General features: G+C 49.1%; 4 protein-coding genes across 5 annotated transcripts; 2 read left to right on the top strand and 2 right to left on the bottom strand.

The window, feature by feature from the left end:
- Positions 1 to 4,307: 4,307 nt before the first annotated feature.
- LOC107509827 (keratin, type II cuticular Hb1) lies at positions 4,308 to 9,500 on the bottom strand. 2 transcript variants are annotated; one of them, XM_016142669.2, is made up of 10 exons: positions 9,132 to 9,500; positions 8,144 to 8,352; positions 7,289 to 7,349; positions 6,418 to 6,513; positions 6,021 to 6,185; positions 5,629 to 5,754; positions 5,129 to 5,349; positions 4,828 to 4,859; positions 4,426 to 4,561; positions 4,308 to 4,347 (listed from the first exon to the last, which is right to left on the bottom strand). In XM_016142669.2, the coding sequence occupies exons 1-10, from the start codon at positions 9,498 to 9,500 to the stop codon at positions 4,308 to 4,310; spliced, it is 1,455 nt and encodes a 484-aa protein (XP_015998155.2). The 2 variants fall into 2 exon arrangements, with proteins under 2 accessions (XP_015998155.2, XP_015998154.2); XM_016142668.2 differs by having other exon boundaries at positions 4,308 to 4,561.
- Positions 9,501 to 18,107: 8,607 nt separating this feature from the next.
- LOC107509772 (keratin, type II cuticular Hb6) lies at positions 18,108 to 24,597 on the top strand. The gene is made up of 9 exons (XM_016142564.2): positions 18,108 to 18,519; positions 19,299 to 19,507; positions 20,303 to 20,363; positions 21,140 to 21,235; positions 21,468 to 21,632; positions 21,899 to 22,024; positions 22,302 to 22,522; positions 24,260 to 24,291; positions 24,434 to 24,597. Exons 1-9 carry the CDS (start codon positions 18,151 to 18,153, stop codon positions 24,595 to 24,597), a joined length of 1,443 nt encoding a protein of 480 aa, XP_015998050.2. The 5' UTR covers positions 18,108 to 18,150.
- Positions 24,598 to 29,979: 5,382 nt separating this feature from the next.
- LOC107509779 (keratin, type II microfibrillar, component 7C) lies at positions 29,980 to 36,554 on the bottom strand. Its single transcript, XM_016142570.2, has 9 exons — positions 36,171 to 36,554; positions 34,389 to 34,597; positions 33,257 to 33,317; positions 33,031 to 33,126; positions 32,257 to 32,421; positions 31,865 to 31,990; positions 31,367 to 31,587; positions 30,663 to 30,694; positions 29,980 to 30,167 (listed from the first exon to the last, which is right to left on the bottom strand). Exons 1-9 carry the CDS (start codon positions 36,552 to 36,554, stop codon positions 29,980 to 29,982), a joined length of 1,482 nt encoding a protein of 493 aa, XP_015998056.1.
- A 14,262-nt stretch (positions 36,555 to 50,816) lies between these two features.
- On the top strand, positions 50,817 to 63,169 carry LOC107509773 (keratin, type II cuticular Hb5-like). The gene is made up of 9 exons (XM_016142565.2): positions 50,817 to 51,239; positions 53,441 to 53,649; positions 55,132 to 55,192; positions 56,195 to 56,290; positions 56,969 to 57,133; positions 57,395 to 57,520; positions 59,580 to 59,800; positions 62,273 to 62,304; positions 63,018 to 63,169. The coding sequence occupies exons 1-9, from the start codon at positions 50,817 to 50,819 to the stop codon at positions 63,167 to 63,169; spliced, it is 1,485 nt and encodes a 494-aa protein (XP_015998051.2).
- Positions 63,170 to 63,604: the final 435 nt, after the last annotated feature.

Genomic DNA, 63,604 nt, shown 5'->3' with positions numbered 1-63,604 from the left:
AACTCACATTCTTTTCTATTGCACAAAGGGTTACATCATCAACACTTCTGGGGAACAATGGTTCCTGCTTTCTATGTCCCTGGGTGGGGCTAAGGTGTGTCATTGGCCAGTGGCCCTGGCTTTACCTTTTAAGGTAGGCTAGTGCCAGGGTGTCTGCTGTGTTTTCCTGGGTCCCTGCCTGAAGAACAGGTATTTAAAAGGCCCCCTACCTTGGTAAACAGCAATCTCATGTAAGAGGAATGGGACCGAAACTTGACAGGCAGGCTGCCACTCACCTGAAGGGTATCGGACATGGCCCCATTGGACTTATGCATCAGCCCCATTTGATCCACACTAATGGACACCAACTATATAAATATTCTTACCAATATTCTCAGTGCAAAGCAGCTCATCGAAAGTAGAGCCCCTCCTCTGATTTTTCTTGCAGAGGAGGGGGCCCTGTGTTTCCTGCATTTTGCTGGGAGGTAATGACATTCTGTAATTTTCAAGGTCAGGTTTTTCCAGCTCCTGCTGTGCTGATTATTTGTGGGAAGAGCAGAAGAAAATACCCCCAGGAGTTGTAAGCAGGATTTCTCATGAGCCTTCTGCAGACCACAGCACTGAGGACTGGTTGTTGCCCACATTTTTTCCTTTCCAAATCCCAAGCCTGATGTCAGTCCAGGAGATCCCAGGGGCTGTGAAGTCAGGTTTGAGTCTCTTGCTGGGCCAGGGCCACGTGGGTCACCAGCACTGTTTGTGGTCTGGGGACTGATTCTCTGAGTGGCACCCCTGGACAGAGGCCACATTCCAGCCTGGGGTGGGAGAGAACTACCTGGTGCATTTATGATTTATGGAGAGTCATTCACCAACCCATTTTTAAGCTTTGTGAGCTGGAATGACTTCTGAAGGGGAGGAGGATCGTCACCAGTGGAGTCATCGCTTCTCAGTGGAAGGGGACCACAGGGGTCAGCCCTTTGTTGGCTCCTGATGCCTGTCTCACACTTAATTGCACTTAATATGTCAGATTAAACTTGGCCATGTTAGCGTCTCTATTTGAGCCCCTCAAGGGCAGTGATGGTTTTAATCATCCATCTCCAGGGCCTGCCAAACAGTAGATATGAAGGGATAGAGTCTCTATGGTCCTGGTTGCTCTGCCCTGTCCATGGATGTTTTTGGCCTGTTCTTCCTTTATTATGTGGAAACCTCTTGGGAGTCTCGATGTGTCTAAATGCAATCCTTCTGGAAGTTATTCCAGCTGCAATATATCAATTAGACCAGCCTGGAGTAAGGAAGGAAGGGCCCGGATAGTGTTCCTAATCTTGCTGTTACCTTGGCAAAACTCTTCACCTATTTCTGTCCCACCTTCCCAGATCTAACTCTTAAAAATTCATTAATCCCTTTATTTTTCCCCTCTCCTTAACCTCTCTACACCACAGTTTATCTGTAAAATAAAAATAGTACATATGATAGGGTTGTTTCAGAATGAAATATATTATTATATGTAAAGTACCTAAAACATAGTAAGAGTTATATAAATATAATTAATATATCACTTACAATTAATTCATAGATCACTTGGGAAGGGTTTGAGCACCTTTAAAGAATACTCTACAATGTCTAAGGCCAGTTGACCTTCCTCTGCCTTGGCTAGAGGTAGAGTGATTGTAGGGCAGGAGGGTAGGTAGGGAACACTAAGGGTTAGAGCGAGGTCTCCCTAGTCAGAGGGCACTTCCCCAGTATGATACCCCGCAGCACCTGCCCATCCTCACTCCTATCTTAGCCCAGTTCTCAGCTGGAACCCCTCACCAGTACATGAGTCCACTTATAACCATATTGTACTCATATTCACATGTACCCAAAAAACTCCTCTCTTCAGTTTATATACACACCCATACACAAATTCACACACATGAGTATACATATAGAAACCCTCGCAGTCACACATATACATAAATGTATTCCCACACATATGCTTGGAGATATGTATGAACCTGGATGTGATCAAACTGTTCCGCTCACAGACAGCTATCTCTAGACAGTGAGCTATGCAGAATGAAGATTAAGACAGAATGTACACAGTACAGTTGCATGACCCCTGGACTCCCTTCTTCCCTCTAGCTCCTGGTCCTGTCACACCTCTCCTAAAGGATAATAGAGCTTTTTGACTTGGTAAAGAACGTGGCAGCCATCTAGTCCAAAAATTTGATTTCACTAGTGGATAAGTTGAGGCCCAGACAGGGAGGTGACTTATTGAAGGTCACATAGCAGGTGGAGTGTTCCATTTTCTTCACCATTCTGCGCTTGGGCTGATGAGACCAGCGAGATGGGGAGGGAGGGGTCAGTTGATAGAGATGAGGAGTCCCTCAGAAATGGAGTTGTAGGTGGCTTTGGGGATGGCAGTTGCTGGGCCTCAGGTCTGTACTCCTGAAAGGGCCTGCTTCTTAGCTGGGTGCTGTCACAGGACAGAAGACTGGTTAGGACAATTGCATACTCTGGAGCTCTCCCAAGGCCCTCTTCTGCTCAGAATTTCATCAGGAGAGTGGAGGGGCCACATTCGTGGCTGGGACACCTGGGTTTGATCTTTTTCTTTTAAAGAGCCTTTCTCTTTTCAGACTACTCTCTTCTGGTCTCTCAATATGTATTCATAATTATTTCTGTTGCCCTAAGGGATGTGGGTGGGGATTAACATTTCTGCTACAGTTTTCTGGGCCTGGGACTGCAAGTTTAGAGATTTGCCCTGTTGTACAGATGTTCAGGTACTCACCTTGGCCCATAGTGAGGCTGAGGGGCCATCTCTGCCTACCCCCTCCGCCCCGCCCACTACCTGTAAGATCCTCATCAGTGTCAGAGTGGGGGTCGGGTGGAGGGGCAGAACAATTTCCCGAATGAAGAAACTCAATAGCTCTGGAAGACACGGAGATTTGTCTCTGTACTTGCAATCTCTGATCACAGATATAAGTGTAATGAGAGGCTGCCATGGCCCTTATCCCCAGAGGGATGTCTACTTTACATTCTGTAAAAGAATAGTACTAACGATAAATGCATATTGTGGTTATTTTGTGTCAGACACTGTCTAAGCGTTTTACATATATGAAATTTGGTAATCCTCCCATCGACCCTATGAGGTGGGTGCTCTTTTTGTCGTTCTCACTAAAGATGTGGAGCCTAAGGCACAGAGAGCAAAAGTAAACTGACGCTCTCTCAGCGAGGAAGGAAAAGAGCCCAGCTTTGGGCTCAGGCAGTCCGGCCCCAGAGTCTGGGTGCTCACCTCTCTGCCACATCATCATTTTGCCATGTGTTGTTTTCTGTCTTTGAGGTAATTTATCACCTATGGCAGCTCTCCAAACCTCAAAGGGACTCCATTAAAAAATAAGTCGCGGTGTTAAAGCTTTTTGAAAGTTTAAATCATGTTCACGTATTTATCTCTTAAAGAATTCTAATAAATTACTGAGGCATGAATCTTCCTCACCAAAGCAATGAGTGATGTTTCCCTAAGCTTTGAGTGACTGGGGATCTAATTTTCATTATAGGGGTGCACAGGAATGTTTTCTGGGAGGCAGCTGTGGTTTGGTGAAATGAGCACCAGAGATGCACATGAGTTCAAACCCCAACCTTATCACTGAACTTGGTGTGGGGTCCTGCCCCAGTTACTGTGTGTCTCTGAGCTCTGGTTTCTTCATCTGCAAGATGTGTCATGAAAGGTGGTGTGGATAAAATCAATAAGGGTGTGTGGATACAATGATATTGTGTGGGGGCCTAGCACAACCCTGGCTAAATCTGAGACTGTTGTGAGCCCAGGGACGGAGGACTGTACAGGAGATGCCAGACTAGGCCATTCTCTGCTCCATGTGACTTTAAGGACCCTTCTAAACCCTGACCTTTGGGTTAACAGAGGTGTAGACAAGGCCTAGGATTGGCTACATTGATTTATTGGAAACACAGATCAAGATAGAGATGACGGCAGAAGGAAGGGGAGAAGCTGGGAGACTCTGGCCATTGGCCCCATAGCAGCCCGGGGCAGGGTCCTGGTCCTGGTCCTTCCTGCTCTGGAACACCCTTCCTGTGGTGCTGAAGGGACTTCTTTCTGGGGTAGCCTTTCCCAGCACAGGGAGGGGAGGTAATGGGGCAGGGTAGGGAAGAAGGGGGCCAGAGCCAAAGAACAGGGGATCACACATACACATTAGAGGCTAGGAGCAGGACGGGCCTTTCAAAGTGCAGAAGTAAGGAGTGCTTGTTTTGCCTGGGGGCTGGAGGCAGGGAGACTGGACCAAGCCGGGCTGGGCTGGGGTGGCAGGAGAGGCACCAGGACTGGGCCTTGAGTTGTGTGTCTAACATTTGCGGCAGCTACTGGCGCAGGAGCCCACGCCGCAGGAGCTGATGCCGCAGGAGCCCACACCTCCAGTGCCCAGGCCACAAGACGTGATGGAATTGCAGGGACCACAGGGTGCGCAGGGCGCGCACATTCCCGTGCTCACTGCCAGGTTCCCACTGCAGGGAGCGCTGCAAACACTGCCGGTCACTGGCTGGGAGCCGGACACGCAGAGGTCCCCGCAGACGACCCCACCCCGGGAGCTGCTGACACCTGTGAACCACAAAGCCTGAGTCAAAATTTTGAGGATGAACAATCCAGCCTCCCCGAAGACTCTCCTTCCCTAGCATCTGTGCTTGACAGCTCTGGGTTTATCTTGTCCCAAAGCTGTGGTCTCTCTTGCTTTGTGACCCAAATCCATCCTGCTGAGATGCCTGCCCTCTGTTTTATTTAGGTCCCAGAGACATCCCTCCATCCAAGCTCCACCATCCTTTACAGGAAGAAAGTAAATCCATCCACAAAGGGCCTGTGTTACTCACAGACATTCACGGACCCAACGCCTTCACACAGTCTGAGAGAGAAGAAGAAAAAAGGCAATATTAGTGACTCGACCAGAGTGGCAGACATTGCTCTACATATTTTTAGTGAGGGTTCGACAAGTGGTCAAGAACATAGGAAGAAGGGTCTGAGGGAAAGGACCTCCAAAAATGACCCCTCCTCCAAGGTAATAAATGACAGGTTTGTCCAGACTGTGGCCCTTGCTAGGACAGGAGAAGGTAGGTCTTAGCACAAGGGGCATAAATAAATGCAAGCTCAGGGCCAGACAGGGTAGGACCTTACCTCTGCTCCTCGCCCTCCAGCAGGCGCCTGTAGGTGGCGATCTCGATGTCCAGGCCCAGCTTGGAGTTCATCACCTCCTGGTACTCCCTGAGCAGGCAGGCCATGTCCTGCTTGGCCTTCTGCAGGGCGGCCTCCAGCTCGGCCAGCTTGCAGCGTGCGTCGCTGACGGCCGTCTCGCCCTGCTGCTCAGCCTGGGTCACTGCAGTCTCCAGCTTGGTGTTCTGGCGACCCAGAAGAGAACAAGGTGGGTTATTTCTCTGTGGGTGTCTCTGTTCATTTCATGAGTGTGTCCAAGCTCTCCCAGCCAGCTGGGAACACCCAGGAACAGGCCTGTCACTTCGTCACCTGGGTCTCCCTGAGTGACCTCAACCCACAGCTCTAGTCATGCAAATGGGCTGGAGAATGAATGCCGAGATCCACGTTGGGCCAGCATACACTATGCCGTGGGACCCTAGCGAGGCCCCAGCCTGTCTGGTGTCTAGGGCACAGGTGACCCGTACCTGGCACTTGGCATTCTCAACCTCGGCGGTCAGCCTCTGGATCATGCGGTTCAGCTCGTTGATCTCCTCCTTGGTGCGCCGCAGGGTCTCCCCGTGCCGGATCACCGTGGCCTTCATCTCCTCACACTGCAGGGAAGCACAGATGCTCCTGAGGCTCAGGGCTGGACATGCCACCCAATAAGGATGCCAGGGATGGTAGTGCAGGCGGTGCAGTGTTTGGCCTGTGCAACCCGCCGTGGCAGCCGCGCTCTGCCACCTCAGCCTGAGAGCTGACTGCCCTTGTGTTGCCATCCCTAGGGATCAGCGTCCCCAGACAAAAGAAGCCTTTCTAATATGTACCTCGTATCCCTATCACGACCACGTCTAGGAGGCAGGTGTCCCGTGCCACTCACCTTGCTGCGGTACCAGGACTCGGCCTCAGCGCGGCTGCGGCTGGCGATGTCATCGTACTGAGCCTTGATCTCGGCAATGACGCAGTCCATGTTCAGGTCCCGGCTGTTGTCCATCTTGACGACGACCGAGGTGTCTGAGATGTGGGCGTGGAGGACACGGATCTCCTGCAGATGGTGGGGGGTGGGTAGGTGGAAGGATCTAATTTATGCCACAGCCTCATCCACCATAACATATACCCAGTTTTCTCAGCCCTGCCCTGGTCTCCAGCCCCTGCACCCTCTGACACCCTCACAGACTGCAGCCCCCTGCCCAAATCTCTGTCTTCCTCCAGCCCCTGGCCAAAGCCCTCTTCTCCAGGCCAGCTGTCGGTTTTAGGCCTGGACCCTGACCCCTCACCTCCTCATACAGTCGCCGCAGGAAGTCGATCTCCTGGGTCAGGGCCTCCACGTTGGCCTCCAAGTCCGACTTGCGCAGGTAGGCGCAGTCTACATCCTGGAAAAGTGAGGGTCTTTGAGCTCAGAGGACCCCTGGTGGCTGTCAGCCCAAGCTCTTCTCTCTTCCCACCCAATCGTGGAGGCCGCAGGGAAAGGACACCAGTGTTCCTAGTCCCATTCCACCTCTGTTCCTTCTGACCATCCCGGGATAGGCCTCACAACCTCCTTGCCTTCTGAGAACAAGCCCCTTTGAGCCCCAAAGAAGGGCCACCAGCTTTTCCCACCTCCCACCCGAGATGGCTTACCCTCCCGTTTCTCAGTTTATCGCCCCCTATTCCAGGAAGCCTGCCCAGACTGACACCCGCTCTGCCACCTTGACCCGGCCCTGTCCCCCAGCACTCCCCCAAGGCTCCACCTGGCTACTTCTGGTTCCGCTCCATTCTCCCCCATACCTTGGGTCTCTGCCCCTCCTTTTGGTCAGACATCCCACAGAACTAGATGGGACAGTGTCCCTCGGCATAGACTAAAGCTGCCAAGCCTCCGTGGGACCCAAGCCACAGGCCACTACCTCTGAAGTAAAGCAGGACATCCAGAGGCCAACCCAGCCATCTTCCTGCCCCAGGGCCGGGTACTAGTGGACGATCCAAGGTTATCGCCCTAGGTCAAAGTCCTAGAGGCACCTTCCCTGACATGACCTCTGGGAACTCCCCACCCTGATTTGGCAAGGTCCTGCACCCCACACTGAGGTTGACACCCTCTGATCTCTCCAGGAAGAGTCTGTCTGTCATTCTGAGATTCCTGGTGTCTGTGCTCCCCGATCCCATGGTACTCACCTTCTTCAGAGTCACAAACTCATTCTCGGCCGTTGCTCTCAGAGAAACTTCCTCCTCATACCTGAGGCAAAAGAGGACAGAGATGGAGGTCACAGGAGGGCAGATCTCCCCAGAAGCCCCTCCACTTTATACCAGTAAGGGGGCAGTACTAGGAACCTCTCAACACAGCCGGACCCCTGGCAGCCCTTTTGGGACCTTTTGGTTGGATTTGGGATATGTCTGCGATGTTCTCTCCATTGTGAACTGAGGGGTTCGGGGAGCTGACCTTCTGGGACCTCACAGCCCTGTGTCCCAAAGTTGCTCTGAGGTCACCTCAGAGGGCAGGTAAGGCCTCGGCACCCAGCGAGGAGTGGACGGCATCTCTCTGGGGCACTATGACCCAGCATCCCCTCACCTGGGTGTCCATCCTGGCTCAGGTGTGAGTTTCAGAGGCCATTGGCATTCAGCACCCTAGGCAGCCAGTCGCCAAGAGCCCCAGGACCTGTCAGCCCTGAGCGACACCTGGGCTCATATCTCATCTCTGTGCTATAGGCGAGAGCCTGAGGGGTGAGTAGGAGAAGGCCTGGAAAACAGCAGAAGCCTTCTCCCCACAGAGCACAAGAGACAGCTCCTGGGTGATCAGGCCCCGAGAAGAGAAGGCTGAAGTAAGAGAGGTATCTCTTGGGGGCATCGCGGCCCTACCCCTAGGCGGGCATCTGGGCAACAATTGCACAGGTGAACAAATCGTGCCGCTACACACTGCCAACTTGGCCTGCAGGGCTGCTCCCTTCACTTGGAAATTCTTCTCATGTCTAATGCAGCGGCCTTTCCCTTAAGTCATTTCCTGTGCCCATCGTCACTCCTGGCCACACTCACTTCTTCTTGTAGCCCTCCAGCACCTCCTGCACGTGGTTGAGCTCTGCGGCCAGCCTCCCGCTGTCGGCCTCCGCACACTCGGCCTCCCGCCTCAGCGTCATGAGGTAGCCCTCAAACAGCGGCTCCAGGTTGCTCTCACAGCACTTGCGGTTCTGGTAGAACTGCCACTTGGTCTCCAGCAGCTTGTTCTGCTGCTCCAGGAAGCGCACCTGCCATTCAGGGTGGGGAATAAGGGTCAGCTATCTCCTGGCGCCCCAACGCCAACTTGGGGCGTTGCTTCAACGTAAACTTTGAAAGCTCGAGCTCAGCATAGGTGAGACAGAGGAGGACAGTGGGAGACAAGGCAACTTCTAGATTTCCTGGTTATGATCAATGTCCGGACTTTCCTATTTAGGGATGGGAACGAGGGGTGGGAACAAGGGTGCCTGTCATTGGTGAACTGAGTTATGTCGGTCTGATGAATCCAGGCGGCATGTGGTCAGGAGGCAGGTAGAGGCTCAGCCCCTCACCTTGAAGCCAGAGGAGGGGCCCTCTTAGGCAGAGTTCTCAGATTCAGATAACGGCATGGTGTTTGTGGTGATAGGCAACAGGTAGATGATGTCATAGGCCTGCTAAAGAAGACCTCTGCTACCTTGGCCCCTCCCCTACTCCGTCCCCTCTTTCCCAAGGAACACATCAGGCTCCCCAGCCTGGGGCTGTTGAAGCCACTGTGATTTCAGAAGCAGCAGTAATTTTCTTCCTAGATTCCTGAGATCTAGCTTGTACCCCAAGACAGCCAGGTCACACCTCTCTTCCACAAGTCGTGCCTATCTGAACCCTCAGCTGAGCCTTCTGGGTCTTGTGTGAGTGCCTGTGAGTGTTTGTGTCTCTCATCGGAATGGGAGCTCCTGCAGGCTGAGCTCTTTGTGCCTCTGACTTCTCTGTCAGTGCCCAGCCTGAGTCCCGTGCATTGGTGAGGTTCAGGAAGGGTGTGATCAAGGACACCCACCTTGTCGATGAAAGCGGCGAACCTACTGTTGAGACACTTGATCTGCTCCTTCTCCTCATGCTTCACGCACTGCGCGTTGGGGTTGATCTCCAGGTTGAGGGGCGTGAGGAGGCTCTCGTTGACCGACACAGTGGTGATGCAGGGCGGGCTGGGTCCGCACACGCCGCCCGAGCGGTATCCGAAGCTGCGTCCGCAGGAGCCAGAGCGGAAGGCCCCGCAGACGCTCTGGCTGCCAAAGCCCCTGGTGAGGCCGCGGTAGCAGGAGATGCCGCGGTAGGGGGCGGCCGTGATGCAGCAGCGGCCGGGCCGGGGCCCGCAGGCGGAGGCGCAGCTGAAGGCCTGGCCACAGAATCCTGATCTGCAGCTCATGGTTCTTCCGAAGTTCTGGGTTGTAGAGTATAGGTTGTGAGATCTGGAGTCTTGGTGGAAACTCCAATGTGCTCCTCAAGGCTCCCCTGTCCTATTTATGCTGGGGTGGGAATAGGCTTGGCTGCGCAGATGGAGTTGGGGCAATTTATGCTTTATGGGCTTGGGCGGTTAGCCGGGTCCAACCCCTCTCTAGAATGTGCTTTAATGGAGAAGTGGCCTGCCCCTTCCTCTGTGTTAAGGATGCCAATCCCTCGGTGTTAGGGAGACTCAGCATGTTTCATCTTCAAAGTACCCTCCCAGCAGGGCATGTACTCATTGAGGGTACTGGGGAGAGAAGGGCAGGGCAGAAGAGAGAGAGGCCAAGGGAGGGAGAAATGGGGCCAGGAGAAGGGGAAAACAGAGGCCAGATGCTAGATAGGAGAGGCCGAGAGCAGGAAAGGACCTGTGTGTGTTTGGAGGGTCTGTGGGGAGGAGACACAGGAAAAGTTGAAGTATTAGCAGAACGCCTGCAAGTTTTCATTCCAGTAATGGCCAAAGTGCTACTAAAACGCTACTCTGGACTCTCCCTCTCCCTGGATTGTCCAGTGGACTGGTGAAAAATATCTGATTTTTCTTACCATGACAGCAGTTAACATATTAGTAAATATTTGTGTCTGACAACTTTTTCAGCTTTTATTATGAGAGTTTTCAAACATATAGAAAACTTGAAAGGAGAGTATAACAAACACCCTGAGATATTTCACCTTGATACCTAGATTCAACTGATGTTAATATCGTGCCTTATTTCCTTTCACATTGACTTAATTATTTGACAGTTACAGAAAGCATGGCATGTAACCCTTAAATTTCAGCATGCAGTACTATTTTCACATGTAAGAAAAAGAACAATAATTCCAAAGAATCATTTATTATCCATTCCACATTCAATTTTTCTAAGAATTAAAACAAATAGGTTTTATGTGATTTAACTTGTGGCTCTAGCCCTTGCATTTTCTATAAACTTACCTCTAGATCTGAGCTCTTCAGTATAGTAGCTGATAGGCACATGTGGCTATTTAAGTTAGTTGACATTAAATAAATTCAAAATCTAGTTAGTTCCTCAGTTGTATTAGCCACATGCCACACAGGACTAGTGGCTATTTTATTGGACAGCACAGATATAGAACATTTCCATCGTTACACTAGCCTCTATTGGATTGTGCTGGTCTAGAGGCTTGATTGGGTTTAACTGAAACATTTTGGGACAGAATACTTTATAAATGATGCTGTATAACTCTTACTGTGTCACCCAGGAAGCACAAAACATCAGGTTGTTCTATTACTGGTGATGGTAAATCAGATCATTTGGGTACATTTCCCTCCTTAAAATTAGAAAGTACTCTGTAGGGAAACATAAGTCCTATTTTGATAGAAAGATGTTTTGTTTTTATTGGTCACTTACTATTATTACATGTTATAAATGATCTCTAATACTTCCATCAACTGTATGAAGTATGTACCATTATCCCCATTTTATAGATGAGGAAACCAAGGCTTAGAGAGGTTAAATAATTTACCCAAAGGCTCCCAGTTGGTAAGTAGTAGAGCCCAGGAAGATGCAATGCCTTCTCACCTACAAGCTATGACAACCCCTGGATTTCTTAATCCCTGGAGAATTTCGAGAGGGTAGAGTTGTTTAGGAGGAGATAGCTGTGGATTCAGGGTTGGGGAGAGTCATTCTAAGGAAGATGGACAGAGTCAGAGGGGGTTGGAATGATTAGAACCAGGAGGGGCCAATGTGGTGTGAGTGTGGCTCAAGGATGATTTGAGGCTGGGGGCAAGAGAAGGGTATGGGTTGAATGCAGGATCCTGTGCCTTAAAATTGAAGGGAGAGATTGGAAAATGGCAAGTTTACTAATTTGTATACTTCTGGTATACTGTAAGTACCTTGATGGATTGTACTGTGTTCTACTTCCCATGAAGCACCCCTATTCCAATAGGTCTAGAAAAATTATATCATAAAATTCAGAGGTTTGTATTAAAATTAAAAGAAGAAAAGAGAAGTGAAGTGATGTGGTTTGCAGCCCTTATAGTTGCTATGCCTTTGGGGAAAGAGCAGCTTAGGGGAGGTGGCATAGGGTGGGGTTGATGGGAAAAGAGAAGAAAACAGAATAGAGTTCTGGGGTAGGGCTCTGGGTGTCTGTGCAAAACATTCAGGAGTGAGGCCTTGTGACAGATCAGACATGGGGTCACAGATTGTGACAGCCATCTGGTCATCCCAGAGGAAGCTATGGCATCTGCAGTCACTTTATGTGTTTGAGGAACAGGGCCAGCACTTCTGAGGCCCTTTATGCTACCTCATCTGCAATCCTAGGCATTGCTCACAATTGAGCAGTGGTGCTCCCAGCAGGCCAGCTGGCTGGATGTCCTGAGGGGAAGCATTGTGAGTCAAGGTGCATCTCACCCTCACTTTACCTTTCCTACCAGTGTAACTCCTTGTAAAAATGACATGCATAAATAAACATGAGCTCATTACTAATGATTGATCCTTGCTAAGCAATTTGAAAAAAGCAAGAAATAATTTAAAACCAGATAGAGAAAAATTCAAAAGCGACACCATTTCATTACCTTTCAGGCATTATTAGTTGTTGCTAATATTTGAAGACTTAAAAGTACATTCAACCTGTATGTTTTCTTCAAGTGGAAAAGCAGTGAAAGGAGTCTGGAGTCTGGGGAGTGGGGAGGGTTGGCAGAATCGCCACTTTATGGTCTTGGCTCTGGCAATGTGAGCTTTCTGGAAGTTAAAGTGGTTCATATTGTGAAATACGTCACATACACAAAAGAATTAAAGGTCATGTGCCTACTACCTATTGGAAGAAACAGGACAGACGATAGAACAGATCCTTATGAGCCTCACTCCGATTGCCCTCCTTTCCAGGCGTAGGGATGGTGTTCCTCTCTGGGATTTTGTGTTAAATTATTCCTTGCTTTTCTTTATAGTTTTAACACTAAATTATGCATCCCTAAACCGTACATTACTTAGTTTTCCAGTTTTTGAACTTCATATAAATGGAATCATATTGTGTGTGCATCCTTTTGTGTCTGGTTTCTTTTGTTCGATGTTACTTCCTGTAGCTGTATAGTGTTCATTTTCACTGTGGATTGTACTCATTGTATGAACATGCCACAGTTTATTTATCTTTCTACCCTGATGGCCCCATGGTTGTTTCCAGAACTTGTACTATAAACAGGGCTTCCATGAATATACTTTTCTATGTCTTCTGGTATGTTTGTACAAGAGTTTTTTTTAGGATATATGGTTGTTTTTTTTTAAAACCTATGCAAATAGTATATGTTTGGTGTAGAAAACTGTTTTATGAATATTATTCCAAACTTAAAAGATAATAACATCTCTTAATGTTCATCTTGCTTCATACTAGATACAATACTAAGATCCCAACATGCATTCACATATTTAATTTTTACAATTGCCTTCTGAGGCAGGTATTATTATTCTAGTTTTACAGAGGAGGACACTGAGGCCTAGGGAGGTTAAAAAACTGGCTCAGGTTGTGTGGTTAGTGGCTCAGAGCTGGCACTCAGAGCCTGATGCGTTTGATCCCAATGGTAGGACTCCCATCTACTCATTGTCAGCCATTGTTAGAAATATCACACAGCAGATGGCGTTTGTATATAATACATTAACATACACATACTTACTTCTCCCCTCACTTCAGTATCCTCTTCTGAGCCTTTCCAAGTGCTCTCAGAATTTAGGACCAGAGAATGGAGGAATGCTCACCTTTGTTTGTAGCGAGTTTCTCATTTTAAGAGGAAAGCTGGATACATACCCAAATCATGAACAAAAATGCAAACCCTGCAATATACCAATAGGTACAAATGTTTGGTTGATAGATATATTCCAAGGGCTTGGGCACATAGTAGGTGCTCAATAAATATTTGTTGAATGAATGAAATAAATACCATCTACATATTAAGTGCTGACTAATGGGGCCGTTAAAGCTTGGTGGTTAATCGTATAAAGCTTTCTGGTAGGTTGGGGTGGGGACCAGATGAAGCAGACCAGAGGTCAGGTATTCCTGAGGTTGGGTGTGGGGTGGGGAGATGCTCCTGGCTGAGGCCTGCAGGAAAGATGAAGTGAGAAGATGCATCTTTGGCCAAAGCAAAGTCCTTGACCTGAGCAATGACAGGGTAGTGAGAAAAGCCAGCCAACAAGGGCAAGAATCCTGAAGGCTTTGGGGCTGAGTGGAGACTGGAGATAGAGTTAGAGAAGAAAAAAGGAGGGAGAAGATGCTTGGTCTTAGAACGTTACTCTCCAGGTCCACCTTGGAACAAAAACAGAGACTGGTTTGGGGGCAAGGAGATTGAGAAGGAGGGGAGATTGGGAGAAACAAAGGGAAGAGGAGGGATGTGAAGGACTGGGGAGTCACAATGGGGAGAAGACACAGGGGAGAATGGTGGGGGGACAGTGCAAGGGTGGAAGCACAGAGGAGGAAGAGTTTGATGGGGGAAAGGACACAGCACTGAGGGCAAGATGCAGACTTACCTGCAGAGATGAAAAACCTTGGAACCAGCTTTATAGCAATGAACTCTCACAGGTCGGGGACATGGGCAGGTAAAAGTACAGGGGCTCAGCCTGATTAGTGGTATGGACCTTACCAAGGGCAGAAATCCTGAGTCAGGCTTTATTTTCCCCAGGTCTCCATGAGATCCTTTGGCTCCTTGTACTCTGGTGAGTTCTCAGAGATGATTGGCCACTGTCCCAAGCTGTCTTGGCTGAGGAGGCAGGGCTCTGACTTGGGCCTCTCTTCGTTCAACTCACCAACCCAAATGCCCTGCCTGGTAGCTAGACCTGAGGTCAACTCTCTCATTAACAGCTCAAATGTTGTGTAAATATCCACTCCCTCACACTTCAATTTCTCTTTGTGGAACTTAGTCTGCACCTGCTTTTTGTGAACAAAAAGCACAAGCTGCAAATTTAGAAAGGGCATGGTTCCTTGAATACCTACAAACCTAATGTGCAGATGTTTTGCTATCCTCCAGATGTAGAGCCCACAGGCTGCTTCCCAGCCCACAGTCATGGAGCAGAATCCCAGAGACGACACTGGTCCTACTTCTGACGCCTCTGCCTTAACTGGCTCTCTATCATCACAGCATGTCATAATCCTTTCCTCTCTTGCAGGGACCCTCAGACGCCTCTATTGTCTTCCCACTCTTTGAAATATCTCCAATATCTCCAGGCATATCTTTGCACCAACATTGCCCCACACACCTTTTTACTGAATCCTGTCCTTACCTTTTCCATGGAGCCTTTCTTGCCTTTCCCATCAGACTAGCTGCATTCCACATTGCCCTAGAATGGGCACTGTCAGTAGGCATTGCATTCCTGAGCATCTGATGGTACATGTGAAAAGCAGCCCTCTCCAGACTTCTGGCCTTTCTCATGAATGTGTTTCTGTCTTCCTTGTCATATGAGAAGCTCCAGAATTCATGTTGCCTTCCTTCTCTTATTGCCTTCCTCCCTCCCCTCCAAATTAAGGCAGGGTTCTGGATATGGCAGGGACATATCAATCACAGAATCTCTGAATTCCCCCAACAAGATGTTATTTAGTCATCCTTCTTGGGGAATCTACCTGATAACATCTTCCACAGGAACAGGATGAACAGACAAGAACTTCTTAATGTTAAAACCATCTGATTTTCCCTTTCTCTCCAGGCATTCTTTGAAACAAGATCCACTTGGGCTAAAAGAGGAGATTCCGATCTCCAGATCTGAAGGTATTTTGGTTCACCCTGTCTCCACAAACATGGTGACCACTCCAGAATAACAAGTGTTTCTCTTTTATATAAAGCTTCCCTAAAATGGAGACATAATGCAAGCTCCTGTAGGAAACCATGACTAACTGCCCTCCTTCTGGGAAGTTCCTTCACAACTACAACTTCCATCTGTCTAGTTGCAGGGAAAGCTTGAGTTCTCTTGCTCTCTTTGAAGTACAATTATACTCGGATGGATTATCAATTGCATATCCCTCACCCTCAATCCTAAGATACCCCTGGGCTATTGACCAATCAGGAGGTTTCAGGATCAGGTAAAAAGCAAGATGAATGAGAATGTTATTGATTTATGGCTTGCATTATTATATTACTATTAGAATTTCTGATGGCCTATTAAGGTCAAATAAGAAACACAAATTTTTGAGTTATTTACAAAAAACAGACCTTTTGGACTGTTCAAGTTTCTCTTTTCATCCGGTAGTGTGGTTGCCCAAGGACTGGTGATGTATTCCCTTTGTCATACTGCCTAAGAGAAGAGATTCTCATTGGACCTTTCCTGGGGCAGCTGAGCTAGAGTGAAGATTGAAGGAGGGGCATTTGATTTGGGATTCTTTTCCAGGAAGTAACCATAGCCAAAGGTCTCAGGTCCTCCCTGCTTCTTAGACTGATGCCTACTACTCCCTTCCCGCCACACCCACCCCCCAGGCTGGAATAATAGTAAATGCATTTATTGAGCACTTGTTGTGTGCCAGGTGCTGCAGTTATTTAATTTAATCCTTTCACTAGTCCTTTAAGATAAGCAACCTTAGTGAGAATTTTACATAGGTGGTTTAGGAATGAGTAGGTATATTTCATCAAACCTGCTGATATATGAACAGCAGCAGCAACAACAACAACAATAACAATGTCAAAACACATATCCCTACTTATCCATCAAACCTGTCACTATAACTACTGTAGCAGCAGCAACTACTACCACTAATATGATTACATACTTAGAGTGTGTCCGGCTCTGTTCTAAGTACTTTACATGGATTAATTTTTTAATCCTTACAACAACTTTATGAGATGAGTACTATTATCCCCATTTTACAAATCATAAAATGAGATACAGGGAGGTTAAGTAATTGCTTAAGTTTACACAGCTAGAAAGTGGCAGAGCTGGACTTTGAAAGTAGGCAGTTTGGAATCTGGGTCTGTGTTCTTAACTTATACGCCATGTATTTAAACTTCTTAGTTTCAATCATATTTAGAAATGATTTTGCATAATGACTAAATACACACATACATACACACCAAATACAATTGAAACAAAAAGGTCATGAAATGTCATTCTTACTATGTATGATGCACTCTGATATTTTTTATCTTATTCTACTCTACTTGACTTTGTTCTAATCTAGTTCATTAAAATTCTAGTTGTTTCCATGAGCTGGTCACGATGAGAACTTTAAAAAAAATTGCTACCTCAGAGTGTCCTGCTTTGTAATTATAATAAAGCACTTCTGCATTGTGCTCTGGAGTTTACCAAGCATATGCACATATCTATAATTCTCCAAGAAAGAACTGGAAGAGAAAGGTTTACACCATTACCCGGAGAAGTAAAATACCTTGCCCTCAGATTGCACTGAATTTGTCATGGCAGAGGCTTGGTTCCTACCCAGCCCTTTGGGTTGAAGGCCCACACTATCCATGCTGGATGGACAGTGCACACCAGTATGGATCTGTAGTGGCATCTTCAGCGGTTACTGACAAACTGCTGTAAAGGGAAGGGAGTGGCAGGGTTGGTATAGCATGGAAAACAGCATAGATTCATGGGGGCGATGGCAGGTGGTTGGATGTTTTCCTCCTATGTTTCTATCTAGATTGATCCTATTATATTCTGAGCCAAATGCTGTTCAGACTCATAACAGTGGTGTCTGCCCCAGGCCTTCTGGGCCCTGGAGGAAATGTGGAGGCTTGAGGTGAAATCCAGAAATATTATCTTTGATTGGGGCCTTGTTGGAAAAGGTTGAGCATTCCCGAGGCCAGTGAGCCAGTGTGTGCCCCCTTAAGCCTCATGAAAGACTGTGTGCAAGATTGCCACTGGGAGAATGTGAGTATATAGTGCGTGTGTGTGTGTGTGTGTGTGTGTGTGTGTGAGAGAGAGAGAGAGAGAGAGAGAGAGAGAGAGAGAGAGAGAGAGAGAGAGAGAGAGAGAAAGATGGCAAATATATTGATAGGTGTAGGTGATGGGTATGGGAATGGTGTGGGGTGTTGGGTTCGTGTGGGGTAATTGAGATGAGAGATTGTGTAAGTATTGGGGCTTTGGGAGTGCAGAAAGAGGGCATCAGTGTGAGGGATATCACCAAATGCACCCCAGGTTCCAATCATCTGCTCATCTCACACTCAGTGTCCCTGAGGCCAGTACAATCAGCACCACGGATAGCAGTGCGACGTCATCAAATTGGGTGTGACGTCTTTAAATGGGGCGGCACAGGGGGAGACCCAGCCCCGCCTTTCCCTTCTGTTCCAACCTGAGTCACTGCTCCCCTATCCTCCAATGCCTGAGTTTCCCAACTGTGTATGGGGAGGTTGAGGTGGGTGTGGGGGAAGTGAACTGGTCCTTTGATGATAAAAATTGTGCAGTTTAGGGTAAAAGGCCATAAACATCTGGCTGCATCTGGCTCCCAATTAAGCACATTAAGGGAGGAGCTGGCAGCTAAATAACCCAAGCCAATAAAAGACAACTAATTACTCCTAACCCGTGGACGCATCAGGCTCCCCATATATAAAGGGCCCAAAGATGTCTGAGACGCAAAGACTTCATCCATTGTACGTACCCTCCATTACGACCACTCCCTCCTCAGAGATTCTCGTGCCCCAAAGAAACGCCATGACTTGTGGATCCTACTGTGCCGGCAGCGCCTACAGCTGCGCCTCCGCCTGCGGGCCCCGGCCCGGCCGCTGCTGCATCACGGCCGCCCCCTACCGCGGCATCTCCTGCTACCGCGGCCTCACCAGGGGCTTTGGCAGCCAGAGCGTCTGCGGGGCCTTCCGCTCTGGCTCCTGCGGACGCAGCTTCGGATACCGCTCGGGCGGCGTGTGCGGACCCAGCCCGCCCTGCATCACCACCGTGTCGGTCAACGAGAGCCTCCTCACGCCCCTCAACCTGGAGATCGACCCCAACGCGCAGTGCGTGAAGCATGAGGAGAAGGAGCAGATCAAGTGTCTCAACAGTAGGTTCGCCGCCTTCATCGACAAGGTGGGTGTCCTTGATCACACCCTTCCTGAACCTCACCAATGCACGGGACTCAGGCTGGGCACTGACAGAGAAGTCAGAGGCACAAAGAGCTCAGCCTGCAGGAGCTCCCATTCCGATGAGAGACACAAACACTCACAGGCACTCACACAAGACCCAGAAGGCTCAGATGAGGGTTCAGATAGGCACGACTTGTGGAAGAGAGGTGTGACCTGGCTGTCCTGGGGTACAAGCTAGATCTCAGGAATCGAGGAAGAAAATTACTGCTGCTTCTGAAATCACAGTGGCTTCAACAGCCCCAGGCTGGGGAGCCTGATGTGTTCCTTGGGAAAGAGGGGACGGAGTAGGGGAGGGGCCAAGGTAGCAGAGGTCTTCTTTAGCAGGCCTATGACATCATCTACCTGTTGCCTATCACCACAAACACCAAGCCGTTATCTGAATCTGAGAACTCTGCCTAAGAGGGCCCCTCCTCTGGCTTCAAGGTGAGGGGCTGAGCCTCTACCCGCCTCCTGACCACATGCCGCCTGGACTCATCAGACCGACATAACTCAGTTCACCGATGACAGGCACCTTTGTTCCCACCCCTCGTTCCCATCCCTAAAAAGGAAAGTCTGGACATTGATCATAACCAGGAAATCTAGAAGTTGCCTTGTCTCCCACTGTCCTCCTCTGTCTCACCTATGCTGAGCTCGAGCTTTCAAAGTTTACGTTGAAGCAACGCCCCAAGTTGGCGTTGGGGCGCCAGGAGATAGCTGACCCTTATTCCCCACCCTGAATGGCAGGTGCGCTTCCTGGAGCAGCAGAACAAGCTGCTGGAGACCAAGTGGCAGTTCTACCAGAACCGCAAGTGCTGTGAGAGCAACCTGGAGCCGCTGTTTGAGGGCTACCTCATGACGCTGAGGCGGGAGGCCGAGTGTGCGGAGGCCGACAGCGGGAGGCTGGCCGCAGAGCTCAACCACGTGCAGGAGGTGCTGGAGGGCTACAAGAAGAAGTGAGTGTGGCCAGGAGTGACGATGGGCACAGGAAATGACTTAAGGGAAAGGCCGTTGCATTATACATGAGAAGAATTTCCAAGTGAAGGGAGCAGCCCTGCAGGCCAAGTGGGCAGTGTGTAGCGGCACGATTTGTTCACCTGTGCAATTGTTGCCCAGATGCCCGCCTAGGGGTAGGGCCGCGATGCCCCCAAGAGATACCTCTCTTACTTCAGCCTTCTCTTCTCGGGGCCTGATCACCCAGGAGCTGTCTCCTGCGCTCTGTGGGGAGGAGGCTTCTGCTGTTTTCCAGGCCTTCTCCTACTCACCCCTCAGGCTCCCACCTATAGCACAGAGATGAGATCTGAGCCCAGGTGTCACTCAGGGCTGCCAGGTCCTGGGGCTCTTGGTGACAGGCTGCCTAGGGTGCTGAATGCCAATGGCCTCTGAAACTCACACCTGAGCCAGGATGGACACCCAGGTGAGGGGATGCTGGGTCATAGTGCCCCAGAGAGATGCCATCCACTCCTCGCTGGGTGCCGAGGCCTTACCTGCCCTCTGAGGTGACCTCAGAGCAACTTTGGGACACAGGGCTGTGAGGTCCCAGAAGGTCAGCTCCCCGAACCCCTCAGTTCACAATGGAGAGAACATCGCAGACATATCCCAAATCCAACCAAAAGGTCCCAAAAGGGCTGCCAGGGGTCCGGCTGTGTTGGGAGGTTCCTAGTATTGCCCCCTTCACTGGTATAAAGTGGAGGGGCTTCTGGGGAGATCTGCCCTCCTGTGACCTCCATCTCTGTCCTCTTCTGCCTCAGGTATGAGGAGGAAGTTTCTCTGAGAGCAACAGCCGAGAATGAGTTTGTGACTCTGAAGAAGGTGAGTACCATGGGATCGGGGAGCACAGACACCAGGAATCTCAGAATGACAGACAGACTCTTCCTGGAGAGACCCGGAGGGTGTCAACCTCAGTGTGGGGTGCAGGACCTTGCCAAATCAGGGTGGGGAGTTCCCAGAGGTCATGTCAGGGAAGGTGCCTCTAGGACTTTGACCTAGGGCGATAACCTTGGATCGTCCACTAGTACCCGGCCCTGGGGCAGGAAGATGGCTGGGTTGGCCTCTGGATGTCCTGCTTTACTTCAGAGGTAGTGGCCTGTGGCTTGGGTCCCACGGAGGCTTGGCAGCTTTAGTCTATGCCGAGGGACACTGTCCCGTCTAGTTCTGTGGGATATCCGACCAAAAGGAGGGGCAGAGACCCAAGGTATGGGGGAGAATGGAGTGGAACCAGAAGTAGCCAGGTGGAGCCTTGGGGGAGTGCTGGGGGACAGGGCCGGGTCAAGGTGGCAGAGCGGGTGTCAGTCTGGGCAGGCTTCCTGGAATAGGGGGCGATAAACTGAGAAACGGGAGGGTAAGCCATCTCGGGTGGGAGGTGGGAAAAGCTGGTGGCCCTTCTTTGGGGCTCAAAGGGGCTTGTTCTCAGAAGGCAAGGAGGTTGTGAGGCCTATCCCGGGATGGTCAGAAGGAACAGAGGTGGAATGGGACTAGGAACACTGGTGTCCTTTCCCCGCGGCCTCCACGATTGGGTGGGAAGAGAGAAGAGCTTGGGCTGACAGCCACCAGGGGTCCTCAGAGCTCAAAGACCCTCACTTTTCCAGGATGTAGACTGCGCCTACCTGCGCAAGTCGGACTTGGAGGCCAACGTGGAGGCCCTGACCCAGGAGATTGACTTCCTGCGGCGACTGTATGAGGAGGTGAGGGGTCAGGGTCCAGGCTTAAAACTGACAGCTGGCCTGGAGAAGAGGGCTTTGGCCAGGGGCTGGAGGGAGACAGAGATTTGGGCAGGGGGCTGCAGTCCGTGAGGGTGTCAGAGGGTGCAGGGGCTGGAGACCAGGGCAGGGCTGAGAAAACTGGGTATATGTTATGGTGGATGAGGCTGTGGCATAAATTAGATCCTTCCACCTACCCACCCCCCACCATCTGCAGGAGCTCCGTGTCCTCCACGCCCACATCTCAGACACCTCGGTCGTCGTCAAGATGGACAACAGCCGGGACCTGAACATGGACTGCGTCATTGCCGAGATCAAGGCTCAGTACGATGACATCGCTAGCCGCAGCCGCGCTGAGGCCGAGTCCTGGTACCGCAGCAAGGTGAGTGGCACGGGACACCTGCCTCCTAGACGTGGTCGTGATAGGGATACGAGGTACATATCAGAAAGGCTTCTTTTGTCTGGGGACGCTGATCCCTAGGGATGGCAACACAAGGTCAGTCAGCTCTCAGGCTGAGGTGGCAGAGCGCAGCTGCCACGGCGGGTTGCACAGGCCAAACACTGCACCACCTGCACTACCATCCCTGGCATCCTTATTGGGTGGCATGTCCAGCCCTGAGCCTCAGGAGCATCTGTGCTTCCCCGCAGTGTGAGGAGATGAAGGCCACGGTGATCCGGCACGGGGAGACCCTGCGGCGCACCAAGGAGGAGATCAACGAGCTGAACCGCATGATCCAGAGGCTGACCGCCGAGGTCGAGAATGCCAAGTGCCAGGTACGGGTCACCTGTGCCCTAGACACCAGACAGGCTGGGGCCTCGCTAGGGTCCCACGGCATAGTGTATGCCTGCCCAACGTGGATCTCGGCATTCATTCTCCAGCCCATTTGCATGACTAGAGCTGCGGGTTGAGGTCACTCAGGGAGACCCAGGTGACGAAGTGACAGGCCTGTTCCTGGGTGTTCCCAGCTGGCTGGGAGAGCCTGGACACACTCAGGAAACCAACAGAGAGACCCAGAGAAATAACCCACCTCGTTCTCTTCTGGGTCGCCAGAACACCAAGCTGGAGACTGCAGTGACCCAGGCTGAGCAGCAGGGCGAGACGGCCGTCAGCGACGCACGCTGCAAGCTGGCCGAGCTGGAGGCCGCCCTGCAGAAGGCCAAGCAGGACATGGCCTGCCTGCTCAGGGAGTACCAGGAGGTGATGAACTCCAAGCTGGGCCTGGACATCGAGATCGCCACCTACAGGCGCCTGCTGGAGGGCGAGGAGCAGAGGTTGGTATCATAGCCAATTTTCTCTCCAAAGCCTGCCTGCGTCCTCGTGTGCCTTCTCCCTCACACTCTTGGCATCACTCCTCTGTTGTCCAATTATCCTCATAATGCAGCTGGACAGGTAATTTGAGTAAATCGTTTAGGCATGTGTCTAGTGCTATCTGAGTCTCTCATGCCCACGTTAGATGCTGATCTGGGACTGGTGCCTTTGTAATTCTGTTCCTCAGAGCCAGGTGTTAGGCTGTAGTAATCGCTGTGCTTGAGAAACTCATCCTGGTTTTGGGGCCACCTTCCCTCTATAGTGCCTCTGCCTTTCCATGCCCTCATTGCACATGTCCCTCAGGATCCTAGCTCTCTTCTCAAGTTTGGCCCTGTCTCAGCCCTGGGAACATATTTATCCCATAATGACAGGTTTAACAGGTTTCTTTTAATTTTTTTTATTAGTCGACACATATATTTTAACTATAGGAGTACCCCTAAGTGGTCTTCCATTGCAGCAGGTAGGACTGAGTGTAGACAGGTAGCAGAGACCTGTTCCATGAGGCTGCTGTGTCCTGCTCTGTGCATTTTTGCCTATTGTTTGCTTTGGGGGCAGGAGGAAACACATTGGTCATTCAGCCTTTCTATGGCTGGAGGGGAGCTGAGCAGCTCCTATGAAGACATACCCCAGAATGTTGCCCTTTGGTTCTTATCCAACGTTGGTCAGATTCTCACACCCCGAGCCTTCATCTTCTTGTGTACAGCCAAGGTCTTGGCTCTGGGCAGAGGGGAGTGGATGGTGAGGAGGATGCAGATGGAGCATCCAGGGATCATCCTGTGTATTGGGGAGATGCAGACACAGGTTTGGTACCTGGAATCAGAGTGATAAAATGGAGAGATCCACAACAAATTCAAGTAGTTGCACTGGAGAGTTCAGAGGCACTGGGGCTCACTGGGCCTGGGGAGTTTCATTAATGAAGAATTCTGAGAGGTAGAGTTTTTTTATGACTGAATTTGAAAGTTAGAGAGAGACATGTGGAGATGGCACTAGAAATCGAGGGGCCCACCCCTCTGCCACACAAGGCACTTGAAGTGAACTCAGAAGATTTGGTGTGGGTGCCCTAGGAAACCTGAGTGTAGGTGATTAGATGGTAGGGCTATGAATTCTTCTCACATCTCAAGCTGGTTTTGACAACTCTGCTCTCACAGGGACTCCCACATGTGTCCCTCAAGGAGACAGAGGTGTAGGCTTGGAGGAGTTAGATGTCCTGAATTATAGCCTTGCCTCTATCACTGGTTATTTCCTCTCTCTGGGCCTTAGTTTCTCCACCTGCCAAATGAGGTGATTGATGTGGATGGTTTTTGAACCTGTTCTAAATGGCCTCTAAAATCCCATTCATTTATATACTAACAGAAACAGTAGCAGCTAACATTTCTGAAGTGCTCACTGTGTGGCAGGCACTAGGCACTTTTATGCAAGTTTGATTTCATCCTCACAACGGATGGAGGAGTAGATGTCCTCATGAGGAAGGAGATGGAGGGAGGGTAAATCTGAGGTTGCTCAGCTAACAATGGGTGGAGAGCATGACACACCAGGCCTTCTGTCTTCAGAACCCACATGCTGGTGACCCCCTCTCCTGGCTTCTGGATTAGCCCATTTATTGCCCACAAGGAGGGCCACAGGTCTTACTTTTTGCTTTGGCCGGGTGGGCCCGGCTGCTTTTCCACAGCACTGACCAGTCTCTTTTCCTTTCCCAACAGGATGTGTGAGGGCGTTGGCTCCGTGAATGTCTGTAAGTAGCTAGAGCCCTTACACCTCTCTTTCTGGGTGCTCCCAGTGCCTTTAGGGAGGGGGGGGCATTTTTTGTTTGCCCCAAAGCCAACTGGCTGTGGCTGTGCCTGATGCATGTCTGGGCCTGTTCTCCCCTTATTCAGGCGTCAGCAGCTCCCGCGGTGGCGTCGTCTGTGGCGATCTCTGCTGCAGCGGTACTGCTCCTGCTGTCAGCACCAGCGTCTGCAGCGCCCCCTGCTGCGGCAACGTGGTGGTGGGCACCGCCAACGCCTGCGGCCCCTGCTCCGGGGGCTCTAAGAGGTGCTAGAAGGCTGCAGCCTCTGCCAGCGCGCATAACCAGCATCCTCCGCCCAGCCAGGACCATGCGCAACCGCAACCGGAACGCCCCTCCTGGTGCTGCCCCACACACACCAGCCCCTGGCCTCCTAAGAACCAGTCACCAGATGTGTACACTCTGCTCATCCTCCCTATCTGCTCCCAGTGTGTGCCATCCCCCCAGGCACCCTGAACCTTGGGGAGGCTGGGGCAGCACCTTGGTCTCTTTCTGTAGCCTTCCCTAGTAGTCGATTTGTCGTCCTGAAGATACATCCTTCATTCCGCCTTCTGTTTTTTTTTTTTTTGCTGGATTCATTGGTCCTGCTTGACCCATTCACCCAAGCTTGGAGGAACAGGGCAAGCCCCAGGATCTCCCTGTCTGCACTTCCTGGGAATCTGCCTGTGCACTTGAACCTGTGGAACAGAGATGGGAAATACTGACGGTGGTTTTCCTGTAACTCTGTGAAGGACATGATCTGTGGGAGAGGAGAGCATTCCCTTCCAGGGCTGCCTGCAGAAGCTTCTAAAAAGCCAATGACTCAATGCCAGCAAGTTTGTTTGCCTTTGTTTCACTCCGTGTTTCCAATAAACTAATTGTTAGCTAATCAAACCTGGTGCCTCAGAGTCTTGAAAATGCCAGGGTCCTCCTGTGAGAGGTGCTCCCTGCCAGAGATTTCCTCAGGACCACTCCACCCATTTGTTTATTTTTCAGCAGATGAAAATGACTGCAGTAGATGCTTCCCCTCTGGTTTGAGCAACCCAAGCCTTGTGAAAACAGGAGAAGGCTCACGGAGGCAGGGAATCTTGTGTGGTCATGGTTTCTCTAGACCGAGTTTTCTCAATTTCAATGCCATTGTCATTTTGGCCTGGAGAATTCTTTGCGGTGGGGCTGTCCTAGGCACTGCAGGATGTTTAACAGTGTCACTAGCCTCTGTCCACTCGATGCCAGTACTACTCCCTCAGCTCCAATTGTGACCACCAAAGATGTCTCTAGACATGGCCAAATGTGCCCTAGGGGTTCTCAGCCAGGGAGCTTTTGCTCCTCCACCCAACCTCAGGGACATTCCCAGAGGGAGAAAGTGCACAAGGAAACGTGTGATGGTGAGAACGGAAGGAAGGCGCGTGAGACAGTGTGGTGGAGAGGAAGAGCTTTGGGTGAGAGTCAGGAGAACGAGGCTTGTAATTCGCAGTCCTGACTGCCATTTCCCAAATGTGTGACTTTGGAAAATTGCTTCTACCTCCTGAGTTTCAGTTTCCTTAGCTATAGAATGAGGGGAGTTGGACTGTATTCCTAAGGTCCCTTCTGGTTCCCTAAGTGAGATTGTATATTTAAAAGGGTTATGTTAATACAACCTATGTTTCAATGCTGGTTCAGTCATTTACTTGCTTTGTAATCGTGGGAGTAAATTCTGTAAATCTGGGAGTTCTGCTTGGGCTGTTGGTCAGGGTGTATCGGTCAGGGTGTATCAGTCAGGGTCTATTCAGGAGACAGTAATTTGAACATGTAAAGATTAATGTAAAAATTATTAACTATCACAGGAAATTGGATTAATGACAGGTTGACTAGTAAAAAGCAAGAACTCTAAAGAATACAAAAGCTGCAGAGATAAAGAGCAGCCTCTACCCCTAGGCCTGAGAGAATGCATCTAACGAGGAGCCTAAGCATGTCACCTCCACCACATTCTGTTGGTCAAATCAGTCACAGGGCCAGCTCAGACTCAAGGGGAGGGGAAATGGGTTCCATCTTTGAGGAGAGAAGTGGTATGTACAGAGAGGAATAGCTGGGGGCCATTTCTAAACATAGCTACCATAAAAGGACTAAAGGAAACAATACAAATAAAAGTTTACAGTATAATATGGCACATAAACGATACTCAAAAGTTGCTATTTATTATTGTTGCTGTTGTTACTATGATATTATCACAGCACAGCATTTCTAGCCTCAGAATAGTAGGAGGCAGAAAAGGGTGGTAGAAAAGGGCTGGGGGCCTGGAAGTCTGGAACTTTAGTTTTTATGTGTGTAGTTAGACCTCTTTAGCTTAGAACTTCAGTTACCTTATCCACTTTTTGGGGTGACAACCAGCCTACTGAACAAGCAAGAGCTTCAGCTGCTGTGCAGGGCAGGTACTGAAGGACTACTACTCTGGGTCCTGTCATCACCATGGCTGGCCTTATCTTGTCAGCACAGAGGGATCTGACATCTAGATAGCTTATATTCCTCAATAGTGAGCAGGAAGGAACCTTCCAGAGAAAAGGCACTTGGTTCTCTGTGAAGCATGGAAGCCTTCTTTAATTGGCCCATACCACATACTTCTGCAAGATGATGGGGAAAGTGACTGGAAGGAAGTAGAAATTAGAAATGATCTTGGGCGAAGAAAGCTTTTATAGAGTGGAGTTGGGGTTGAGGTAGGAGGGGGCAGTGGAGGAGAGTATAGAAATGAAGAGCTCATTTTAAGTTTCTAGAGGGCACTGGAGAGCAGTACCCATCCTCCCCCATCAGTCTTGGGGTCTTATTTGATTTCTTGATGTTTCCATGCTCCTCTAGCCCTGCCTCTTCTAATGCTATTTTCCATGTCTAGAACACATCTCTTCCTTCTCGTTAATGCCTTACTTATGTGTGTGTTTTGCTGTAAAATGTAAGCTTCATGGAAGACAAGCATCTTAAACTATTTTCTTCACTTACATGAACCTGAATTTTTATAACAGTACTTGGTACATATTAGGTACTCAATAATTATTTGTGAATGAAAAACTCCTGGTCTCCCTCTAGGTCTCAACTTTTACGTTACTTCCTTCAGGAGGTAACCAGATGTCCCTGGTCAATAATCCTCAACTGTGCTTCTTCCTTCCTCCTAGTACCAAAGCCCAGGCTTCTTTGCAGTCACATCTCTCCTTGATGGAGAGGTGGCTGTGGTGGCAGAGGAGGTGGGGCTCAGGGACTTGGAACAGGAGGCTCTAACAGGTGGAGTGTGCACAACATCAGTCTTGCCTGGTCCCTTGAGCTGGTAGGGTGGAAGGAAGGCAGGTCAGCTTCAGAGGCATGGATTCTCCCTGGGCTCTCGCAGGTTGCACCTGGATGACTTCCAAGGCTGGCAATCCTTACTGTATTCCCCTTAAACCCATGAGAAGGGAGTGTTGCAATCCCAGAGCAGAACTCAGAGTCCCAGAAGATTCCATGGCTTCCTGTGGTTCTCTTCCAAAGAAGATAAGACTTAAAAGGCCCTTGCAGAGCCTCTGGTCCAGCCCTCATTTGACAGGTATTCAGGGTGCCCTGAACCAAAGCAAGGGAGGAAGATGGTGGGCAATGGGGGAATGGTAAGAGGCACCGAGTCATCAATCAGAGCCAGGTACGTATGACTGGTGTGCTAAGTTCAAGAGTCTGGACTTCATCCTGAGGGCAATGGAAACCCACTGAGAGGCCGGACTTAGGTTTTGTAAAGATCTCTCTGGCTGCTATGTAGTGTGGATGAGAAGGGGTGAAAAGCAGGACTCCAACCAAGATGGTGGTGGCCGGACTGTGGGCGGCAGCAGCAGGGAGAGAGGAAAGAGAAGGATTAGAGGGGTATTTAAGAGGTATAAAAAGAAAGTACTTGGGAATTAATTAGATTTGAAGGTGAAGGTGCAAGCATGGATAGAGTATAGGTTCAGATTTGGGCAACTGTGTTGATGATCTTGACAGGGGAGATAGGTGGTAACTCAGGAAAAGAGGGTGGGAAGTAGTGAGTTCGGCTTGAAGGTCTGTTGGGTTGAAAGGGTCTCTAGGACTGCCAAGTGGAGATGTCTTGTAGAAACTGGGGCAAGTGGATTTGCAGCTGAGGAGTGAGGTCAAGGCAGCAGGAGAGTCATCAGGACTCTGAAACACAGTTGGACTATTTTAACCAGGGAGAACACTACCATGATTGTAAATGAAGGCAAGAGACTGATATGATTGCTCAGGGAACAAGTGCAGAAAGGTGAGAGAAGAGCAGTGAGGTACTTTAACATTTGAGGGCAGGGTTTTCTGGGTGAGGGATGTGAACCAGAGAGCAGGACTTCCTGGGGGGAACTGAGAGCCTGGTTTACCCAATGAGGAATGAAAGGCCAGAGACTCTGGACCTGGGAAGTGAGAGGGAGAAAGGGCAACAGGTGGCAGAGGAGGCTTGGGTAAGGAGCTGAGAAGACTCTAGAGATTTCAGGAGAAAATGAGGGAAGGTGATGGGTCCTCCTGCGACAGCATGGTGACATGGGTAGAAAGGTCAGGGCCTGGAAGAAGGGTGGTCAGTACTGGGTCTGAGGTGGGGCTGGGCAAAGAAAGGAAAGAAGAGGGTCAGTGAGAAAGAAATGGACTGCACAGAAAGGGGGTTAGGGCCTGAGGAGGGCTATTCTAGCCCTGGTTCTTCCAGAGGAAGGTTAGGGGCTTCTCAAGTCTTCCTCCCAGGAGCTCTCGGCCTCTTCCTGAATAGAACACAGGAAAAGTCAGGCTATGTAGGATGCAGAGGAGCCACCTTAGCCTTGAGATTGAAGCTCTGAGGAATCTGAGGATGAGGGCAGTGAGTGGGACAGTCATTCAGAAAGCAGTGGGTAGATGGTATCCTTTTACCAGCTAAGGGGTTTTGGAGGTTGTCCTGGGTGCTGAAGACATATGTGTTTTGTGGTGGAGGGGGCAGAGCAGGTGTCAAGGGTCTCATGTTCTTTTGCTTGATGGGCAACAGTGGGAATGGGGTGGTGTGGGGCCCATACTGATACAGGGTAGCCAACTGAGGTGGCTGTTGGCAGTTCTGGAGGTTGCTGTTGTGGCGCGCGCGCGCGTGCACACACACACACAGCCTTCCAGAAGATTCCATGGCTTCCTGTGGTTCTCTTCAGAACCAGTCAGAGGAAAAAGTTTCAAACTACCCTAGACTGACCAGTGTGACTCAGGTGGAAGGTGCTGTGAGCACAGTCAGCACTACCTGGCCAGGGGAGGATGGCCTATTTGGGGTTAGGTTCTGTGGGTATCCAGGTTGAAGAGGGGCCAGAATGACCCTATCCTCAGGTCATCTCACTGAGCTGGGGGTGCTCACTAGCTAGGCTTAGTCCGAGAAGGCAAGACATCATAGCACACAAAGCGGGTCCTCCAGTTTATTGGAAAAATGTAGGCAAGGGGCCAGAGAGGCAGGGGAGGCAGTCCAGCAGTGCTCCTACCAGGGAAGGAGAGCCCAGAGAAGCCGGCAGAATGGAAGTGTCCATTCCAGGCAGCAGCCCCTTCCAGTTGGACAAGATGCGTAGAAGAGTGGCTGATGGGAACGAGCTGAGCAATGTATTCTCAGAACAGAGGGGGAAGAGCTACGGAGGCACTTTTCTCAGCTGGGGCGGAGGTAGTGGCACTTGGCAGGCAGAAGGGGCTTCTCTGGCTCTAACATCTCCCTAAGCCGCAGGAACCCGGTCCACAGGTCGTGTTGAGCTGGCAGCAGGGGGCGCACATTCCAGTGCTCACCGCCAGGTTCCCACTGCAGGGGGCGCTGCAGGCGTTGCCCACCACCGGCCGGGAGCCGGACACACAGAGGTCCCCACAGACAACCCCGCCCCGCGAGCTGCTGACACCTGCGAGAACGAGGGCTGGGTCAGGAGGCCTGGCTGGTGGCCACTCCACCCAGCCACCTTCCTTTGGCTTCTGTGATCTGTCCAACCTTCCAGGGAAGGACTCAAAGAACTTTCAGTTCTAGTTCTGTAGGTGTGGAAGGAACCTGAGCCTGGGAGCCAGGAGCCCTGGGTTCTGGCCCTGGTTCTGCATTGTGATCTTAGGTAAGTCCCTTTCTTTCTCTGGGCTTCCTCACCTATACAGGGTGGGGGTCATAGTGAGTGACACTTAAAGCCCTATATTGCAGTGACATATTATTATTCTTTCCCTCCCCAACCCCATTCATGCTGTGAGGTTCTTCCTGCAAGCTAACCTTAGTCTCTCCTGCTGCATAACCACTCCTATTTATCAGGGAGGAATTATTGGCCACACTCTTCCCAGTGTCTCTATATATTCATATCCAGGAAATTCTTGTTGTCCAACCTAAAATTTCCCTTTTCAGGTCTCAAGATACTTACAGACATTCACAGCTCCAACGCCTTCACACAGCCTAAGTGGGGAAAGGTGACGAAGGGCAAGGAAAAAGAGATCAGAATGAGGTTCTCAAACTTCCTCAAGGGCTGGAATGAGTCCCGTTAGGGCTATCTCTTGTCTATGTTTATGCCTTTGCGGAACTTTAAAAAGTATCTTTCTGGCAGAGCACACTATTTGGCAAGCAGGGTACAGGCTGGATGTCACCTCTCACTTGCCCCTCAGCTGACTATATCTTTGTGCAGTGCCCAGTCTGAAAAACCATACCTGGGATGTGTACATGAGTTCAGATTTAGGAAGGAGAATGTTCTCTTGGGCAGTGACAAGAAGCCAGGTTAAGTTGGGCCAGCAGCTCCACCCTAAGGCAAATGACTGCCTAGAATCCAGGGAGGGAGTGGATCTTGGAAGAGCTGAGGATGAAATAACTTGAGGATGTTCTGCACTAAGAGGCAAGGTGCCTAGGTTCTAACCCTAGAAAAGCCTTCTGCTCTCAGTGACTCTAGACAGCAGCTCTGGCCTTTGTTTTCCTCTCTGTGCTATGCCCAAGGTCCAGGCCTTTGGGATCTAGGATCCAAAGACCCCAGAATCTAGCTTGGGGCCAGTTCTTTGGACTGAGACGGGGATAGGGAGGAATCAAAGGTGGGCAGATCTACAAAAGTGGATTTCTCGGAGAAGCTGGGTTGGGCCTCACCTCTGCTCCTCGCCCTCCAGCAGGCGCCTGTAGGTGGCGATCTCGATGTCCAGGCCCAGCTTGGAGTTCATCACCTCCTGGTACTCCCTGAGCAGGCAGGCCATGTCCTGCTTGGCCTTCTGCAGGGCGGCCTCCAGCTCGGCCAGCTTGCAGCGTGCGTCGCTGATGGCCGTCTCGCCCTGCTGCTCAGCCTGGGTCACTGCAGTCTCCAGCTTGGTGTTCTGGCGACCCAGAAGAGAACGAGGTGGGTTATTTCTCTAGGTCTCTCTGTTCGTTTCATGAGTGTGTCCAAGCTCTCCCAGCCAGCTGGGAACACCCAGGAACAGGCCTGTCACTTCATCACCTGGGTCTCCCTGAGTGACCTCAACCCGCAGATCTAGTCATGCAAATGGGCTGGAGAATGAATGCCGAGATCCACGTTGGGCCAGCATACACTATGCCGTGGGACCCTAGCGAGGCCCCAGCCTGTCTGGTGTCTAGGGCACAGGTGACCCGTACCTGGCACTTGGCATTCTCGACCTCGGCGGTCAGCCTCTGGATCATGCGGTTCAGCTCGTTGATCTCCTCCTTGGTGCGCCGCAGGGTCTCCCCGTGCCGGATCACCGTGGCCTTCATCTCCTCACACTGCGGGGAAGCACAGATGCTCCTGAGGCTCAGGGCTGGACATGCCACCCAATAAGGATGCCAGGGATGGTAGTGCAGGTGGTGCAGTGTTTGGCCTGTGCAACCCGCCGTGGCAGCTGCGCTCTGCCACCTCAGCCTGAGAGCTGACTGCCCTTGTGTTGCCATCCCTAGGGATCAGCGTCCCCAGACAAAAGAAGCCTTTCTGATATGTACTTCATATCCCTATCACGACCACGTCTAGGAGGCAGGTGTCCCGTGCCACTCACCTTGCTGCGGTACCAGGACTCGGCCTCAGCGCGGCTGCGGCTAGCGATGTCATCGTACTGAGCCTTGATCTCGGCAATGACGCAGTCCATGTTCAGGTCCCGGCTGTTGTCCATCTTGACGACGACCGAGGTGTCTGAGATGTGGGCGTGGAGGACACGGATCTCCTGTGGGGTGGGAATGGGGGTAGAAGAAGAACAATCAAGTTATCTGAGATTTTCCTCACCTGCTGAGGCCGATGCTTATCATCTTTGGCCCATTCAGAGCTAAAGTCTCTTGTTCATAGAGAAAATCTCTGATGAAATTGCATAACTTTCTGTCCAGATAAGAAATATCTTATAGAAGAAAATGCAACTACTTCTCTAATGCTTGCTTCTGGGATTGTTTAGGCCCATGTGAGCCTAGGAGGCTTCCCTTCAGCCAGCTTGTTGTGGAAGCTTCCTCAGGGGTTAGACCCTGTGTTGGGGCCATGCCACATTCTCTTGGACCTACCACAGAGAGGATGGCTATTGGCTGCCAGAGAAAATCTAGGTCAGAGAACATGAGGGTAAAGCTGCGTGGTGCTTCTCGAGCCTCTGTTTTGGGTTCCTAAGGCACGGCTCTCTGTCCTAGTAACTGCCCTCTCTTGTCCTTTACTAATTCTGTCCCTTCCGATTTTCCATTCCTCTGCCTTCCTTCTCTCTTCTTGCTCTTTCCGACCGTCTAGCCTTGAGCCTGGCTTCCCACACTAGCTGGCTTGTGGGGTCTGGGCAAAGGTCAGGCTGAGACCCCCTTACCTCCTCATACAGTCGCCGCAGGAAGTCAATCTCCTGGGTCAGGGCCTCCACGTTGGCCTGCAGGTCTGACTTGCGGAGGTAGGCGCAGTCCACATCCTGTGTGGGGGCCAAAGGTCTGTACAGCCAGCTATCCTCGGGAAGCTCTGAGGGCATGGCTGCCATGATGCAGGGCAGAGAGGATGGGGTGGCTGGGGACTCAGGGTGGGGCTTGGTTTCAGGCACTTACCTTCTTTAGAGCCACAAACTGGTTCTCCGCTGTGGCCCGAAGTGCAACTTCTTCTTCATACCTGAGGTGGGCAGGGAGAAAAAGAACCCCATCTGAGTAGCTCTCAACTTGGCCACGAAGCAAGTGTGCAAACAAGCCTGATTTCTAGACTGTCCTTGCTCATCCCCCTGCCTCCAAAAGAAATGGGGCAGGCCAGGAAGAAATTAGGCTGCTGCTACAGGCTAGTGGGATACACTGGAGAACTGAAACACCTACCCTCACATCACCTCTGAGCTTTTCAGTGGGAGTGGGAGGGTGGGATGTGGAAGCTGTGTGGTACGTGTGTTTTTTTGGTGGGGAGGGCATGGGAGGTGGCTGTTTTCTTACCCAGGTCTACATTGACCTTTCCTCTGACCCTTCCTTTTGCCCTTGGCTTTGTCCTAGGTAGTGGGACCTCCTCTCTGTCATTTCCCTCCTGGGCTCAGCCAAAAAGAGTCGAACCTGCCACTTTTTCCTGCTCTGTGGGCAGGCCAGCTCAGAGCCAGAGGCAGGGGATATATATGGTGGCCTGGGAAGTCCATGGCTGACAGCCTTACTGTAAAAAGTTGTCCACCCTTCAAAACCACATTCCTTTTGAGTACCCAGTGTACACCCTTCATATCATGTGTCACACTTGGTAACTGAAGGTCCGCCTGTGACTATGCCACACCTGCCTCCCAGCACACTGTAAACCTGACAAGAACAGGGACTATGTCTACTGGTTCCCCCTGAATCTCCAGAACCCAGTTCATTGTCTGGCTGATACCTGGTAGACACTCAGAAAGTGTTCGCTGAGTGAAGGACTAAACTTAAAAAGAATACATGACTTTGAGGAATAGACTCAAATGAACCAGGAATATTAATTTTTCGGGGGTCCTAAGAGAAGAGTCTGGTGGATGGAGAAAGGGAGAGAACATCCTTTCACTGACCTGCTGGCAGGAAGGCAAGGTGAGCTCTATGCCCCAGGGGCCAGGAACCACCCACAATACCTGTGTGCCTTGAGGGAAGACAGTATGGGTTCTTCCTTGTCCTCAGGCAGAGATCCAGCCAGAGACTCCCCTGTGCTGGGAGTTTCCTTCAAGCCCTTTCCTGAGCCAACCCTTCCTGCACTCACTTTTTCTTGTAGCCCTCCATCACCTCCTGCACGTGGTTGAGCTCTGAGGCCAGCCTCCCGCTGTCGGCCTCCACACACTCGGCCTCATTCCTCAGCGTCATGAGGTAGCCCTCAAACAGCGGCTCCAGGTTGCTCTCACAGCACTTGCGGTTCTGGTAGAACTGCCACTTGGTCTCCAGCAGCTTGTTCTGCTGCTCCAGGAAGCGCACCTGCCACCCAGAGACAGAGCCTGAGAATATCCTTTTACAGGGTCAGAGGGGAAAAAGGGGTCCCAGCACCAGGACCTGCAGGCTCTCAACTCTGATCGAATTATCTCTGGCAGGGGTATGTCATCTCTCTCAAAACCACAGCAAGGCTTACTCAGTTTACCATCTGCAAGCCCTTCCTGTGAGCTAACTTCAGTCTTTTTAAGGCAATTTGCCTAGTGTCCTAGAAAGTGCTAAACCATGCTGAGTCCAGACTCTGCTGCCACTTGTTAATCATATGTCTTTGGGCACAGCCCTTAACCTCTCTGTAGAGTGACTGCCTCTCTGTGAAGGTTTAATGAGCCCTGGTACCAAAAGGCACCTGCATGCTGAAGGACTTCTACACTAAGTCATGTGTGATTGTAAGCATGCGAATGAACAAGTTAGTCTTTTTAGAAAGGCAGACTGTAAATGCCGAAAAATAAAGGATGTGCCAAATTACTGAATCCTTGCAACAACAATGTAGTTGGAGCTCTGTACTCCAAACCCTTCGCTTTACAGATGAGGGATAGAAGTCCCATCTAACTGCCTGAGATCTCATAATGGAAGAGGAAGAGCTCAAACTCTCATCCACTGCCCTGGGGGGTGGGGGGAGGGTGGAAAGCACTTCTTCTCTCACTATAGAAATTATTGACTACAGGGCCCAAGGAAAATTTCACCTCTACCTCCTTGCCACAAGGTTGGCCCACTACCCGCTTGTGGATCCCATCATCTAATAACTTTGCCATCTTTGGTAAGTCCTTTCTTATGCTATCCTTTGTCTCTCATGCTGTTAGGAGTTCCAGATTTTTTGGTCCTTCCTGGTGGGTATATCTCTAGTATGACTTCTCTCAAGATTGGCTCTGGAGTGCTCTCTTTGGCCCCAGAACACCTTCTTCATCAGCTTTCTCCCCTGGCCCCTCGCACCACAACTACGTGGTAGTTGCCTCAATTTAGTGGAGAAGACAATGGCAGACTTGAGCTGGATACCAACATCTGCAGATGGTTTCGACTGTGCCCATAGGACCCTGGAGAGTGGAGACTGTCCATAGCTCATCTAGATCCTGAGCTCCTGGTACAGTGGCTTGGACAAACCACTCTGGCCCTTGCTCAGTGGCTAAGTAACCTCTGGAATGGAAACAGCTCTGCATGATCCACCACCATGAGATTCTCTCCACATAGTCTTCCAGTATAGCACTCACTAGCCCTGCCCTGGACTGAGGGAGGACCTCCTTGCCATGGAAACAGCTATTTGGCTTCAGATGCATTGAACACCCACGTGGTGGCCCTTTGCTCGCAAGATGTTATTGCTCAGCACTGCAAGTTCTGCCCCTGGTTATGCTTATGTGTTTTCAGTTTGTCTCCCCCTTCGGACTGGCAACTCTTGATTCTATTCTTGTCTTTCTGTCTCTCTGTTTGTGTCCTAGAGGTATACTGTCTCTCTCTTTGGACTGGGAGCTTCTATGGGTAAGTGACTGTCTCTGACTCCCTCCTCATTGCCCAGCCTGGCTCCTGTGCATGGGTGGAATTCAGGAAGGGTGTGATCAAGGACACCCACCTTGTCGATGAAAGCGGCGAACCTACTGTTGAGACACTTGATCTGCTCCTTCTCCTCATGCTTCACGCACTGCGCGTTGGGGTCGATCTCCAGGTTGAGGGGCGTGAGGAGGCTTTCGTTGACCGACACGGTGGTGATGCAGGGCGGGCTGGGTCCGCACACGCCGCCCGAGCGGTATCCGAAGCTGCGTCCACAGGAGCCAGAGCGGAAGCCCCCACAGACGCTCTGGCTGCCAAAGCCCCCGGTGAGGCCGCGGTAGCAGGAGATGCCGCGGTAGGGGGCGGCCGTGATGCAGCAGCGGCCGGGCCGGGGCCCACAGGCCGAGATGCAGGTGAAGTTCCTGGGGCCAAATCCACAGCCCACATTGCTGAAGCTACAGGTCATATTGGAGATAGGGAGGTGTCTGAACAGTGGAGAAACTGGCGGAAAATAGAGCCAAAGGTCTGTGTTCCCTGGGCTGTGGCGGGCCCTTTTATGCAGCAGGGGTAGCTGGCATTAAAAGGGACAGCAAAGAGACAATAGCTACATTTTATTGGCTTGGCATCACCCTGGCCTCTTAAGAGCCAACCTGCTTGCCTCTTCAGTGTAGCTGTGTCAACAATCCCAGCCACAAGCCTGTTTCATCTTCAAAGCCCTTTACAAGCTTCCTCATGGCCTTGCCCTACCAATTGCTACTACAAGTGGAGAAGGGAGACGGGCTCCTGGAAGCATCAATTGGACTTCACGCTCCAGTGCAGGGAATGGGTGCTGTGACCTGAGGTGCAGCCTGCTCTCTGTATCCTTTTCTGGAAGGAGCGAACCTGAGCTATGGGCCCTGGCCTATGACCTGGCGTCAGGTGGAGTGGTTGGCCTGTCCCAAGTTGGGGCAGCATCCCAAACAACCTCTCGTTCTAGGCTTCTTTGCCTTCCCCTCTCTCTCTGAAGCATGTCCCTTTCTTCACTGTCAATATGAGCCTCTCCTAACCTGTTCTTACCCAGAGCTCAGTCAGAAGTGGGGGTGGAGGTAGAGAATTTGGAAGGCGTGTGGTCCATGCACTTAGGGAATTTCTAGGAACACAGAAGCCATGGGACATCAGCTGGGACATGGGAGAAACTGAGTCAGAGAGTTCAGGAGAGAATCAGAGCCATTCTTCAGAGTTCTGGGCAACATTGCTGATGGGAAAGGTTCAAGAATGTGAGTGTGGAGTACCTTAGAGCTGCAGGAGTTGATCAGGAAAGTCTTCTTGGAGGTGGATTTAAGGAGGACTGGGGTGGAGTGGGGATAGTGTTGGGAGGAAATAAGAAGTCTGATTTGGAGAATAGACTGTGTAATCATCCTTTCATTAATTTAGTAAATTCTTCCTGAGTGCTAATGATGCGCTAGACACTTGCCAGGTCTGGGAATCCAGCAGAGACCCAAGGTGTTTGGAAGCAGGAGAGGGTGACGTACACATGGGGTGCCAATGTTTGGCTAGTGGGGGAGGTGGAGAAGACACAGGCAGAGGGAAGGCCCCATGATGCCCAGGCCGAGTTGGGGTCTTACGTTAGGGTGTAAGAGTCCTTTAGGTTCTCAGCAGGAAGCTGAACAATGAATACTGGTGTGTAAACACTCATCAGGAAGAGTGAAAGGTGCTGGAGATGGGGCGGCAGGTCACCAGGTTCCTGAGATGGCATCACTTCCTCCCCTCAGAGGATGCACAGGGTGAGAGAAGGTAGAGACTCAGCCAAGTGCCCTTAATTTGCCCCTTAATCCCTTTGGGCTAGTTTGGTGATGGCTTTGATGGGTGGACAGTGGGACTAAGCCAGGAGGTTCCCCTAACCCAAGGATCTGAGCCCATAAATCCTTCCAAACACATGTCTCTTGACCTCCTTTGTACTGAGGATGATGACTCTGATGGACCTGTTTCCTGACCAACCACAACAAAATGCTGACCCAGTCTGGGCTAAAAATAGCCCTCTATGCATCCTTCCAGGGCCTCACCAGGGCCTCCCTACTCCCTCTCAGGATGAGTGGCCAGTTACATCGGAGAGTGAGGGAGGGCCCATCTTGGAGGGCCGGTGGTGGTACTATGGAAATTTGTTAGGAAGCTGGACAACATCTGCATGGATTCTATAAAAGGACACTCTAGCCCCTTCATCTTGGACTCTATGGATAGATTTCCAGACTCTTGTGTCTGTGGCGGGAACTGTGGATGTGGATTGTGGGATAAGGGCTTCAGGTATGAGAGACACACAAAGAGGCAAGGCCTGGGAGCTGGAGGGTGGCTGATTTCAGCTGAATAGCTGATGGGATTTTTGGAACATTTCTGTGGGAGCTGTGGCTGGTAGTACTTAGATGCTAAGCTTTTGCTAGGTTAAACATCTGCTGGCATTCAAGAAAGAACCAGATCTTTCTCTCTTCTTGTCTCAATCCACACTGGAACTGGTGAGCACCTGCAAGGTTCTCAAGCCATGTCCAATGATTACTGGAGATTCGTTTCTTGGTAACATGCCGAGGGGTGCAAAGTGGCAAAGCCTCTGTAAAACATTTCTCTATTACTGCGTCTTTGTCCTCTGACCCCGCTCGCTTCTCAATACAGAGGGATTGGTATCAAGTTGGACGCTTCACTGAGGGTCTCTGTGTAGACATACCTACCTCCTTGGTTCAGGGGAGCTATGAGTGTGCCCAGGCCCCTATCCTGGTTGGAGATGATGGAAGCATGGACTCTAGCGATAGAAAGGCATGGTTTGAAGCCCAGCTCTGCCACTTACTAGCTTTGGGACCTGGGACAACTTACATTTTCTAGTTTCTTACTTGCGATATATGAATGGCAACCCATGCCTTGCTGGGCTTTGGGGAAGATGAATCGAGTGGTGGTAGGAGGTGCCACCTCTACCCTTCCCCCTGCTTACAAGGTGACTGGTCCCTGAAGAGCCTTGCAAAGGGATAGTGTGCATGGGCTGTGAGGTGCCATCCTTGCGCAAGCACAAAACAGCACAATAGCTTTTACAAGGCAATCATTGCCACCACAGAAAACCTTAATTAAAGCACCAATTTATAAATGGACCAGAACAAAGAGAATTACAGACCAGGTGAGCCCCTTGAAAACAGACTTAGACAGGAAGCTGACAAAGGGTCAGCAGCAGCCCAGCCCGAGGGGTTGCTTCCTTCTACCTGAGCAACTACTGAGATGGGTTCCTGCCCTCATCATGGGCTATAAAGGCTTTGGCTGAGCTCCAGGCTGGTTCAGTTGCCAAGGCCCGTGCCTTTTGCCTGCCCTTTACCCAGCCAGCCTGGGTCACCCTAGGGGCTGGCTTTTCCATGCTGCGGAGAATGACTGCTTGCCCTGCCATTCTGGTTCTCTGAGTCCTACCTACTTCCCTGGAATTGCGACTGGCCTTATTCACAACTTTGTGTTTTTTTTGGTGGTCACCTGCCTGCCTGCCTGCCTGGTTTCTGACCCACAGATGCTCTGACTTTTGTCATTTCTTCTTGCCTTAATATCTATGGGCCTTTTAATTTTTTTGTCCCTTCCTAATGGATTTATGATAAACAACTCTGTGATGAGCATTCATCAATATATTTTTGTGTATATCTCCACTAATTCTTTAAAATAAATTTGTGGAGGTGAGATTGCTAGGTTCCGTCCGGTCTGAGGTGTCACCTGTCTGGTTGCAGAAGTGGTATTTCTGTGCTCAGAGAAGTCGTAGGATTTGGGAGTCAGGAAGTGTGGATGCAAATCCACTTCTGGCTCCTACTAGCTGTGTGATGAGTTAGTTCATCTTTGTGCGCTTTGTTTCTTCATCTATGAGATGAGGATTAGAGAACCGGCTCCTGGGGTCTCCGTGAAAATAAAATACTCATTTTATACTCGTAAAAGCACTCAGAAGGCTGAGAACACACCCACCTCCTTCCCAGGACAGGCACCTCCTGGGCCTTGCTTTCCTTGGTTCTCCAACCTTCCTAGCTTCAGTTCTGCCTCTGACCTTGAACTCGTAACACACTAAGGACTATGGGGTGCAGCTGATAAAACATGGCACCTTCACATACTCTACAACTGTTTATTCAACAGGTACTATGTATTGCAGGGGGTGAAGAGGAGTTTAACACACGTCTCTGTCCTCAAGAAGCTGACTGGTTAGTCAGGAACATTTGTAAATAGGCACAAGTTAAATGTATAGTAGACATAGTAGTTTTCCAAGGCAGTTCATGATTGTTAATTGACTGGCACAGTGTATCTTGTCTCAGAGGTTTGAGGAGGAGCTCACTGTGAGCTGGTGCAATCAGGGAGGCTTTGTGGGAAAGGTCAGACTTTAGCTAGGCTTTGAAGGATGGAAAGGGCTTGGGAAAGTCGAAAGGGTGGAGGCAGTGCCAGGCGGAGAAAGGCAGAAAAGCACTGTGGATGAGCTCTGGTGGAGCTTAGAGGATGTCATACCTAAAAGATGAAATTCAGGCACATTCTGATGAAATTTGGGAGCAAGAAAAGATGCCCGCTCTTAATGCCGTGCTTTACAAACTGGAATTCTTGGCCAAGAAAAGAAATATGTCTATGTATTAGAAGAGGTAGAACTGGTCTTATTTGCAGACAATGTGATCAACTACATAGAAAACCCAACAAAGTCAATCGATAAACTGTAGAAATAATAGAACGAGTTGAGCAGTGTTGCTAATTACAAGGTCAACTTATGAAAATCAAAAGTGTTTTTCTATATCGGCGACAACCAATTAGAAAATAAATAGAAAAATAAAGATACAATTCCTAAGAGTGATGATAATAATGAAATATTTATGATACAACAATAAAGCATTAACAAAATCTTTATGGGGCATAATGTAGGACTCGAATATGAAAAGTTATGCAAGAAAATTAGATTAGGTGGAATCACGTCATATTCAAAAAGAATTTGACCTAATATTCCAAAGATATAAATTCCCACAAATTAATTTCTAAGTACAATGCAAACCCAATAAAAACTCTGCTGAATTTCTTTTTTTAATGTAAAATTTTTTATTAAACTAATCAATTTAGTCAATAAAGGGACTGAGGTTAACTTGGTTTTAAAGAGCTCTAAATCAAAAAGATTTTTTCTGCCTGTAAGCCGGTCACAACTGCTGATTTGCAAAGTCATTTACAAAAATGTTAGTTTCTACTCTACTGGATTTTTTTTGAGGGACTTGATAAAATTAATCTAAAATTTTTATATGGAAGAATAACATCTATTTACAGTAAAGTCAGTTATGAAAAAGGATAACAAAGAGAACATCTGAGGATTAGAGAGAAATAATAGTAGAAACGTACAGTTTCTATGCAGGAACAGATAAATGAGCCATTGGACAGAATACAGAGCTCAAAACGGGCCATCTAATATAAGGTAACCTTGATATTTGATGAAGGTGGCAACAAGTGAAGGGCCATTTATTTACCTGGTGAGATTAGTGAAAATAAACTTGCCATATGGAAAATGTAGAGCTGGAGTCCAGTTTGTACCATATTGATGGGAGGCTTCAGATGGAGGAAAGGCCTGGACATGGAAGGTAAAACTATAAAGCAAACAAAGAAATAGATAAGAGACTATCTTTGTAGTATAGGGGTGGGGAAAGACTTCCTAAACAAACTTTGAAAATCAAAACCACAGGTAAAAAATTGATCGACACGACCACATTAAAATTAAGAATTCCAGTTCGATGAAAGACTATAGAGTAAAAATTAACAGACAGTTGATAGCCTGGAAAAAGTTTAATATCTACAACCTGTAAGAAACTCCTACAGAACATGAAGCATGAGACAGGAAACCCAGTGGAAAGCTAGCTACAGTCTGCACAGACATTTCCCCAAAAGGAAAGACCAAACGGCGAACAAGTACATGGAGTAAGAGGGACTCTCGCCATCCTTTAAAGATGCAGATGGGAACCACAAGGCATCTTTCTACCATCAGAATGGCAGGGATTAGGAAGTGGGTGTTACCAACTTGAGTAGAGTTGGGAGGATGGGGACGCTTGTGTGCTGGGGGGTAGGAATGTGGGCTGGTGCAGGTATTCTGGCAAGCGACAGCTTTATGCAGTGAATTTAGGCATGTGTGAACCTTATGATCCAGTCACTTCACTCTTGAGAGAAGTCCAACCGCATTGAGAGCAGTTCTCCTGCAAGGACAAGGCAATTCATCGTGGCATTATATGTAGCAGAAAGAAGTTGGTGGACACTCAAATGACCAGAAATTGGATAAATATAATTAAAAGATGATAAATGTATATTATGAAAGTTAGAAGCAACAAAGTTGATGTACTTACAGACAACACAGTGTTGGGTTAGAAAACATTAAAACCATACCATTTATCTAAATAAAACATACACATTCCGAAAGCACTGCTACTTCCTGCACAGTAATGAGCTCATATTTGGGATGACACCGCATGTGTTACAGTGGGTGACTCCGGTGAGGAGAGTGAGAGGAGGGAGAGGACATGAAGGGAACAGGGGAGTGAGAAAGAGAGGGGTCTTCTGTGAGCTGATGAAGACACCGTGCCAAAGCCTGGACACTGATGGACTGGGTTTTCTGTTTAGAAGCCTCTCCCAAAAAAACTGAACATAAAATAAAGATAATGGGAAGAACTAGAAGATGAGCTAGAGGGCTTCGTTGGGGCCATCCTGAGGGCTGGCTGAGGAGCCTTTGGACACCTTCTGCTGAGGCTTTGCTGCCTAGGTAGGGGTGTCTTGGAAGCAGGTTTTTAGGGAGCTAAAGCTGTCAAGGCATAGGATGGATTGGAGGAGGGTAGCCTGGTACACAGATCTGTTAAGAGGTTAACACATGGGGATGGTGGCTGCAGGCCACACAGGAATGGTATATCATGGGCGCTGAGCACGCGGAGGGAAGCCGCTGGGAGAATGAAAAATCCAAGCAGGGAGGAACCAGAGAAGCCACATTTTGTGTCCATCAATCTGGGAAGGCTTCCTGGAGGAAGAGAGCTTTCCCCCATGATGGCATTGTGTGCCTGCAGGAGCCAGGCTAGGGTGCCCTCTAGTGGGAGGAATATGGCAGTCCTGGAGCCTCTGCGTAGCAGAGTGGTGACTCACACAGCCCCATAAGCTTATCTGAGCCACGGAGCTTAGGATTTTGGTCTGTGAAATGGGTTGCATGTCACGTGGGTGTGCCGTAACTGGATGAGCTCCAGGAAGAAGACAAGAAAGTGGTAATTATAAGTGTTTCAGGGCCAAGTTTTTTCTTTGTTTGTCTCCTGAAATTCCTCCTTCTCTGGCAAGCCTAAGCTACTGCAGTTGAGGAACTCCGGAGGCCACTGTGTCCCTTGGCATCCTCTAGGCAGTTAGCTGCTTCTCTCTCTCATGGACCAGATTAGACAGTCCTGTGCCCCTTAAGTAGAGGCCCAAAGCTGAGCCTCCTGTCACTTCAGCCCACTGGCTGTCCCCCACCTCTTTGGGCACCCCATGGCATCAGTTCTGTCCAGCAGCAGACTCATTCAGCACCTGTGGGTACAGTAACCTGACATGTCCCCTCTACCCTCCCCTCCACCGGCCCCAACCCAAAGACAGACAACAAACCTCTTATTTTTCAGGATTCCTCACAGGGTTGGGTCTCAGGGCTCCAGGCACCGTTTATGCCTACTGGTTGTTGTCTTGGCCAGCAGTGTCCCTCTGGAAGCAACAAGGGGACTCAGAGAGGTCACTCTTCCTCCTGTGTGGTCTGAGCAGCAGAAGGCAAGGATGACCACTGCTCTGGACACCATGCATCGGTGGGTGCTGCCTGAGAGAGCAGGAGCTCTTTGAGACAGAAAAATGAGCTGTCCTCGCTGAGCACTGCCTGGACTGCAGATTCGTGAGTAAAACGAATGTTGGTTTTTAAAGTGGCTGAGTTTCATAATTTGCAACTGCTCTTGCTTATTAGAATCATCTTATTCCAGAGTGTAAGAAGTTCTAACTTCATTGTAAAATTTCAATTTTAGACTCTGCTCAAACCTCTTATTCCTCTCCACCCTTCAGCCATCTTTCTTCTTGCCTGGCTGATCTGTTTATGGCTCTAGTGGCTCCTCGGGCTTTCATTACATAGTCCATCTTCTTTTTTGAGATTTTCGTCCTGTTTTGGGTCAAGCAGAGCTCTGCCTAGGTAGCGGCTAGTGGAAGCGGCAGGCTCTGTGACCTCCTCTAGAGTCAGGTGGTGGCCCCGCAAGCCTGGAGTTTGAATGTTGATTCCTGTGAGGTCTCCCAACACTGTAGGTGCCTTGCAATGTTTGGCTCCATCTTGCCCTCCATGCTGCTAGGTGCTGGCAAGACTCTGACCCTTCCATCTCAGCTATCCTCCCAAACCATCTTTGGGTCCTGTGACCATGAGGGGTGGTGGTCAGGTCCAATGTGCAGCTCTCTTAGAACTTGGGGGGAACTAACTTCCTTTTGTGCTCAGCTTTAGGATGTGGCTGCCACTCCAGGACCACAGGAAAAATTCACCAAATCTCCCATTCCTCACACAATACCACACGAATACCTTAGTTTATTAGCTTTTTAGTGGCTACTTCACCCTGGAAATCAGAAGAGCTTATGTTTTCTTACCTTGTCACATACAGGAGACTCAAAGATGCCCCCTAGACTCCCTTCTTTCTTGTCCATGCCCCAGAGTCCCTGTTCCTGCTTCTACCTGCCTAGGGTGTAACCTGCCCTGCTGGTCCTGGTTCTGGGTTTTTACTCCGTGCTGGGCTGTCTGTCCTCTGCCCAGCTCAGGATGTCTCGTTTAGCTTGAAAGCATCTTAGAAGCAGGGATCTGACCCACAGGCAAGAACCTTCTGCTGATCTTGAGTTGTGAGGGAAATAGGTGTTATACTTAGTAAAATTTTAAATACTTGAAGTTTGACCCCAAACTCCTGTGGTTATGGAAATAATTCTAAGGTCTATTACTGACTTTCCTGCTGCAATAAAGGACATCGAATGTGATGTAAAGTTGACTCAGTGGCTCAGAGTCACTGTAATCACAGTGTAGCTCAGAGAGAGGGTAAGTGGCTGCCGTCAGGCCCCACGGCCAGGTCAAGGCCAAGATGGATCCAGAAACCCAGGCTCCTGAGTGCCATGCCAGCCCTCCCTCCTTGATGTATCACTGCCTCCGTTTCACATCAGCCAGCAGAATGGCGTTGCGTTTCCTGGTGCAGCGCTTCACTGAGTGTGATGTTGTTTCACATCCATATTTAATGCGATCTGCAGAATGGCCCAGGTTTATGCTGCACACCAGAGAGAGTACAATGAGTGGGGTAATTTGCACCTGCACTGAAGGTCCTCCTTGTCTGTGCTAATTTCCAGTACACATTGGCTTGAGATACCTGTGGGACCTCAATGGGGAAATAATAGCAAAAGTGACCATTTGTTGAATGTTCAGTAGGTGCCACTCACTGTGCTAAGTGCGTGCACAACTATCTCATTTAATTATCTCAATGAGTTCAGGCAGGGCTGTAACTAGTGTGTCCTGATGCAGGGCCTGATGGCGTCTGTCATGCTCAGGGAAGGGCAGTTAGTTTGCTCTTATCTATTCTGTCATCTTGTTTGCTTATTCCTAATGCAAAACTGCACCTTGCTTGGTGAGATGGCTTTAAGTTTGACCTTCAGGGAAGCAGAATTCACTTAGACATCCAGGTGCTGAGTTGGAAAGCTTTTTGCAGAGGTGTTAAGTGCCATCGTCATCCTCGCGGCATATGGGGGACATATTGAGTGCTTGTCATTAAACAGGGAATAACGACAATCCTCAGTGGTAACTGAGGATTCCTAATCTCTGTCTGGATGCCTTGCCCTCACATCCATCCTCCTCTGGACGGTAGAGTGGTGTGGGGCTTGGGAAAGTGGCCTTGGGCATCAGGCAGACCCAGCTCCTCTATGACCTGCTGTTTCATCTTAGCCATCCCATTTAGCTGAGCCTCGGTGACAATAATACATCTTCTAGCACTATCACTAATGCTGGTTGCCAGGTAGTTCCAGGTCTCTCTTTTCCTGAGTGTTTGACAGGATGGCCCTCTAGACCTCTCTGTCCCTCCACCCGCTCATCTGGAGCTGTCCCGGGTAGTGGTTACTCCATCGGTCTTCATGCAACTGTAGTGGATGTTTAGAACGAGTCAGGTGTAAAACGCTGTCATTTTAAGCTACAGAGATTTTTGGGCTGTTTGTTGCCACCAAAAAGCCTAGCCCATCCTGGTTGACACTTACCTCTGAGGGCATTTTGGAAAGATTAGTGCAGCCAATACGTAGAAAACACTCTGCATGTTCTACCCATTGTGAATACTCAAAAGTGTTTTTTTCCCCCTCCATCTTGTTGTCCCACAGGCATCTCAACTTCCACACAACCACATGGAGCTCAGGCCCCCACCCACCAAGGCCAAACCTGCGCTTCTCCCCGTTCCCCTTGCAGTGAGACCGGCACCGCCTTTCAGTCTTTTGCATAAGCCTCCAACCTGAGAATCATCATGTTGACTCCTTTCCTCTCCCCCCACATCCAATAAATTGACAAACCCTCTAATACTTCGTGATTCTTTCCATTTCTTCTCCATTTCCTCCAATACCATCTTAGTTCAGGCTCACGTTACTTTGCATTTCATTTCATGCAATAGCCGCTAACTGGATTTTCTGCCTCTTTTGTGTTCCCACAATTTTTTCTTTACCTCACTGCTTAGTTGATCTGATCACACATCCAGTCACCTTCCTCCCACGCATACGTCATTCATCACTATTCATCCCACCCCACCCACCCCTGCATGTCGTTATCAGAGGAAAATTCTCCACTGTTGACGGGAGAAGGCCTAAACTCCTGGGAGTGGCACGTGGGTCTTCACGTTTCAGCCCTACCTATGTTTCCAACCTCACTTCTCATCACTCCACAAGGAACACCCTGCACTTCAGCCATACTCAACTAGCTGCACTTCCTGGAGTGGATCGTCCTTGCTCATCCCTCCATTCCTTTGTGCACACACACTATCCCTTGGGTTTGGGAGCTCAAGACTGGGTTCAGGGCCCATTTCCTTTGAACAGAGCCAGGCATCTTTGCGCATGTCTGTTATCACACTGATTTCCCACTGCGACCAGTAGGCTGTGAGCTACTCAAGGGCAGGGATCGGCCCTTGCCCGTTTTGGTGTTTCCAGCATCTAGTGCAATGCCTGACACCCAGATGCTTGATAAGTAATTGTTGAATGAATGGATGAGTGAATGAGGCCGGGCCAAGGACTCATGGATGAAGGGGAGAGGATGGTTATACAGTGGCCACCATGTAGTCCTAAGCCACAAAACACCAGCTTGTGTGGCCATGATACCCTTCCAGACACATTCAGGTGCTCGGGAAAGTCTTGCTGTCAAAGACAAATAAATGCACGGCAGGGCTGTCTGGGTGGGTGTGAACAGGCTCACTCACAGCTCTATTCTCTCTTGACAGGGCTTCCTACACTCCAGCCCTGGTGGTTTTCCAACTGAAGAATCTAGCCAGGAATTGCCAACTGAACTTCAGGAGCTGAGCACAGCACAAGATTCAAGTTGAGATTTTCCCCTCTGGTTTTTATTTTGGGAGATTCTCTTGTAATATTGGTGATGTCAGTAAGAAATCCAAGAGTGTACTTGAAAAAGCATGAGATAGTCATAAGGTGATAGCCGAAGGTCAGGGCCATGATAGTGAGGTTGCATCTCACTGTTTTGAAGGCCTTGGGCTCAGATAATATTACGTTCTAAGGAGACCGAATGACCTTATAGAAATGATGGGGAACGATTGTCAGAAATCTTGGTACTTGTGGAACAAAGGGGAATCCTGAGGTTGGAGAGATGGTGACTTCCTGATTGTCACACCTGGTAAGAGGGCACTTTTCAAAATGATAACATGGCTCGCGTGATGTATGAAGGACAATTCTGCAGCAGGTTATTTCTGCCAGGGTGGTCACTGTACACGAGGGAAAGTGCGGTCAGAGCTCATCCCTCCCACTTGTCATCAGGACTGAGTGTGTGTAGACAGAAACATGTAACATAGGAGGTAACTAAGCAGATTTGACAATAATGGCAAGAAATTAACACCCGGATAATTAATCTGTAGATCAAAGTTGATCTTAATGTTTTTCTTATCACTCTCCAGGACTTCCCATCCCTCTTCCAGAGCTCGCCCCCGCCCAATTAATTCAGTTTCACCAGAGCACCTTCCAAGAATGATGCCAACTCTATATGGTGTTCTTCTGCATGGAGATTTGCACAGAGGGGCCGCACCAAAGCAAAACAAAACTTACACAGTCACACCTCCTTGCCAGGCTTTGCCATGTCTGAGTTGGCAGAGTGACTACACCAAGACTCCCAAAAAAGGTAAAAGAGGTTTTATAGACCCATGTCTGGTGCTGAGATTTGATGAAGTGATTTATGTCTCCGTCTTTCTATCTCTCTATCTATCTATCTATCTATCTATCTATCTATCTATCTATCTTCATCATCATCATCATCATCTATCATCTATCTAGTGTACTTAGCATGGGCCCAGTGGAATTCTAAAGGATTTCCAACAAAAAGAGGACCCCATGGCTTCCCTAGGAAATATTGCAGGTATTTGGCCTAACTCTTGCATGCACCATTGGGAACACTGGGGCCCAGAGAGGGTAGGAGCCTTGTGCCAGGTTGCAGAGTCAGCAGAGCTAGGTCAAGCATTTGGGGTGATAGCCTTGGCATTTTCCTCACTCCACCTCTGATTAATTTTGTTGTGGAGATGAGTTTCACCTACGAGAAAGTGTGGAGGCATTCTTGACCCCTCCTTTTTTTCACATTCCAAATTCAGTCTGTCAAGAAATCGGGTTGGCTCTTTCTCCGAATTTCATCCACAGTTGGCCACCTCTCACATTGTCAAGGGCTTCCTTCCTGGCACGAGCTTCTGGCATCTCCCTGGGATTACTGCAAGACCCTCCTGACCCTTCTTTTTTCTTTCGCAGGCTGTTTTCCAGGCAGCCATCACATCACTGTGATCATTTAACGTGCCAGGTCATGTTCTTCTTCTGCACAGAGGCCCCAAAGCTCCACTCTGCACTCAGTGGCAGCCTGAGTCCTCACATGGCCTGCAGGCCCTCCCTAATCGGCACGGGTCATCTCCCTCCCCGTACCTCCCGATCTCGCTTGTACTTAGAACTGGCTCTCATTGCTCGGACCACAGGGGCTTCCTTGCTCCTGGAGGGAACACATCAGGCCTGTTCTCACCTGGGGCCTTTGCACTGGCTCTTTGCTCTGCCTACACGGCTCATCCCTTTACCTCCTCAAAATCTTCACCCAGTGTCATGTTCTCAGTGCAGCTCTTCAGACCACCCTTCTCTTAGCTCTCCTGAGTTTTTTTTATCCTGATCTATTTCTTCTTTCCATAACCCTTATCACCACCTAACATACAGTCTGTTCGCTTATTAGGTTTATTGTTGATATCTCCCACTGAAGCAGAAACCCACAAAAGTATACATCTTTGTTTTACTGATGTATCCCATGCTCATTATATGATGTCTGGCATATAGTAGGTACTTGTTGAATGAAAGAAAGAAACAGATAGAGACCAGCATGAGGTAGGCCCCTTCCAGAGCATCGGTTTTCAAACTGGTTTCTATTTTGCTTGCTTTGTTCAGTGTATCCACCGTGGAGGAGCTCTCTCTTCTTCCTGCACACTCAACTGTTCCCTACCGGTGAGAGCTACCATGAGAATTGTGCTTCTGCGGCCAGCCACGAATGGCCTCAGAAAGCCAGGAGCACTCCCTGTAGCTGATCAGTCATCTTTCTCTCTCTTGCCGTGGATCTTTCCTGCCTGTGTCTGGTCTCCGCATGAGACCCAGCTTCCTCAAGGGCAAACTCTGCCCACTCAGCTTGATTTCTCTCAGCATCTAGATTAGCATCTTGTTCTGGTGGGACCTCAGCACTTGCCAGTGAATGAAGGCACCTCCTCCAGGCCAACTCCCGGGCCTGGCACATGATAGAGTGTCAGCTGATATTTGCAGACTAGATGAAGAACCTCTCCAGATATTGGCCATTCCTTCCTGTCTTCAGTCTATTCAATTGAAGCAACGCTTCCTGAGGACCTAATATGTGCCAGTTGCCAAGGGAGATATACAAAGAGATAAGACATGATTCCTGAATCTAGGGGGCAGTACCAACTGCAATGACTCTACTATAAAATGGAATGTAGCTCAGAACAATAACAAGGAAAGGTCTGAAGAGGCTCACTCCACATGTGCTCACCCTGGGCGATGAGCCAGGGGTCCTTGCAGCCTCAGGGGAGAAACATGGGAAGAGCTGACCAGTGGGACCTTGGTGGGACACGGGACCCTTTGAGTCTCAGGAATATGTTGGCCCAGGCCTCTACTTGCCTATGTGGGATAATGATGTGAGGTCTACCTAATTGCTAGAGAGCAATTAGGGTTGAATAAATAAATATGTCTAGGCTTGTGGGGTTGAACAGTCAGGGGGTAGGTTTATTGGGATGCAGGGTCTCCTTGATATGCTATTAAAGGTGGCAAGTTTCAGTTTTCCTTCTTAAGTTTCCCCTGGGGGTGATTCTCACGCTCATAAATGGCATTAATAACTTTTTCCTGCCTTTTATGTTGTCAGGAGACCTGTTGTCTGCCCTATAAAAGGCAGAAACACTAACCCAGTCTCTGGTGCGAGACCTGGTGTCCTTGGGTCCCCTCCACTTCCCTTGGCACTGCCCCGCAGAGCAGAGGCATGGCGAGCCATTCCTACCACATCAGCTCTGGCTACGGGGTCAGGAATTTTAGCTCCTGCTCCGCCATCATGCCCAAGCCTGGGGCTCGCAGCTGCACCAGTGCCATGGCCTACCGTGGGGGCAGTCCTGGGGGGCTGGGCTACAGGCACCTCGGGGGCTTTGGCAGCCGGAGCCTATGTGCAGTGGGGTCCCCACGAATCGCAGTGAGTTGTGCTCGGCCCCTATGCAGTGGGGGAATCTTTGGCTACCGGGCAGGGGGCCTCTGTGGGCCCAGCCCGCCCTGCATCACCACGGTGACAGTCAACGAGAGCCTCCTCACGCCCCTCAACCTGGAGATTGATCCCAACGCCCAGTGCGTGAAGCATGAGGAGAAGGAGCAGATCAAGTGTCTCAACAACAAGTTCGCTGCCTTCATTGACAAGGTGGGTCTGTCGATTGCCCCCTGGTGCTGCGGCTTAGGAAGGGCCAAGAGACTTGAAACACAATGATGGGCCAGGTTCAAATTCTTGGGGTCCCAGGGCTGCTGTTGATTAGCACATGGCCTTGAGAATGTGGCCGAATCAGGGTCTTGGTTTTCAAATGTTGCCATGAGAGTCAAATGCGAAATGAATGTAAAACCACCAGCCAGAACAGGAAGGTTTATGGCTGCCGCTTACCCTGCCCAGCAAGAGCTGAATGCGTGCCTGGGACCCCATCCTCTGAACCTCAGCCATCACATAGTGAGGAGGGTAGGTGAGCTGGGCATCTCTGCTTAGTCTGACCTCCTTCCTGGAGGAGATGCTGTCATCCCTAGCACGGAGAGGAGAGCCAGGATGAAGAGGGGCCAGAACCTCCTTTGCTGCTCTTTCCTGGTGGGGACAGCATAGGAAGGCTGTGAATCCCCAGGACTTCTGTCCATGTCATCCTCCGCCCCAACCCACTTACATAGATTAAAGACATTGAGTTGAGAAACTTAAGGGAGGTCTGCGAAGGGGCTGTTGAATCGCACTTTTCCGATGTTGCAGTTTCTGAGCCCTTCTTCTGGTTGGACATACAGCTCTGGTTTCCTTTGACCCAGTGATGCCCCCTCTGAGAGCCCGCAATCTGACCTTTAGGGGAGGACAGCCACTGAGGTCCAGTGGAGGAAGGCTCATCTTCCAGGGTGGAGTAGTGTGCAATCTATACCCAGAAAGTGCACACTGGGTGATGTGGGTGGGAGCTTTGCTCTCAGACAAACTCCACCATCGGAAATAGGCATGTCCGCAAGCGAAGGTGATGCGCATCCATTCTTAACATGCTATCCAAACCACTCTTCCTTTCCATTGGCACAAAGAAGCGATGTAGGTTCATGCAGGTTATTCACTGCACAGGGACGCCCTCCAAGAAGAGGTGAGGAGGAGGTTGAAATCCAGCCCATGTTCTGCTGGTTGTGCTGTGTCCCCTGGTGGGGGTGGGCGGGGGGCTGCATCTGCCTAGAGGGGCGCATTTTCCTAATTTGCTCAAAAGCACAGTGAAGACACTGAGCATGCAGACTCAAAGGCATTTTTGCATGTGGTCTTTTAGGTATCACCCAGGTCCCTCCCCTGGGGGTGCTGACAGCGCTCACCTCCTTCTATCATTCTTCCATCGGAATAAGCTCTAGGTGTGCAAAGTGCATCCATGTGGCAGGTTTAAACCTGCAGAGCAGGCAGGCCAGAGACCTGCCCCCACGCCCTGGGTCTGCATATGGAGACCTAAGGCAGATCCTTTTTGAATACTCAGGATTTTGATTCCTTTTCCCAAAAGCATGGGCCATCGAGAGTTGCTTTATACTAGGCTTGGGGCTGGCAACTGCACGGTGCCTGGTGAATGAAGCCAAGCTGAGAGGCATGCCCGTCTACAGGGGCAGCTGCTGCCACTCACCTCCAGACACAGGCCCGGCGTTGCCTGAGTGTCCGGTTTGTCAAGGTCAGGGAAATCTATATTCTTGCCTGAAGTCATTCAATGATTAAATGTTGGCAGTTAGTCAAGTTTTTATAAAACTATGTGCAGGCCAAATAAAATATGCCTGTGAGCTAGATAGGGCCTGGGGGCTGCCAGTGTAAATTGCTGATGCTTCTTGCTTCTTATGTTCAAAATCTTTCCTCTGTCCCCTTCTTCTTAGCATCTCTCTCACTCTTCTGCCTTCCTCTGCCTTTGAAAGGCCCATGTGAGTACTGTAGGACCCATCTGGATAATTGAGGGTAATCTCCTGATTGTTAGGTCTATAATATTAATTCTATCTCCAAGGTCCCTTTTGCCGTGTAATGTAACAAATTCACAAGTTACAGGAATTAAGATATGGCCACATTAGAGAGACCATTTTTGGCCTACCACACATGGTCTGTGATATTTTACAGGATCAGATGTGATTTCATTCTGTGCAGAACAAGTAAATCATAAATAAATTGTGTGCTCTTTCCAGGAGATGGGGATGGAATGAGGGGAAGTTATTTGGGGAATAATTATGAACTGTACTTTCAGAATTTGTAAATGATTTGGCCTTTGGGGGAAGGTCATAGGCTGCTACAGGTCAGGGGCTATCCCTAAGGGCAGAGAGAGTTCTTGGGGATAAGGCACTTTTCCAGACTCCCCCTGAGTCTCTTTCTCTCACCCTGGGCTGCAGGTGCGCTTCCTAGAGCAGCAGAACAAACTGCTGGAGACCAAGTGGCAGTTCTACCAGAACCGCAAGTGCTGTGAGAGCAACCTGGAGCCGCTGTTTAGTGGCTATGTGGAGAAACTGAGACGGGAGGCCGAGTGTGCGGAGGCCGACAGTGGGAGGCTGGCCTCGGAGCTCAACCACATGCAGGAGGTGCTGGAGGGCTACAAGAAGAAGTGAGCATGACAGGGCTGGGGGTGGTTATAGGAGTGCGGTATGTCTTGGCTTAGTCCATACAACTCTCCTGCAGGTAGACATGGCTGAAGGCCAATGTCTTTCCAGGCTACCAGTCAGTTGGTTCACTATATCCGTCTGCTTCATGTTGTCTCAGCTCCCAGCTTCGCTGGCCCATCCTGGGGACTGGGAAAAGATATAGGGAGAAGACATACCAGCCTTGAAGGAGTGGGACATATATCTAGGCCACAGAGTGACCCAGAGCTAGAGAACAAATGAAACAGAAGGACTAAGATCAATAGGACTAGAGAGCAGGACTTGGGAGTGGTTGGCCCCAGGACGGGTGGGAAGGAAAGGTCCTGGAAGAAAAATCTTAAAAAATACAAAAATCAAAACAAACAAACAAACAAAAAACAGGCCGATGCCATTAAAAGTATCTTATAAATGTAGATAGTTCTTTTATTTATACTGAAGATAAATCATCGGGCTCTTGTTCTGCAAGGCTCTACAATTCAAAGGTCCACATAAATCTTATTTCAGCCTGACTTGCTTAATTTGGCCGTTACCTAGTTTTACTCACTAGATCACTGTTATTAACTTGTCTCACTTTATCTGGTAGATATGAACAGAGTGAATTACTAGGACATAATAAGCCCCAGCAATTCTAATTGGAAGTAATTAAAATTCTGGTCTTGGAAGATCAGGTTTCACCATCCAGATGGACTCAGCAATGGGTTTTTACTTTTCTTGGGGTGGGGGATGCAAATACAGACACAATTCAGTTTGCAGGTGTCAAAGTCTGTTTCTTACTCTGAGGGTGCCAGGGCCAGTAATTACAGAGCTCAGAGTTTATAGCAACCCAAATTACCCTGTAATTACAAAGTCGTGAAAACCATGCTCTGGGAACTCTGGTCTCTCTTGTCGGCTGGGATGGGACTTGGCCAGGCATCAGACCTCGCTGCCAAGAGCAAGGGAACAACCAGGCTGGAGGAGGGCTGTGGAAGTCCTACTAGGAGTCCGGGCAGAGTGGGTTGCTTCCAGGATTTCTAGTCCTTGGAAGTTGGGGGAGGGGAAAGATAATGTCCTGGAGCTCACGCAGCTTTAGTTTTGTGCAATTTTAGGGTTGAAGGGCCCCTGGACACATGCTTTTCATTCATCTCACAAATTTACTGAGTGCCTTACTGCACACCAGGCAATTTAACCCAAGGTACAGAAAGCATAAATGACTCCCCTGAGGTTTTGCAATAACTTCACTTCCAAGCTTGGACTAGAAACAGGGACTTCATGTCCCTTGTCCTTTGGTGTTTTCCTTTTTTCTTTTTCTTTTTTTCCCCCGTGCCTGAAAAATCAGAGTCCAGAGACACCAAGCCTCTTCCCCTGAGGCACACATAGTCAAGGGCAGAACCAGGGAGTCTTGAAAACCTAGGGTTTGCTGGCCAGCCCACAGCCCCAAGCCTGAGGGGCCGTGTGTTCTCTCTCCTCAGGTATGAAGAAGAGGTGGTCCTCAAGGCCACTGCCGAGAATGAGTTTGTGGTGCTGAAGAAGGTGAGTGACTCTTTCCATTTGGCGAGCAATTAACTCTTGGATACTAGACGCTCTGAAATGGGGCATCTTGCCAAGATCACATCGGTCCAGTTGTGGTGGTAGGGAACTCGAGTCCCCCAACAAAAGGAGGTTGGTTGGGCCATTGTGGCCCCTGTGCAGGAACTCAGACTGTGCTAATGGAGGCTTCATATAAAAACGACCTTATCAAACTACTGTTTGGCCTTTTGTAATCTCCCTGATTAGCCAAAATGATCACTTTTAAATTTGCCAGGTCGGTATGTGTTTGTTCTCAGCTTGCTAGTGATTTTGTGAGCTGTGACCCTCATTCAGTGCCATTGCAGATGATGAGAACAAAAAATAAAACAGGAAAAATGGCTAATAATTTCCCTTTGGTTTCAAATTGGTGAGTTGAAGTGTATACTAATACTTTTTTCACAAGTAAGGTGCTTACCAACCACCTTATTTGTGAATGGTCATGGAATGGAGAGAGGACTGGTCAAAAAACTTGCCAATAGAGGCATGACCTTGGTCTCAGGCAGGAGAGTCAGCTACTTGGGTGTTGGATGTTGCTTGATGTGGGTGCCAAGGATGATGTACCAAGGAGGTGCACTTGTGGCTCTTTGGCCACGTTGTGGTCATGCTCCGTGGGCCAGTCTGGCTTAGCAGCAACCTGATGTTTGGGACTGTGAGGTTAGGCTATGCGATTCAGCAAAAGCCCTAATTTTGGAGGAACTGGAAAAAAGTCTGTAGGGATCAGACTTTGCTTTCTATCCCAGGGAGTCCCACTGATGTTTATGTGATGGGGAGCAATGTCAGGGGTAGATAACAAAGGCCCCGTCCCTCCTAGAGGGGCTCTGAAAGTGAAGATGAGAAGTCCAGGTTAGACATGTAATTGTGGGTTGGACGGGCAGGGGTGGGGTGCGGGCTGGGAGGCGGCCTTAGGGTCCACTGTAGAGTGCAGGGAATGACCCCATGGCCAACCTCCCCTGTCTTCGCCACCAGGATATAGATGGCGCCTTTCTGCGCAAGGCCGACCTGGGGGCCAATGTGGAGGCATTGAAGGAGGAGACCCACTTCCTGCAGGCCCTCTATGAGGAGGTGAGTCTCCCTGTCTCTGGAAGAGTAAATGAGAGAGGAGATGGAGGAATGTTTTCCTGGGGTATGGCCTGTCCTAGTTCCTTGGTTCTAGGAAGAGTCATCCGTTCTTTACTCGTCTAGGATCTCAACATCCTTTCCTTTTGTGACCAAGGAGATTTTCTGTAGTTCAGGTTTCATTTCAAAATAAGAATGGATAATGTCCATTTAAAATGATTCGAAAGACTACAATTCATCGCCTGTCTACACAGCACAACATGAATTGGAGATTTGATGATATAAAAATAGGCATACAGATATAATAACAATTATAGTGTGAAACACAATTAGAAAACCCAGGACTCTAAATCTGACCATTATCTGGTTGGCCAGATTCATACGGAGAGCTGATCTGGAGAGTTTAGACCCCAGGCGCAGTAATCCAGTTTGTTCCTTCCCATAGAAATCTGCCTCTGTTGATCCAGCATTAATGAAATTCCACCTTACTCACTGCCTTGAGGCCATGGTTCAAATTCCAGTCTTTTCCTCTTACAGCTACATGTAAAATTTTTCTGACTTGCCAGTAGCTTTCTAATTTGTTTCCTAAAGTTTCAGAGTTGAAATTATATTTTTGGATTACTTAGAGAGACAGGTGTCAGAGGGGAATTTGGAGCTGAGGGCCCTGGCTGTTATCTCCTACAGGAAATCTATATTCTTCAGTCACAAATCTCTGACACGTCGGTGGTGGTGAAGATGGACAACAGCCGGGAGCTCGACATGGACTCGGTCATGGCTGAGATCAAGGCTCAGTATGATGATGTGGCCAGCCGGAGCAGGGCCGAGGCTGAATCTTGGTACCAAATCAAGGTGAACTGGAAGGCTGGGCTGCCCCCCTGGGCAGGGAGGATAGCCGTGAACCTGGGGCTTCCCTGGGAAAGGCACCCAGATGCTCAGAGGGCTGCAGCAAAGGTTCTAGGTTTAGAGCAGGGGAAGGAGATGGGACTATTGCTGAACAACAGTAAGTAGGGTGGCTAACCTGGGCAGGGTGGGACCAGTCGCCTCCCAGCACACCCTATAACCATGGCGTGATCATCGAATGTTTCCTCACGTCTGTATCCCAACCCGCAGTGTGAGGAGATGAAGGCCACAGTGACCCAGCAGGGTGAGAACCTCCGCAGAACCAAGGAGGAGCTCAACGGCCTGAATCGCATGACCCAGAGGCTGACAGCGGAGGTGGAGAACGCCAAGCAGCAGGTCGGGGGAACACTGAGACCCCACTTGGTGCACCCGCTGCTTCTGATCTGCTTTCTGCTTTCTCCTTACTTTTAGGGGCTGCTGCTGTCTTCGGAGGGGCTTAGATTTTAACCGCCTGCATCCGAAGGACTGACAGCACACAAAATGTTTTAGGGACAGGACAGGTTTATCTGTTTAATATATGTCCTTATGGTCCTCTTGCATTTTGTCTTCTACTAGATATATAGTTTTACTTTTCACACTAAGGTCTTTAATCTGTCTGAGCTTAATTTTTTTTTTTGTATATACAGGGAGAGGAGTTCTAATTAAAATTTTCTACATGTAAGAAAAGGTATTATATAATTTATTCTTTAATCATGGGCTTGTGATACTATCCCTATCACAATGTTGAGTTCTCACATATCCCTGGCTCAATTCCTATCCTCTCCCTTCTGTTAGCTGTTCTTATCCACTATGTAAGATGTATTACAAGTACTTTGTTACTGTTAACAGATGAGGAAGTGAAATATGGGAGAAGTTTACTTTCCAGAAGTGAAATTAGAGAAGAGTAAAAGTTATCTTCACTTGGATATTGAAATGCTTTTAAAAAGGGTTTATTTTATTTGGTAAGAACACTTAACATGAGATGTACCCTCTTAATACATTTGTAAGTATACGACACATTATTGTTGACTACAGTTACAGTGTTGTACAGTGGTTCTCTAGACCTTATTTATCCTGCATAACTGAAACTTTAGGTCCATTGATTAGTGGTAACCTCCCATTCCCCTCTTTCCCCAGCCCTGGCAACCATCATTCTACTTGGAGTCTATGAATTTGACTATTTTAAATACCACATATAAGAGGAATCATGCAGTGTTTGTCTTTCTGTGTCTGGCTTGTTTACTTAGCATAATGTCCTCAAGGTTCATCTATATTGTCACATATTGCAGAATTTTCTTCTCTTTGAATGCTGAATAGTATTCCATTGTCTGTCTGTATCACATCTTTACCCATTCACGTGTCCACAAACATGTAGGTTTCGTCTACATCTTGGCTACTGTGAATCATGTTGCTATGAGCATGGGGGCGGGGCTAACATCTCTTAGAGATTCTGATTTCAGTTCTTTTCGGTAAATACGCAGAAGTGGAATTGCTGGATCACCTGGTAGTTCTATTTTAAAGTTCTGAGGAACCTCCACACTGTTTTCCATAATGGCTACACCATTTTGCATTCCCACCAACAGTGTGCAAGGGGTTCCGATTTCTCTACATCGTCATGAACATTTGTCTTGGTTTTTTGATAGTAGCCATCCTGACAGGTATGAGGTGATTCTCATTGTGGTTAGATTTTCATTTCCATGATGATCAGTGATGTTGAGCATTTTTCCATATACCTGTTGGCCATTTATGTTTCCTTTGGAGAAATGTCTATTTATATCTTTAGCCCACTTTAAAAATTAGGTTATTTGTATTCTTTGCTATCAAGTTATAAGAGTTCCTTAGGCTTTCTTAGGTAGGGCCAAAGGAGGAGCTGTGGTTAGTGTGCTAGGCATTGTAAATGGAAGCTTCTTTCAGTAGGCTGATCTCTGGGGGCCAAAGATGAGACCCCGTACAGTTGCCTCTGAAAACCTGGGCTTGGCATTAATTAATTGGGTCACTTAGAGTCATAGCCTCTCTGAGTCTCAGTTTCTTCATCTGTATAATGGGAATAACACGGCCTATTCTGACAAGCTTGCAGAGTAACTTGAAGGGCAAATAAGATAACAACTGTGAAAGTGCCTTGTAAACTATCAACAGTAAATAAATATAAGATAATGTCAGGAATCATCATTAGTACTATTCCAGTGCTAACATTTTCTCCCTCCAACAGCTCACCATGGATTTGAGTTTTACAATAAAGTGGTACAGAAATGAAGGAAGAAAGAACCAATATGGCAATTATTTCTCTGTCTAGTTGATTTAAAAGTTGACCATTTTGAATGGAGGTGAAATAAGATGACCAAGGCTATAGGAGACCCATCAGGGCTCCCACAGCCTGGCCCCTTCTCCAGCTCCTTCCCTCCTCTCCTTCTCCCAGCGCTGCAAACTGGAGGCTGCTGTGGCCCAGGCGGAGCAGCAGGGTGAGGCGGCCATCAGTGACGCACGCTGCAAGCTGGCCGGGCTGGAGGCCGCCCTGCAGAAGGCCAAGCAGGACATGGCCTGCCTGCTCAGGGAGTACCAGGAGGTGATGAACTCCAAGCTGGGCCTGGATGTGGAGATTGCCACTTATCGCAAACTGCTGGAGGGCGAGGAAAGCCGGTGAGGACAGGGCTTGGGTTGCTTCGTTGCTTCGCAACCCCACCCAGGGCTAGAAGAGTGCCTCACTGAACTATAATCCCCCAGGCAGAGAGCCTTCGGACTGAGAAAGACTCTAGAGATCATGGGGTCCAGCCATTTCCCCATTTTCAGATAAACTGAGGTCCAGAGAGGAGGAAGGGGCAAGTCTAAGACCGCAGCTAAAATTTCACCAGTCTCAGGGCTAGCACTCTGTGATCTTTCCCCTCCTATACTGTCCACCCCCTGCCCCCTGCCCCAGGCTGTACCTAAAACTCATTCCAAGGCAACAACATTACCCTGCTGGTTGAAAGAATGTTCCTGCAATCACATCTTAGTGGGTTGTGTCAACCTAGATAGTCTGGTGTTTAGGACCAGTGACTAGAGATGAGCAGGACAGGGTCCTTGTTTAACAGGGGAAGACAGAGGCAGACACAAATGCATCCTTCAGGTGATTGGGGTTAGTGTCCCAGGGAGGCTGTGGGAGCCATCTGAGAGGAGGCGATAAACTTGCTGGGGAGGGGATAAGAAAGGGACAGGATACTTTAGGCTGTGCTGACAATTTGAACCAAGAATTGAGGGCAGGTGAAGTTAGCATGGGAAGGAGTGATATGGGTTTACACCTGGGATGGTGCATGAGCCTCTAGCCTCGAGGTAGCCACATCATTATTGCCTCCTAGTTGGGTCCCATGGGGGCAGGGAGCAGGCTACACTGGAGAGCAGAATATGGAGGTTAAGATTATGGGCTGTGAGCCAGATCTCCTGGGTTTAAATCCCAGCTCTGCTACTTAGTAGCTTTAAACCCCTATACCCCAGTGTTCCTATCTGCAAAACAGATCATCACAAAACCCACTGCTAAAGGCTGTTGCAAGGATGGAAGGAGTTCATGGAACACATACTAAGAATGATTGGGAGCATGTTATCATCAGAATAAGACTATCTCTTGCCAGTTTAGCCAGGAAGGGCTGCACCCATGCAGAGGCTCCTTATTAATACCTTTAGAAATCTGGCATGAGTGGCACCCAAGGCAGCTGGCCATGCTGCTGGACTTACACCATAAATCACCAAAGCAGGTACACTTTTCTGTCCATTTCCTCAGGCCTTGGGTGAAATCACAAGAGATATCTCCTCTTTTGTACCCTTAAGCACCCAACCCACTCACCAGCATTTGCACTGTGAAACTCATCTTCATTACGATAATAACTATTGGTGTATTACTGACTCAACTATATAATGAATAATGCACTGTCCCCAACACATAAGATTTTAAAAGGTGGTTTAATGTATTGTGCTTTGCATATTGTGGCCATAGACCTTATAATAAACCTTCTCCTCTTGGTATTTAACATATTTAATTAGATTACACAATAATGTTCTTTTTACAAAGTATAGGAAATGAGAATATAAAAGCAACCATAATCACTCAGCTCTAAGGTAGCTGGTGCCAGTGTTGGGCTCAACAGGCACCACAATGGGCATTGGTTAGAATCATCTGGAAGAGGATAGTTCCAAGGCTGTGGTAAAGTCAGATTCATGTGGCAGGAAAATGAGCTGGAAGCTATAACCTAATTTATAAGCTGTGGAGTGTAGGAGGGTTCTGAATAGAGCTTTCCTGGAGGAAAAGGTTTGAAGCTGGGGTTAAAAAAAGGGAGAGACAAAGAAACAAAAGAAAGTACAGGTAGGTGTGTGGGAGGAGGAAGCATCTATGAAAAGCCCACTGTAGGGATATAAATGTCTCATCATTAATGAGGTATTTGTAATATTAATAGCAAACTCTTAATTGGATTTACTGTGTGCCAGGCTCTGTCTGTAGACACTTTCCACGTAGGGCTTACAAAAACCCTAGAAGGTGGGTATTATTATTCCTATTTCACGACTAGGGAAGCTGAGGCACAAAAAGGTTAGATGACTTCTCAAGGTCATCCAGATAGAAGTAACTCAGCCAGATTTGATTCCAGGTGGCCTGGATCCAGAGTTCTGGCTCTCAACCACCACACCTTCCATCCTTCCTCTGCATTTATCAAGTCAGATGGATATCTGGGGTAGCATTTAAAATTGTGGGATTAAAATGAATCACTTTAGATAATAGGCAAGCTTTTTCCTACCCAGAGGTGTCCAGTTAGGCAGTAGCTGCTCCCATCACCTATTCTTTGACTTGGCTGGAATTTCCAGCGAAGCAAGGGACAAGAAAGATGACTCCCGCTGCCCCCCTATCTCTACTATCAAGTTTTTATGGCCAAAAGCAAATGAGGCATAAGGTGGCCTTTTGGATCCTGCAACCTAACATTTCCCTGTCTTTGGGGGAACTCAGGGAGCAGTGCCAACACTGACGCTGTCTGCAGTAGGTGGGCGGCATGCCTCCAGCCCCTCATCTCCTCTCCCCTGCTTCAGGATGAATAGGCCTGCTGCAAGGGCAGGGGAATCTGGTTCTAATTCTCACTCTCTTCTCCCTTGCAGGCTGTGTGAAGGTGTGGGCTCAGTCAATATCTGTAAGTTGTGGGTGTGTGTGGGCATGGTTCTTTTGGGTGTGAATAGTCTTAATATTGGGTTGCATCTAACTGGTGACTGAATCTCTGTCCATGGGAACTGGGTGAGAGAAGTAGTAACTGTGATCTCTGGAATCCAGACAAATGGATGGTCCAAAATATTTGGCTTTTACTCGGATCTATCTAGAATGTCCAAGAAGCCTAAGCTAATCAGTGTGGCAAGTTTTGACCCCTTAAACGGTTTTGCAAAAAGAGCCCAAGTCTTTAATTACACACAGAATATGTCTCAAGTGGTACTATGTTTTAATAAGAAGAAGCACTTGATATCTAGTCTGATTATTTGGGGCCACTGCAGGCAACTCTTATGTTTTTATCTTTAATAACCCAATGTATACACAGTCCCTAGTCTAGGTATCTATCTGTTCTCCTCATCCTATTTTTAGATGATTCTTCCACTGTGATCCCTCAGATTTTGCTCAGAGATTGCATAAACACATCTCAACATTAGTCTGGTTCAGGTAGAGTTAGGTGTCCAATTTGCTAACCACACTGCTTTAAGAAGCAGACGGCAATGGGTTTAGATTTGCTTGTAGTTCAAAAGATTCACACTCCTGGTCCTTCGTAGTGTGAAGAGAGTTAATTATTGGTTCCAAAAATTCTGGGTCACACTACGTCTGGGACTGAAGAGAATTCTGACCTGGTGTCTCCATCCACAGGTGTGAGCCGTTCCCAGGGCGGCGTAGTCTGCGGTGACCTCGGTTCCACCGTCCCTCGTGGCTCAGGGGCCATGAACATCAGCAGTGGAGCCCTCTGCTCCCCCTCTGGAGCAGGAATCTGCTCCAGTGCAAGATCTGTGCGGTTCGCATAGTGGGGGGTGGGACTCTGGGCGAATGAGTTCTGATAGGGGTCAGGGTAGGGGGTAGGAGGGGAAAAAAATCTTTTCTCTTATAGGCCTAAATAAATGTAAATTTAGGAATTTCCCCTTACTGAGAACCCAGACTAACTCTCTGGTTTTCTTCTTATTGGAGTTGTGATTTACTCTTCAAGTGCAACCCGGGGCTTTGTTGTTATTGCCACCTCCATTGAGTCCTCTTTCCCTATGGTCTAGGAAAGCTTTTTGATAATAAACTGCTTAGATTTTTCCCCAACTTGCTTCAGGTTAGCAGACAGTTACTAAGTACTGACCAACCATGTGCCAGGCCCTCTGGGAAGGGAGCCGGGTAGAGAGATGGCAGTGCATGGGTGCACCTCTGTGCTTTGCCCTTGATGAGGGACTGTGCGTTTCGCCTCAGCGTTAAGGGGG

This window comes from Rousettus aegyptiacus, unplaced genomic scaffold (genome assembly GCF_014176215.1).
Source record: "Rousettus aegyptiacus isolate mRouAeg1 unplaced genomic scaffold, mRouAeg1.p scaffold_m13_p_2, whole genome shotgun sequence".
Taxonomy (NCBI): Eukaryota; Metazoa; Chordata; class Mammalia; order Chiroptera; family Pteropodidae; genus Rousettus; species Rousettus aegyptiacus.
Note: the sequence above shows the minus strand (reverse complement) of the source record. Positions and strands in the feature narration are given on the sequence as shown.

Bases quoted from the DNA above. Each gene is read 5' to 3' on its own strand.
- LOC107509779 (XM_016142570.2), bottom strand. From the start codon at position 36,554: ATGACCTGTAGCTTCAGCAATGTGGGCTGTGGATTTGGCCCCAGGAAC. The intron at 31,991-32,256 runs GTGAGTGGCACG...GCTTCCCCGCAG, and splicing joins AGTCCTGGTACCGCAGCAAG to TGTGAGGAGATGAAGGCCAC. The intron at 31,588-31,864 runs GTACGGGTCACC...CTGGGTCGCCAG, and splicing joins TCGAGAATGCCAAGTGCCAG to AACACCAAGCTGGAGACTGC.
- LOC107509827 (XM_016142668.2), bottom strand. From the start codon at position 9,500: ATGAGCTGCAGATCAGGATTCTGTGGCCAGGCCTTCAGCTGCGCCTCC. The intron at 8,353-9,131 runs GTGGGTGTCCTT...CCTGAATGGCAG, and splicing joins TCGCCGCTTTCATCGACAAG to GTGCGCTTCCTGGAGCAGCA. The intron at 4,562-4,827 runs GTGAGTAACACA...TGTGGTTCACAG, and splicing joins CGTTGGGTCCGTGAATGTCT to GTGTCAGCAGCTCCCGGGGT.
- LOC107509773 (XM_016142565.2), top strand. From the start codon at position 50,817: ATGGCGAGCCATTCCTACCACATCAGCTCTGGCTACGGGGTCAGGAAT. The intron at 55,193-56,194 runs GTGAGTGACTCT...CTTCGCCACCAG, and splicing joins AGTTTGTGGTGCTGAAGAAG to GATATAGATGGCGCCTTTCT. The intron at 57,134-57,394 runs GTGAACTGGAAG...CCCAACCCGCAG, and splicing joins AATCTTGGTACCAAATCAAG to TGTGAGGAGATGAAGGCCAC.
- LOC107509772 (XM_016142564.2), top strand. From the start codon at position 18,151: ATGACTTGTGGATCCTACTGTGCCGGCAGCGCCTACAGCTGCGCCTCC. The intron at 18,520-19,298 runs GTGGGTGTCCTT...CCTGAATGGCAG, and splicing joins TCGCCGCCTTCATCGACAAG to GTGCGCTTCCTGGAGCAGCA. The intron at 19,508-20,302 runs GTGAGTGTGGCC...CTTCTGCCTCAG, and splicing joins CTGGAGGGCTACAAGAAGAA to GTATGAGGAGGAAGTTTCTC.